The 72,089-nt window shown below is 37.9% G+C and overlaps 1 protein-coding gene across 1 annotated transcript; it reads right to left on the bottom strand.

Moving 5' to 3' along the window:
• Window positions 1–45,605: 45,605 nt before the first annotated feature.
• Window positions 45,606–68,066, bottom strand: LOC309958636 (guanylate-binding protein 6-like). Its single transcript, XM_082834708.1, has 11 exons — window positions 67,978–68,066; window positions 56,444–56,660; window positions 55,518–55,645; window positions 53,156–53,265; window positions 52,757–52,953; window positions 51,157–51,402; window positions 50,122–50,402; window positions 49,181–49,393; window positions 48,152–48,254; window positions 47,622–47,815; window positions 45,606–46,675 (listed from the first exon to the last, which is right to left on the bottom strand). The coding sequence occupies exons 2-11, from the start codon at window positions 56,631–56,633 to the stop codon at window positions 46,448–46,450; spliced, it is 1,890 nt and encodes a 629-aa protein (XP_082690834.1). The 5' UTR covers window positions 56,634–56,660; window positions 67,978–68,066; the 3' UTR covers window positions 45,606–46,447.
• Between the last annotated feature and the right edge of the window lie 4,023 nt (window positions 68,067–72,089).

The raw sequence follows: 72,089 nt of genomic DNA, 5'->3' as shown, positions 1-72,089 counted from the left end.
TTTCATCAGTCAGGCAAACATTCAAAGCAAACACTTTGAATGCCTACTACACACTGCAGTGTTCAAAGAGAAGCAAGAAACCAACAATCAAGAAGCATCATAATCCCTATGAGGAGATTTTGTGCTAGATGAATGCAACCTACAGCCTCCTTTGCCTCCCTCAAACCCAGTCCTCCCAAACATGCAAATATTTATTTGGTTGTCTTCCTTATTTTCAACTACTGTCTGGTAGCGTTGGCACATTGTTTTTCAGAGCTTTGTAACTTAAATCTTTCAACACCCAAGATATTAATAATAGAAAGTTCTCTATGTCTTATTATTATTATTACTGAGATATAACTGACGTATAACATTGTATTACTTTTAGGTATAAAACACAATGATTTGACATATGTATATATTGCAAAATGATTACTACAAAAAGTTTAGTTAACATCTGTGACCACACAGTTACATTTTTTTTCTTATGATGAGAACTTTTACAATATACTCTTTTAGCAACTTTCAAATATACAGTAAAGTATTCTTAGCTATAGTCACCATGCTGTGCATTATATCCCAGGATTTATTTATAACTGGAAGTTTGTACTTTTCGACCACCTAACACATTCCACCTTCCCTCCCCTCACCTCTGGCAACCACCCATCTGTTCTATGAGTTCAGTTTATTGTTATTTTTTAAGATTCCACGTATAAGTAAGATCATACAGTATTTGTCTTTCTGTCTGACTTATTTCACTTAGCATAATACCTTCCAAGTCCATCATGTTGTCACAAATGGCAATATTTCCTTCCTTTTTATGGTTGAGTAATATTCTGTCATATATACATACCACATTTTCTTTATCTACTCATCCAGTGATGGATAGTTAGGTTGTTTATACATCTTGGCCATTGTGAATAATCTTGCAATGAACATGGAAGTGAATATATCTCTTCAAGGTAGTGTTTTCATATCCTTCAGAGATATACCCAAAACTGGAATTGCTGGGTCATGTGGTAGTTCTATTATGAATTTTTGAGGAACCTCCATACTGTTTTCCATGGTGGCTGTGCAAAATCTGTATTCCCACCAACAGTGCATAAGTGTTTGCTTTCTCCACATCCTTATCAACATTTGTTACTTATTGTCTTTTGGATAATAGCCATTCTGACAGGTGTGAGTTGATATCTCATTGTGGTTTTGATTTTCCTTTCCTTAATAATTAGTGATGTTGAACATTTTTTCCAGTTACTTGTTGACCCTTTTTATGTCCTTTTGGAAAAATGTTTATTCAGGTCCTCTGCCCAGATTTAATCAGGTATTTTTTTCCTACTGAGTTGTATGAGTTTTTATATATTTTGGATATTAACTTCATCAGGTAGATGATCTACAAATATTTTCTCCCATTCTGTAGGTTGCTTTTTCATTTTGTTGATGGTTTCCTTTGCTGGGCAGAAGATTTTTCATTTGATGTAGTTACATTTGTTTATTTTTGCTTTTGTTGCCTTTGCTTATGGTGTTAAATTTTAAAAACACTTTGCCAAGACCAATGTCAAGGAGATTATCCCTATGTTTTGTTTTAGGAGTTTTTTGGTTTCAGGTCTTAACATTCAAGTCTTTAATCCATTTTGAGTTTATCTTTGTGTGTGGTGAAAGATAGTGATCCAGTTTCTTTCTTTTACATGTGGCTGTCTAGTGTTCCCTAAACTACATATTGAAGAGACTATTCTCTCCCTGTTGCATCTTCTTGGCTCCTTTGTTGTAAAATAATTGATCATATATGTGTGGGTTTATCTGTAGGCTCTCAATTCTGTTCCGTTGATCTATGTGTCTGTTTTTATGCCAGTACCATACTATTTTGATTATTATAACTTTGTAATATAGTTTAAAAGCTAGAAGCATGATGGCTTCAGTTTTGTTCTTCTTTCACAAGATTGCTTTGACTATTCAGGCCTTTTTGAGATTCTATACAAATTTTACGATTCTATTTATATGAAAAAACTTTGCTGGATAGAGTATTCTTGGCTGAAAGTTTTTACCTTTCAGTATTTTGAGAATGTCATTCCACTCTATTCTGGTCCATACAGTTTATCTTGAGCAACCTGCTGATAGCCTATTGAGGATTCCTTTGTATGTTAAAATCTTTTTTTCTCTGGCTGCCTTACAATTCTTTCTTTGCCATTGACTTTTGACAGTTTTAATATAGTATATTTTGGAGAAGGTCTTTTTGCATTGAAGTAACTAGGTGTTCTCTTTCTTATCTTCATGGACTTGAATATCAAGTTCCTTCCCCAAGCTTGGGAAATTCTCAGCTATCATTTCTTTAAATAAATTCTCTGCTCCCTTCATCTGCTCTTCTTCTGGGAAACGCATTATCCTAATGTTGCCCTTCCTAAAAGAGTCAGATAGTTTTTATAGAATTTCCTCATTTTTTAAAGATCGTAATTATCTTTCCTCTTCTGCCTGTTTTATTTCTAGATTTCTATCTTCACACTGACTAATCCTCTCTACCATGTGGTCTGCTCTATTTCCAACACTTTCTAATGCATTCTTCATCTTGTTTATTGAGTCCTTCAGCTCCAGAATTTCTATTTGACTTTTTCTTAGAGTTTCAATCCCTTTAGCAAAGTATTCCTTCTGTTCATTTATTCCTGAGCTCATTTTACTGCCTTTCTGAGGGTCTAGTGAATTGTCACTTTCTTTTTGTGATACAGTGTTACTGTTGTTCTTCATGTTGTGATGAGTTGTTTATTCCTCTGCTGGTGCGTTTGAAGTAGCGAACACCTTTATATAAAGCTGTGTGTGTGTGTGTGTGTGTGTGTGTGTCTGTCTGTGTGTGTCTGTGTGTGTGTGTTTTACTTGATTCTAATGATTCAACAGGTTAGAAATTAGAAATGAGAGCCTGTCTTTTGTTTTCCAGTAGGTGGCGCTATAGCACAGGTTTTTAATTTCTGTTACCTGCGTGACTCTGGTTGGTTATATTAGAAAGTTGGCACTTTCCACCCGCCACTGCCTCTTTCAGAGGTGTACGTTGGTGCCTTCTTGTCCTTGCTTGTTTCTTTAGGGTTGTTAGGGCCTTGCTACTGCTCGTGTCCCTGGTGTCGCAGTCCGGGGCACCAAAATGGCAGGTCCTTCCACCGCATCCAAGATCTCCTGAGTCATAGGCTCCACCTCTGCTGGGGGAGGAGAAGGGGGAGGGGAGCTGGGATCATGGGCACTTCTGCCATATCCAGCGTTGCTAGGTTCGCTGACAGCGCTGCTGTGGGTGGTGATGGTGTTGTGGGTGCCTCTGTAGCTGGAGGGATGGTGTCACAGGTCCCACCGCTGCTGCTGCCTAGATATCTGTCTCCACAAGCATTGCTATGGCCAGGAGGTCAGAGTCGTGTGTGTCACCTCCCTTGCTGCTCCTGGGTTCTCTGTGGCTGCCAGCTCAAGTGCTGCAGCTGGGGGACAAGTACTGCAGGCACTGCCTCCACTGTTTCCCCAGTTCTGAGTCCTTTGTGTGTTACAGTTCACCCACCTTTAGATGTACAGGTTTATGGAATTCTGGTGTGTTGGTCAGAGGTATCTATGCTGAATTGTGGATGTTTAATGGTTGTACGTTGTAGGGGGGAGACAAAGAAAGCATCTGTCTTTGCCCTAATGTTGATGTCACTCCACAGTGTTCACTTTAAAATATTTATTGGAAAACCATATACATAAAGAGAAGTGACCAAATTACACATCTACATTAGATACTTTTAGTATCTAATTAGATACTTTTAGTATTAGTATCTAATTAGATAAAAAGTATCTAATTAGTATCGATATTAGATACTTTTCCAAAAGTAGATATGTTCTTGTGCTTTCATGTCAGTAAAGGAATAGATATTTACAAATACTCCCAGAAGCTCAGTCATAGAACCTTGCAATTTCAACTCCCTCCTCCCACAGGGAAACTGGTAGATAGCCTCTGACATGGCTCCCAATGATCCTAGCTTCATTACACTATTCTACTTCCTAGTATTCACACCCCTGTGCAATCCTCTTCCCTCTGACAGTGGGCTGAGTCTAGTGAATTTCTTCTAAAAATATGGTGAAAGTTGTGAGGTTTTACTTCCATGACTAGGCTATAAAAGACTGATCTCTCTCTCTCTCTCTCCCTCCCTCCCTTCCATTCTTGGTTTGGTGACACTGGTGCAGCCAGTTGCCATGGTAGAGACACTCACATGGCAAGACATTGAGAGTGGTCTCTAGGCAACAGCCAGTGAGGAATTGAAGCCTTTAGCCCCAAATTCATAATGATTAATGCTGCCAACAACCACAAGAGTAAGGTTGGGATGTGAATCCTTCCCTGTCAAGCCTTGAGATGACTGCAGTCCCAAATGGCACTTTGCAGCAGGGAGAGACCTTGAAACAGAGGACTCACCTAGATTCTTGACATTCAGAGTCTGTGAGATAATAAATGTTGTTTTTTCAAGCACTAAATTTTGGGGAAACTTGTTTTGTAGTAACAGATAACTAATTCCGAAACTTTAATCTGACTTCTAACACCATAAATTACTACTGTCTTTCATCTTAATCTGAATTAAATTATACAGGATGTTTTGTTTTTGTATTTCACTTCTTTTGCTTAACATTATGTTTTTATAGTCATTCAGGTTGTTGAGTTCAGTAAAAACATATTACTTCATATATTAATGAATAGTTTTCAATGTGGTTGTCTCAATTTATACTCTCACCATCAATGTATAAGAATTTCCAATGCTCCACATACTAACCACCGGTTAGATATGTCAGACTTTTAGAATGTAATCATCTTGGTGAGGGTGTGGTGAGTGTAGTAAATGCAGGTTTAATTTGCTTTTCTTTGATAATCAGAGAGTTTAAGGATCTTTTCATATCTATCGCTTATTTGGATGTCCTTTTTGTCACACCTATTCAAAACTCTTGCTTATTTTTCTAGTAGGTTGTCTTTTTTATTTCTTGATATAAAGATTGCTTTATATATTCTGAATCTGAGCTGTGTGTATGTGTGTATGGATCTAAACTCATCAATTCTTTATTTCTGTTTAATGTTCTGCGTCCTATTTCTCAACCCAGAGAATGTAAAAATAATGTCTTTGTTATTTTCAAAAAAATTTATTTTTTCTTTCATATTTTGATCTACAGTCCACCTGGAATTGATTTTTTTTGAATGCCAGCTGGTATTGAGCAGTGCACCTCCTGGATGTTCACCTGGCTTAAAAGGAGAAATGATCAGACATAGGTTATATACTGATTCATGGCCTAATGGACAATGGTTTGGCTGGATGATCAGGGACTTAAAAGGAACATGACTGGAAAATTGGTGGGAAAGAATTTGGAGAAAAGGTATGTCTACTGTTCTCTCTGAATGGGTAAAAAACATGAAGATATTTGCATCCTGTGTGAATTCTCACCTAAGTGTGACCCTCAGCAGAGAAGGATTTTGGTAACCAAGAGGGGAGGTGGCAGGGATGGAGGTCATACGTGGGCTCAGCAACATGGACTTCTGCTCACCAAAGCTGCTCTGGCTACCACCACTGTTGAGTGTCTAGCCAGTAGCAGAGATCAACACCAACCACTGACATGGCCCATGATACTGCCTTCTCTGCATGTAATGCTTTTGTCAAGATTACTATCCGTGGACTTACAGCATGCCTTATCCACCACCCTGGCATTCCACACAGCATTGCTTCTGATCAAGGAACTCACTTCACAGCAAATGAACTGTGACAATAGGCCCATGCTCATTGAATTCATTGATCTTACTGTTCCCCACCATCTTGAAGCAGCTGGCTTGATAGAACTGTGAAATAACCCTTTTAAAACTCAATTACAGTGCCAGCTAGGTGTCCACAAACCTTGCAAGGCTGGGGCAGGTTTCTTCAAAATACTGTATATGCTCTGAATCAGTGTCCAATATATGTTGCTGATTCTTTGACAATCAAGACTCTTGAGTCCAGGAATCAAGGGATAGAAATAGGAGTGGCACCACTCACTATTACCACTAGGGACCCCCTAGGAAAAGTTTTGCCTCCTCTTTTCACAACTCTATGCTCTGCTAGTTTAGAGGTCTTAATTCCAGGGGTAGGAATGCTTCCACCAGGAGACACAATAAAGATTCCAATGAACTAGAAGTTAAGACTGCCATCTGGCCACTTTGGTGTCCTTGTGCCTCTGAATCAACAGGCAAAGAAGGGAGTGACAGTGTTGGCTGGAATGATTGACCCTGATTACCTAGGGGAAATTGGACTACTACTCCATAATGGAGGTGGGGAAGAGTGTGTCTGGAATATAGAGGATCCTTAGGGCATCCCTTAATATTACCATGCATAATTGTTAGTGAAAGTGGGGTTCAGCTGCTCTCCACTTGAAAGCCAATAAAGAGGAAAGGTTGGTGGAAAGGACAGTTTGCTTTATTTTGGAGGCCAGCAACTGGAGAGAGGTGGACTTGTGTCCAAAGGCCAACTCCCCCCACTGATAGTCAGTGGGAAAGAGATTTTAAAGGGAAATTTCAGGGATGTATAGGCAGGAGGAGGGGGCTACATGCAGAAGTAGCACAGTAAACTCTGACAGTCATCTTGAAATTGGTTGTGCAATGGGCTCAGCATCATCTCGATTGTTTTAAGTAGTGAATCTCCAGTTCCAGGATCGGTTTGTTCCCATTTCCCTGAGGCCGGTTCTCAGAATTGTGGCAGCTTATGTCATGGCTACAGTCTGGTCATCATGTAGTTAACTTCTTTCTCCTGGTGGGGGTCTCAGTACCTAGAAGACAGCTCACACGATATGGCTCAGAATATTATCTATAGCCCTTGAAGAGGGAACTAAAGGTCCTTGTCTTTGTTTAATGTCTAAACTAATATTATTTGGTCTTGTTTGACTGTTTTCTTTGCTTCTATATTTTCTCACTTCTCTGATTAAACTTATTCTTTGGATAAAGTTTTCCTACAGACAAAAGGCAGGCAGAGGACATGGCGGGGAAGGACCAGAGGCCCTGCTCCGTTTCATAATGATTAAGGTCAACAGAACACTAAAACAACCCAATCCAGGCAGGACTACTAATGGTCCAGAACCTTCAGAAATGAAGGTTTGGGTCACCCCATGTCATGTAAAGAACCATGACCAGCTGAGATGCTTGTTAAAGGCAAAGAGAATATGAAGTGGGTAGTAGCAAAAGGTAGTTATACATACCACATGACTAGTTACAGAAACACAGACTGTAATTGTCATGAGTATTTCCTCCCTATTTAGCTATAATATGTTTGCATGTATGTGTATATATACAAATTTTTGTTTTCTTTCCTCTCTTAGTCTTTCAAGTAACATAAGACTTACTGATTTTACATCATAGTTTTAAGCACTGTTAACTTTACATCACAGTATTTAAGTTATGGGATATCAAGGAGAAGAGTAAACATTACTCAAGAACTTTACCTCCTTTTCTGGGGAAGGGATTAGTGCACTTTTGAATGTGTGTACTATAGCTGTATCATGTTATATGGAACTATGACCTTGTTATTGTCTTTATTTGGAGAATAACTATGATTTAAGGAACTGTGTATGGGTGCCAAATTGACAAAAGGTGAACTTATGATGGTTAATCTTATGTTTCAACTTGACTGGCTTTGGACTGCCCAGATTAAACAATATTTCTGAGTGTGTCTAAGAGGGTGTTTCCAGATGTGATTAGCATTTGAATCAGTGGACTCAGCAGATTGTCCTCTCTAACATGGTGGGCAAAATCCAATCCACTGAAGACAGGAATAGAACAAAAAGTATTGGAAGGAGGAATTCATTCCTTTTTTTCCCCTGCTGCTTCACTGTTGAGCTAGAACATTTCATCTTCTCCTGCCCTTGGAATGGAATTTACACTAATGGTTTCCCTGGTTCTCAGGCCTTGGGACTCAAACTGAATTCACGACCAGCTTTCCTGGGTCTCCAGCATGCAGATGGCAGGTCATGGGACTTCTCAATTAATTACAAGAGCCAAATCCTTAATGTATGTGTGTGTGTGTGTGTGTGTGTGTGTGTGTGTACAGATAGATACATAGATAGATAGACATATTATCTTTTTATTTTTATATCTATCTATCTATCTACACACACACACACACACACACACACACACACCCCTACCTCTAGATAGGTAGGTAGGTAGATAAATAGATGGATAGATAGATAGATAGATAGATAGATAGAGCCATCTCCTATTGGGTCTGCTTCTCTAGAGATCCTAACTAATACATCCCCTAAAGGGAAAATCAGATCAAAGAATGACTCCATTTTATTCCTGTGATATGACATTTAGGTGGTTCTCCAGGGCTGGCTGAGACCATACTGAGTCATTGTCTGATCTATTGTAGCATGAATTTTCAGTCATGGTGAAGGTGAACACTCAGTTTTTGGATTGGAATTTATCTGAGGTAGAGTTGGAAACAGCAGCTCTTATAAACCCTACTATCAAATGCAGGGTATATAAAAATCATACATTAAGTGTAGTAGATTCCATTAAAGGTGTACTGAAGGGGGCATCTCTTTTCCTAAGACTTCTTTTCTCATCACAGCTTTGATGGGTATACAAGCCTTCTGCTCCACCAAAACTCATTCTCTTTCTACCTTGATGACTCCATTCTCTCTTCCTTACTCTGTCTGCTTTCCTCTACTCACTACCTTGCTTTTTGGAATAAACAGGTTTCTACTGGGACTTACATCCTTGTATTTGCTACCTCTGCTCCAACAGGAATGTCAATAAATTTTTACAGACATGAACATTTCCCCTTCCAGCAAGAATTTTGGTGTGAAATGTTCACTACTAAACATATGCTTTACCTTTTTATAATATGTTATCACAGTAGCTCTTCCACTGCTAGAGAGTAGGGGGCTGAATTAAAAATGTGGGGCATTGTAAATTGTGCACAGACACCTGTGCTCTGGAAACCATGTGAAAAAATGTCCTACAGGAGTCCAGAGGCATGCGGCTTAAAATGAATTATACATTTTGCGAGCTCTGAGCCTTTGGTGATGTTTCCAGACAAGCAGAAGCTGCATGTGAAATTTTTCTAGCCAGGGAAACACAGGGGGCCACAGTGGAAAAAGGAGGTATCTAGTAACCATCTTCAAAGCCATCCTCAGGAACAGTGGCTTCATTGTCCTTTGAACAATTTTTATGCAGTCTGGTACAAGTTTAAATATTTTAAGAGTCATGTTCTTGTTTTGCTAGAACAGAAGAGCAGCTGATTTCCTAGAATTGAGCCTGTTATAAAAGTAACTGTTTATTGCTTTCAGTTTCAATATGAATTCCATCCCAGAACATGCTGTTTTGAGTAACCTTGAATTGACCTAAGGGATTATTTTCCTGGCTGGAAAACATTGAGTAGGAAAACATTTACAGTAGGTCATTTAACAACATAATATCTGGAAATGCCTGTAACTTTTGGGGGCTATGGAGGGAGTTCCAGCGCTTCCCTTTTTATTGTTGCTTTTCAGGAGCAAGTGTGTGGCATTTAGATCTTTTAAATCTTTCTACAAACAGGCTGATCAATACAGGAAGCTGCAGAGGGAACAATTGATAGGGCTGATATCATGACTTATAATCATTATTTTTGATTGTTTTCAATTCATTCTCCACTCAGTAGGCAGTGATTTAAAAAAAAAAAAAAACACAATGAATTCTGTTGTTTTTATGCCCAAAAGTTTTAAAAAGTTAAAAGCTTCCAGTTGCAGTGCGTATAACATCCAGTCTCCTCTGTGACTTGCAAGAATCGACATAGTCTGGCTCCTGCCTACCCCCTCTCTAAACCCAAGCTATCTCTACTTTACCACATGGGCCTTCATTCAGGACCAAACACACCAAGCTGTTCCTCAGTGAAGAGTTTTTAACAAAGTCTCCTTCTACTTGGAACTCCATTCCCTCCTTCCTTTCCTGACTCAATTTTCTCCTAGTAAAAATTCATCTTACATGGAAGCAACCTAAATGTCCCTCCACAGATGAATGCATAAAGAAGATGTGGTATATATATATTCCATGGAATACTACTCAGCCATAAAAAAAGAATGAAATAATGCCATTTGCAGCAACACAGATGGACCTAGAGATTGTCATACTAAGTGAAGAAAGTCAGACAAAGACAAATATCATGTGATACCACTTATATGTGGAATCTAAAAAATGATACAATTAACTTATTCACAAAACAGAAACAGACTCACAGACATAGAAAACAAACTTATGGTTATCAAAGGGGAAAGCGGGAAGGAAGGATAAATTAGGAGTTTGGGATTAGCAGATATAAATAACTGTATATGAAATAAACAACAAGATCCTATTGTATAGCACAGGGAACTATATTCAGTATTTTGTAATAAACTCTTGATATAATGGAAAAGAATCTGAAAAAGAAAAAAAATATATATATAATTGAATCACTTTGCTGTACACCAGAAACTAACACAACATTGTAAATCAACTATACTCCAATAAAAAAAATCATCTTAACTCTCATTTTCTCAGGGAGGCATTTCTGACCAACAAATCTACATTGGGTTACCCCTCTACACTTCTTCATGCATCCTGGACTAGTCCCTTACAATGCTTTTCAGAAGCTGAAATATTACACTTATTGGTGTGACAATTTGTTGATGTCTTACTTGTGAACTAAAAAACTGCATGAGCATGGGGACCATGGCTGTTTCACTAACCACAGTATTCCTCCTGTTTTCCCCAATGCCTTCCACAGTGTCCAGCACATGGTCAGTGGTTGATAACTATTTATTGAATAAATAAATGCAATCATGTTTAAAAGCACATGCCCTATGTCAGTCAGGTCTACATCTGAGTTTGGCTCACAGCATCCTGGGTGTTTGACCTGGTAGGACATAATGTGGGAAATCTACCTCAAGATGCTCAAACATGACTTCATGAATATGACCTCCTTTACTATTGTACTTGTTACCATCATTGTTGTCATCATCATCATTATCATCTTCTCATGTTCGATTTAGCTTCATGGTTCTATGACCGAAAAGAAACCCTTGTCTCTGTGAAATACGTATGTTGTACAAGAGGCAGTAACCTTAGGGGTTTTACTTAGATTTGTCTTATAATTTTAATGATGGTGTTGGATTTTATTCTGATATAAGTTCTTTACTTAATATTATTCTGAGTAGAAATAAAAAGGAGAATTACAAGATGCTTCTGATTCTGGCAACATTTTTTTCTTTTTTTATTAATTTTTATTTTATATTGCAATATAGTTGGTCAACAGTGTTGTATTGGTTTCAGGTGTATGAGTGCTCTCTGAAGGGTCCAGGGCCCCAGGTCATAGTGGGTTCTGGTTGTCAGATGGGCTAATTCTGTGTATCTTGAGGTGCTCCACCCCAAACCTGACCACCAGCATTAGGTGACAGTGGGAGAGCTACCCAGCAAATATTCTTCCCAAAGTGTAGGAGAAATGATCAAACCTGAAGAAAGAGATCAAGTCCTTATAACTGAGGAAAGCTGTAGCTAACTTTTGCTAAGATTGTATGCCCAGTATATTTCACCAAAGTTTGACAGAGTCAGCATCCTTGATGCCTTTCTTCTTTCTCTTTTCCTTCTTCTGTCTTGTTCTCTTCCTCTTCTCTCCTTTTCATCCATTTTGCTCCTCCCACTTCCTGGAATATTATACACAGCCTGTTGAATCAGAGATATCTACTTACAACAAAGTTCATTCCACACATTATTTTGTTAGCTGCCATGGATACACCATATCCAAATAAATATAAACTGTCTGCCACTATGAAGAGGTAGAATTATTAAATATACACACATTATTTCAGACTAGTAATGCTTCTGAAAGGTTATTTTTCTTTTAGGAAACGTGTTTATTTCAAGATGACTCAACGTAGACTCAGGAAAACTGTTTGGAATCATCGACTTAAGTTGAACTTAAGTTCCCTATGACCTGGCCATTTCACTCCTAAGTACACATCCAACAGAAATGTAGTTACATGTGCATAAAAAATAGGGACAGAATGATCTAAGCAGCAGTATATATAAAAGCTTTGAAGTGAATGTAACCCAAATGTCCATCCACAGTAAAATAGCTAAATAATCTGTGATGTATTTGTACAATGGAATGTCTTATAGTAAAGAAAATAGTGAAACTATAGTTAAACCCAACAACACGGATTAACCTCACAGTTATAATATTGAGGAAAACAAACTGGACACAATAGAATACATGTTGTTGAATTCCAGTTACGTAAAGCTCACAAAGAGGCAAACTTAGCTTCTGATGAGAAAAGTAAGGAGAGTAGGCATCTTTGAGCAGGATGGAGGGGTTATTGAGTGAAAGGGGCATAAGAAAGTTTCTGGGGTATTGAGACTGCTCCCTTTTTTATTTTTTTTTGCCTAGGTAACAATTACAGGAATGGGTTCATTTTGTGTGTTTCACGTACTGAACACTTTTGAGCTGAGCACTTTTCTGTTTCTATGTTATACTTTCATTTAAAGCTTTAAAACTTACTGCAAAGGTTCTTCTACTAATGAAAGGGCCACTTAGGACATTTACTTATAAATGCTGTACCGCAAAACAAAGTTAAAACAACAACAATAACAACCGCAGCAAAAAAAAAACACCACAGAAAATAAAACTCTTGCTTCTTTTATGTCACAGTTAGTAAATAGAATTTGGACCCTTTTTGTAGAAAATCTGGACAATTTAAAACCTGATCTAAAATTCAGATTCTTATCCAAGCTATCAGGAATATAGGCTCAGATGAGGAAATGACCAGTAAGTCAACAGATTTGTGGCTATATGCAGTGTTTATCTGAGAGAAATTGGGGAAGAACTCAACAATTTACCTGTCTCTCCTCTTGCCTTCTCTAACTTCTTCTGTCTAATTAATATTTTGCAAATAATAAGGTTTAAAGTTTATCCTTACCTTCTGTGGGTGTGAAATTTCTGAGTCAACTTCAGGACAAAATTTGATACTCCGTTTTCTATTAATATAACTGAGAATGAAAGTGAAAGTGGAGCAGGGCTACATTGAAATCCGACTAATGCTCAGAAGTCACATGTTTTTCTTCTGACCAATAAAGTCTTCGTTTGCGACAGAGAACAAAAAATCATTTCAGAGACGATAGAAAGGTTATGTGAACTTTGTGATCTGAATTTCCTGTCTACCGATCTAACCCCTTCCCAGATAACCCAAAGTGATTTATTGCATGCAGATAAACTTGGAAATATTGATAAGAATCATTTAATTTGTGGTATGTACAATATGGATCTAATTAAAAGAAACATAAATCAGTAAGGCGAGGATAAAATCCTAGAAGAATAAGCACACTAAAATTAATAGCACTTCTAGGTCATTGCAAGGATTGAAGGGTATTTTTATATTTTTGGGTGTTTTGCAAATTTATTTTCAATGAATGTGAATTATCAATATTTTTCATTATAAAAGTATACATATATGATGATATTTTCCAATTTGAAAAAGAAAACTATTTCAAGTAATATTTTCTGAGTATTTTCTATGTAGCAGGTATTGCAATTCAACTAGTTATTTATTGGCTAAAGTATTTAAAATGCACAACTACATCCAAAACTGTATCAGACATTAGAGCCCAACTGGCCATATTTATGTTGTTTATACTAAGAGAGGTCATAGGAAATGCTGCTTGGACTGAAATATTGTCCTGGTCCCCATGGTTTGGACAGAACCTGGGCATTTGATGTAGTTGCGTAGACCAAAAAAGGTATTTTATCCTGGTGAGCAAATAAGAAGGCAAAGCTTCATGATGACAGCAGATTAGGAGTGGGACAAATTATTATTTTATCCATGTGATGATTTAAATTATACAATTTATGCATCTTTTTTTCACTTTACATTGAATCCTGCAGATTTTCTCACATTACTTAAAATAGTATTTCCCTCTTTATTTTAGTGACTGTATTCCTTTATGCATATGTCCCATGACTTACATTTCTAGTACCTGACAGGTGGATTTTGGAGTTGTTTCAATCTTTTGCTCTCACAACAATGCTGCAACAAATATCCTAGGACATAAGTCATTTTCCACCACAGCAAGTATATCTGTAAGATAGATTCCTAATGTGGACTTGCTGGGTCAGAGGTTTTCATGCATTCAGAATTTTGATAAATAATTTTACCATATGTACTGTAACTAGCAAATACGAGAGATTCCCCTCTCCCCAAACCCTTTGCCAACCAAGTGTCACAACAAATGTGTTATTTCTTGATAATTTTAGAAGTGGAAACATGTAACTCATAGTTTTGATTTGCACATCTGCTTGTTATCAGTAAATAACATCCGTATTTTCTTCTATGATTTTTGCTCATTCTTTTTGTGAAGCCATTACTCTTTTTCTCACTGATATATGCAAGGCTCCTAATGGCATGAAGAAATACCTCCTTGTCTGATATAAGTTGCAAATGTTTTCTTCATCTTGCCCTTTGTCTAACTTTTTAGTTCAGTTTTTCATGTTTCAACTTGATCCATCTGAAACTTATTTTGGTAAAAGGAATAAGGGAGTCTCCAATTTTGTATTTTTTTCATATGGCTACCTCTCACCAAAGAGGGTATAAAGGGAACATATCTCAACATAATAAAAGCCATTTATGACAAACATACAGTCGATATAACACTGAATGGTGAAAAGCTGAAAGCCTTCCTGCTGAATCCTGGAACAAGACAAGGATGCCCACTCTCACCACTTTTATTCAACATAGAATTAGAAGTCCTAGGCACAGCAATCAGAAAAGAGAAAGAAAAACAAACTGGAAGGGAAGAGGTAAAATTGGCACTATATGCAGATGACATGATACTCTATGTAGAAAACCCTAAAGATGCCACACAAAAACTATTAGAACTAATAAATAAATTTAGCAACATAGCAGAATACAAGATTAATATACATAAATCTATTGAATTTCTTTAACTAACAATGAAATAGCTAAAAGAGAAGTAAAAGAACAATCCCATTTAAAATTGGGTCAAAAAAATAAAATATGTAATTATAAACCTAACCAACGGGGTCAAAGACCTATAAGCTGAGAACAATAAAATATTGATAAAGGAAACTGAAGATGATTCAAAGAAATAAAAGAAATAATACAAGTGAGCTTATTTACAAAACAGAAAACAAAGGGGAAAGAGGGGCAGGAGGGCTTAATTAGGAGTATGGGATTAACAGATACACACCACTATATGTAAAATAGATAACAAGGATTTACCATATAGCACAGGGAATAAATTCGATATTATGTAATAGCCTACAATGAAAAAGGATCTGAAATATATATATATATATATATATCTGAATCACTTTGGTGTATGCTGTACACCTGAAACTAACAAAATATTGTAAATCAAATGTACTTCAACAAAAAAGAGAAAAATGGTATTACTTTTACTGAATTCTCCATATTCTTTCATTAATGCCAAACACCAGATCCATCTAGTATTGAAATTTCAATACGAATTTGAGTCTATTTCTAAACTTTCTCTTCTGTTTGATTGCTGCTTAAATAGTCAGGTGTCAGTACCAGTGTGCTAATTGTTGGATTGTTTTATCATATGATTACAGAGGGATCCCCCTCATGTATAATTGTTATTTCAGAATTGCATGGGATATTCTTGCTTTAATTTGTACATGACTAGTTTAAAATAAGTTTTTCTTCTTTCAAAAAGCTTAACATCACCATGTAGTCCCATAATGATCCCATTGCCAACTTCATCAAGAAACTGAAAATCCTGAGTTTTCATTGTTTTTAGCTGTTTCGATCTCTTTTTTTCAGTAGATTTATCTCTTCATTTATTCCTCAGTTTTCTTTTTAAATCCTTCATTAAGCAGTTCTTCTTGAACTTGCAAAAGAGACAGTGTACTTTTGAAAACTCCCAATTATCAAGAGGTGAAATATTGCATTTAACAACTTCAGCAGCTAAGGATGCATGTCTGCTTCTCTACCACCTTAGAGTACTCTGTGAGGGGATCATCCAATATTTTCAGACTTTTGGACCTAGGTACTGAGAGTATCCATCATTTGAATCTTCCTAAGACTCCCTCAGCACCATCTCACTGGGGTAAGGAGAGGTTAATGATAGGCCAGACCTGAGAATTATCCCTATAATGTGTTCTAGTCCAAATGATGCCTTTTGAGAGGTAATGTAGGTTTGATGCTAATTAATTCTCAATTCTAAATAAGGTAGCATGGCCACCCACATTTAAAAAATAATTCAATGCTGACCCTGTGTGAAAAATTGTTCATCAAGCTCCATGCTGAGTCAAAGAATTTTCTTCTCTACTTTATAGGGTGACACATGCAGATCTAGAAACAAACAAAGCAAATTTTACATCGTTCAGGATCCCATATTAAGTATAAGGTCAAATCTGATACTTTCTAATTGAAAGGCTCTATTTAAGATCTCATTGATGGTTGCAACAAGAACCCTGTTAAAAGGCTATTTAAAGATTGTGGATCGAGAAGGCTAAGGCCCTATTCAGTTAGGGCACAATAAGACCTTCCTCATCACCACCTCTCCTACTTCCTTTCCCAAAACCATGATTTTGCCTTGTTTCAGTGAGTCAGAGTCATTCTAGAAAATCCCATTTTGAGAGCCAGCTGGACTCAAGAGTCCCCAAAGCCACCCTATGGGTTCAATAATTCAATAGAAATAAACAAAAATCTCAAAAAAGTTCTATGCTCAAAGTTACAATTCATTACAATGAAAGGCTACAAGTCAAAATCAGCAAAAGCAAAAGGTGCATAGAATGGATTCCAGGAGAGACAAGGCAAGACTCCTAATTGTCCTCTCCCAGTGGAGTTGCACAGGCAACATCTAAGTCTCCCAGAAACAATGTGTGACAAGATGTATGGGATATTGCCAATCAGGTCAGCTGATCCAAGCCTTGACGTCCAGTAGTATAACTGGAGGCAGTCATGTGGGAATCCTCTTAATTACTCAGATTCCAGACCCTTCAGATGTCAAACTGATACAGTCTACCCCAAGACCCTCACCATACATCACATTGTCAGCATAAACTACCCGGTATGGCTCTAAGCTCTACATAGATATACAAAATATTCTTATGAGGCAGGGATTTCAAGGACTTAGAGGTTTTCTTCCAGGAACCTGTCAAGGGCCAGACATTTCTTTGGAATTTGAAGAAGCCCCAAATCTACTGAGTTGGCCTTTATTGGACAGGCTGTAAGAAGGGAAAAGGTGACGTTGTGAGAAAGGTAAAATGAAGGATTTTGTCATCTGACTGGTGGGTATGTCAGTGTTTTATTCTTGACTTTTTTTTTGGTTGCACCATGAGGCTTGTGGGATCTTAGCTCCCCAACCAGAGATTGAAGCCAAGCCCCTGGCAGTGAGAGTGCAGAGCTCTAACCACTGAACCACAGGGAATTCCCTATTCTTGACTTTTTAAAGTATAAATATCCTTCTCTGAAATATGTAACTACCCAGGCACTAGTAAAATATATTTTGTGATGTATGTTAAGTTTTAAGTCCTTTTCTTTCAATGTGATTTTTTGCATGGCAACTTCCAATCTGATTAGCTTCTTTTCTCTATATAGAACTAAAGGAGCATTTGGTAAGGAAGACAAGCATGAGAGTCTTGGGAAGTTATAGCACTGATGGTAACCTGGAACTCTTTATATGGTACAAATTTGTCTAAGATCATTTGGTCCAATATTGAGTTTAAATTTCCTTAGTGAGCTTAAACTCTGGTTGCTGAAGTTTTTCAGGTAATAGTAACCCGTTAAAAAGTATTCCTGTGTCAAGATGGCAGAATAGGAGGATGCGGAATTTGCCGCTCTTCACAAATACCTCAAGAATACATCTACAGATGGAGCTCTTCTCATAGAGCACCTGCTGAACATTAGCAGAAGACTTCAGACACTTAAAAGGACAAGAAAAATCCCCTCACAACTGGGTAAGATGAAAGAAGGAAGAAAAGAGGAATCAAAAAAGGAACCAGCAACCCTGGCAGGAAGCTGAAGGGGAGGGAGGGGAGGTCCCCGCACTCAGAAAAACTTCCTTATAGTGGGAAAATCAGCTGGGACAAAAAAGGACCTTCAGGAGACCAAAGGAGAATGCAGCAGACAGTATGTGAAAGTCAGGACAAAGTAAGAACTTATCGAGTGGTCTACACTGCAGCACTGCGCATTCCAGCCTGAGTCATGAGTTGCCTGCTGTGGAGGGGTGCTGCGTGCTGGAAAGTGGGATTTGGACTGCGGACACAGGGAGGGGACCGCTGTTGGCTGTGAAAAGACAGCCTGAATGGACAGGAGTAAGGAGCTCCACAACCGGGAAAGTTTGCAGAAAAAGTCCAGGATGCCATAGAAGCAGGGCATCATTGTTGAGTGGTGCTCAAGGGGCGGGGCCACATTACAACCCCTTTCCCCAACAGGCAGCTTCTTCATCCTCCTCGGGCACTGGGAGGGACTCCCATCCAAGCAAGATCACCCACCCCTCTGGTGGGGGTCTCCTCCATCCATGTGGGCTCCGGGGGCCTGAGCGCCGAACATCCCAAAGCCTCCTTGGGAATCAACCCTGGAAGCCCCTGCCTGAGATGAGAGTCCACCAATGCTGGTGGGAGCTGAGTGCTAAAGCATGGGGTTGGAAGAGGATCTGGGGAAATGAGCAGTTGGTTGCATGGATACAGCAGAGGGATGGGAGTGAGGGGATGCATGACCAGGAATGTCTCTAGAGGAAGCGAGGTCTGCCTGAAAAGTGAGGCGCCATTGTTGAGTGCATGTGGAGGGTGGGGCCACCACCACCCCAAGCCACCAGCTCCTGCCTCTGTGGGCACTGGGAGGGACTCCCACCAGAGGAAGCACACCACAGTCTGTTGCAACTGCCTGCTGGTCCCTGCTGCTGGCAACTCATGAACAACCTAATAGTGACAGCCATACCCCTCCCTGGCCTGAGTGAGTAAGTATGCCCCAATCAGCCATTACTTTTGCTCCCTCTTGCCTGGGCAGGGAACAGATGCCTGACGGCGGTGCACACAAAGAGGCAGAGTCAAAACCAAAGCTGAGACCCAGGGGCAGTGCGACTAAGGAACAGGAGCGGAAATCTTTCCATGCAGCTGCACAAACCGTGGATTAAATCCCCAAGATAGGCTTGGTAAATCCTGCATGTGTGGAATAACTGAAGAGACAATGAGAAGAAGTTACAACTGACACCACAGAAATACAAAGGATCATAACAAACTACTACAAGCAACTATATACCAATAAAATGGACAACCTAGAAGAGCTGGACCAATTCTTAGAAAAGTACAAACTTCCAAGACTGAACCAGGAAGAAAGAGAAAATATGAACAGATCAATCACAAGTGATGAAATCGAAACTGTGGTTAAAAATCTTCCAGCAAACAAAAGTCCAGAGCCAGATGGCTTCACAGGGGAATTCTATTAAACATTTAGAGAAGAGCTGACACCTATCCTTCTCAAACTCTTCCAAAAAACTGCAGAGGGAGGAACACTCCCAAACTCATTCTATGAGGCCATCATCACCCTAATACCAAAACCAGACAAAGACATCACAAAAAAAAAAAAAAGAAAGAAAATTACAGACCAATATCACTGTTGAACATAGATACAAAATTCCTCAACAAAATACTGGCAAACAGAATCCAACAGCACACTAAAATGATCATACACCATGATCAAGTGGGATTTACCCAGGAATGCAAGGCAAGGTGGGAGGGAGGCACAAAAGGGAGGAGATATGGGGATATATGTATACATATAACTGATTCACTTTGTTATGCAGCAGAAACTAATACAACACTGTAAAGCAATCATACTCCAATAAAGGTGTTAAAAAAATAAAATAAATGTAATGTTTGAAATAAAAGAAAAAGAAAATTACAGACCAATATCATTGATGAACACAGACACAAAAATCCTCAACAATATACTAGCAAACCAATTCCAACAGCACATTAGAGAGACCATACAGCATGATTAAGTTGGATTTATCCCAGGGATGCAAAGATTCTTCAATATACAAAAATCAATCACTGTGATATATCATATTAACAAACTGAAGAATAAACACCATATGATGATCTCAATAGAGGCAAAAAAAGCTTTCAACAAAATTCAACACCTATTTATGATAAAAACTCTCCAGAAAGTGGGCATAGATGGAACCTACCTCAATATAATAAAGACCATATATGACAAACCCACAGCAAACATCATTCTCAATGGTGAAAAACTGAAAACATTTCCTCTAAGATCGGGAACAAGAAAAGGATGTCCACTCTCACCACTATTATTCAACATAGTTTTGGAAGTCCTAGCCACAGCAATCACAAGAGGAAAAGAAATAAAAAGAATCTAAATTTAAAAAGAAGAAGTAAAACTGTCACTGTTTGCAGATGACAAGATACTATACAGAGAAAATCCTAAAGATACCACCAGAAAACTACTGGAGCTAATCAATGAATATAGTAAAATCACAGGATACAAAATTAACACAGAAATCTCTTGCATTCCTATACACTAACAACGAAAGATCAGAAAGAAAAATTAAGGAAACAATCCCATTTACCATTGCAACAGAGTGAATAAAATACCTAGGAATAAACCTACCTAAGGAGGCAAAAGACCTGCACGCAGAAAACTATAAGATACTGATGAAAGAAATCAAAGACGTCACAAAGTTGGAGAGATATACCATGTTCTTGGACTGGAAGAATCAACATTTTGAAAATGACTATAGTACCCAAAGCAATCTACAGATTCAATGCAATCCCTATCAAATTACCAATGGCATTTTTCATAGAACTAGAGAAAAAAAATTTACAATTTGTATGGCAATACAAAAGACCCTGAATAGCGAAAACAATCTTGAGAACGAAAAACGGAGCTGGAGGAATCAGGCTCCCAGACTTCACACTATACTACAAAACTACACTCATCAACACAGTATGGTACTGGCACAAAAACAGAAATGTAGATCAATGGAACAGGATAGAAAGCCCAGAGACAAACCCACGCACCTATAGTCACCTAATCTAAGACAAAGGAGGCAAGAAAAGGCAGCCTCTTCAATAAGTGGTGCTTGGAAAACTAGACAGATACAAGTAAAAGAATGAAATTAGAACACTCTCGAACACCATACACAAAAATAAACTCAAAATGGATTAAAGACCTAAATGTAAGGCCAGACACTATAAAACTCTTAGAGGAAATCATAGGCAGCACACTCTTTGACATGAATTGGAGCAAGACCTTTTTTGACCCACCTCCTGGAGTAATGAAAATAAAACAAAAATAAACAAATGAGACCTAATTACACGTAAAAGCTTTTGCACAGCAAAGGAAACCATAAATAAGATGAAAAGACAACCCTCAGAATGGGAGAAAATATTTGCAAATGAAGAGACTGACAAAGGGTTAATCTCCAAAATATAAATACAAACCGTTCATGCAGCTCCATATCAAAAAGAACAAACAACCCAATAAAAAAATTGGCAGAAGTCCTAAACAGACTTTTCTCCAAAGAAGACATACAGATGGCCAACAAACACATGAAAAGATGCTCAACATCACTAATTATTATAGAAATACAAATCAAAACTACAATGAGGTATCACCAGTCATAATGACCATCATCAAAATATCTACAAACATTAAATGCTGGAGAGGGTGTGGAGGAAAGGGAACCCTCCTACACTGTTGGTGGGAATGTAAATTGGTACAGCCACTATGGAGAACAGTATGGAGGGTCCTTTAAAAACTAAAAATAGAACTACCATATGTCCCAGGAATCCCACTACTGGGCATACACCCAGAGAAAACCATAATTCAAAAAGATACATGTACCCCAATGTTCATTGCAGCACTATTTACAATAGCTAGGACATGGAAGCAACCTAAATGTCCATCAACAGAGGAATAGATATAGAAGATATGGTCATATATACAATGGAATATTACTCAGCCGTTATAAGGAATGATACTGGGTCATTTGTAGAGACGTGGGTGGACCTAGATACTGTCATACAGAGTGAAGTAAGTCAGAAAGAGAAAAACAAATATCGCATATTAACGCATATATGTAGAATCTAGGAAAATGGTATAGATGATCTATTTGGAAAGCAGAAATAGAGACACAGATGTAGAGAACACATGTATGGATACCAAGGGGGATGGGGGGATAGGAGGAATTGGGAGACTGAGATTGACACATATACACTATTTTTACTATGTATAAAATAGATAACTAATGAGAACATACTGTGTAGCACAGGGAACTTAACTTAGTGCACTGTGGTGACCTAAATGAGAAAGAAATAGAAAAAAGAAGGGATATATGTATAGCAGATTCATTTTGTTGTACAGTAGAAACTAACACAACATTGTAAAGCAGCTATACTTCAATAAAAATTAATTCAAAAAAGTATTCCCAATCATTTTTCAAAAATCAGTAATCACCATTAGCATGGGTCTCCATCCAGTCTCAAATAAAACTTGACGTCAATGCTGAATCCCACATCTTACTGAAATATCTACCACCCAGGCCACACTCTGATACCTGGAATCTGTTTCAAGGCATCCCCCAGGTTTTCATTTTTGATGTTGGGGTATTGGTTTATCTTCAGTTTCATTATGAAATCCCATACAGTCCAAACAAACCTAGAGAGAAACACAAACTCACTGGAATCATCTACTTTTGGGGGTTTAGGGGAGGATTTACCTTGGTTAGCTCTTTCAGTCCAGCCATACAGATGGGATATTATCTAAGGAAAGAGAAGCACTCTAGGAGACAATTTCCAGATGTCACCTAGAAACAAATTTTATAAAAGTTCCATTTGGCATCCTCTTATCTTCAACCATGATTTTGAATCACAGGAAAGAGAAATAGTCTTAGTTATCACTTCCTTTAGCTAAATAAAACATGGTCGTTCAGTTCCTGGAAGGATACTGTAGCTGCTTCAGAGCAGTGGTGTTTGATGGTTCTCATGCTGTAGTGGGCATTGGTGCTGCTCAGAAACACAGCCAAGGCAAAGATCCATGAGTCATTTTTACGGTCAGCCTAAGAAACATGTTGCAGAGAGGGATTTAGGCATCCACTTCTTCATTCAATTGCTCATTCACTATTTCAGCTGAAGTATATATAAACTAAATAGTAGGGCAAAAATCATAACTTTTGAAGACAATCTGAAGTTCAAACCTCAACTTTGGTGTTTATAGTAACCACTCTCAGGGCATCCTTTAACTGTTAAAAGAAATGAATGATATCGAGGGTTTTTTTGCATCTGTATTAATCAGAGATATTGACCTGTATTTTCTTGTTTGGTAGTGTCTTTGGTTTTGGTACCAGGGTAACGGTGCCCTCTTAGAATGAATTTGGGAGTGTTCCCTCATCTTACATCTTTTGGAATAATTTGAGAAGGGTAGGTACTAGCTCTTCTGTATGTGTCTGGCAGTATTCCCCTGGGAAGCCATACAGTCCTGAAATTTTATTTGCTGAGAGCTTTTTTTATTATTAATTCAATTTCACTACTAGTGACTGGTCTGTCCAGATTGTCTATTTCTTCCTGGTTCGATCTTGAAAGGTTTAACATTTCTAGAAATTTGGGAACTTGTTCTAGATTGTCCAATTTTTTGGCATATAACTGTTCATAGTATTTTCTCATATTTATTTGTATCTCTGTAATATCAGTTGTTATTTCACCTTTTTTCATTTCTTATTTTGCATGAGTCCTCTCTCTTTTTTTCTTGATAAACCTGGCCAAAGGTTTATCAATTTTGTTTATCTTTTCAAAAAACCAGCTTATGTTTTCATTGACCTTTTCATATTGTTTTTGTTTTTTATTTTGGTGGGGGTGGTTAGTCTCTATTTTATTTATTTCTTATCATATCTTTATTATTTCCTTTCTTCTGCTGACTTGGGGCTTTATACATTCTTATTTTTCTAATTCCTTTTAGGTTATGATGTTTATTTGAGATTTTTCTTGTTTCTTGAGGTAGGCCTCTACTGCTATAAACTTCCCTCTTGGAATAAATGGAGAAATGTAAATCTTATCAATAAGTGGTGCTTGGAAAACTGGAAAGCTACATGTAAGAGAATGAGATTAGAACATTCTCTAACATCATACAAAAATATAAACTCAAACTGGATTAAAGATCCGTCCCCTCACTTTCGGTCTGTGTATGTCTAGCTCTGAAGTGAGTCCCTTGCAAGCAACTTGTAGATAGGTCTTGTTTTTTATCCAATCATCCACCCTGTCTTTTGATTGGAGCATTTAGACCATTGACATATAAAGGCATTATTGATAGGCATGCACTTAATGCCATTTTGTTACTTGTTTTCTGATTGTTTTGTAGTTCATCACTTCTCTTGTCTTCTTCCTTTTGTTTCACCCCTTGTGTGGTTTGATGATTTTTTTTTTAGTGTATGCTTATGTTCCTTTTTCTCTAGTTTTGTGTATCAATTGTAGTTTTTTTATTTGTGTCTAGCATGAGTTTCCTATATATTGGCCTTATATATATATATATATATATATATATATATATACTTGTTTTAAACTGGTAGTGATTTAATATACAATGGAATATTACTCAGCCATGAAAAAGAGAGAAGTTTTGCCATTTGTGACAACATGGATGGACCTAGAGGGTATTATGCTTAGTGAAAAAGCCAGACAGAGAAAGACAAATACTATCTGATATCACATATGTGGAATCAAAAAAGTAGTAAATATAACAAAACAGACATTGACTAACATATATAGAGAAGAAACTAGTGGGTATCAAAGGGGAGAGGAAAGAGAGAAGGGGCAAGTTAGGGCTAGAGGATTAAGAGATACAAATTATTCTGTATAATATAAATAAGCAACAAGGATAAATTTCACAGCACAGAGAAATAAAGCCATTATTTTGTAATAACTTTGAATGGAGTATAATTATAAAAATATCGAATCACTATGTTGTACACCTGAAACTAACATAATGTAGTAAATCAACTATACTTCAATTAAAAAATTGAAAAATTGAAAAAAGTGGTTGATGTTGGTGTCAATGTGTGTAAAATATTTAATAGAGTGCTAAGAAGAGAGTAGGTGCACTGTGATATAGGAGCAATTTTTTTAGTAAATTTTTATCAATCATGGGCTATATTAGGGACACTAGTGCTATAAATTAAACCCAACAAGTATTTTGGGGGCATCTACTAAATAACAGCACTGTATTTTGTTTGTTAATGCAAAGTTCAATATCATAGTTCACCTGCCCTCAAGAAGATGACTTCCTAGAGAAGAAATAAACATGTTAAATAAAATGCAACCAAGATGATAATCTCTGCTAGGTGCAGAATCAAAAACTATAATGTAAAGGAAGATGTGGTCAGTTCAATAAATGGGTACAAGTACTCTTTGAGATCAGAACTAGAAGAGAATAAGTCTGACTGGGAAAAGTAACAGTAGGTTGAAAATACCTGGTCTTTATAAAATTTATGACATGTGGACTTGTAAAGATGAAGGGATCATGCCAGTGGAAAGACCAGCACAGGCCAAGTCAGAAATGTTAGAAAGTGCAAGTCCACTACAGGTATTGTAGAATTATTCCACTTGACCAAAGCAGCAGGTAGGTGTGCAGGAGAGGAAGATGAGACTAGAAACAAGACTCAGGGCAAAACAAGAAGGGTCTTGAAAGATAGGCAAATAGAATTAGACACTTACCCAAAACACCATAACTCTAGAGTCAGTAGGTAGTTCTCCTGCCATCAGTAGTTTACAATTTGGTATAATTTTGGCCCCTTGAACAACTACTTAAGTGAATGTATCTGGAAGATTGGGAACATTTCTATATTCTGGGGGAAAACCAATTTTCCTTGAAGCAGAAGACCCAGCTAAGCCACACTCAGATTCCTGGCCTATAGAAACTCTGAAGTTATAATTGGTGTTTCAAATCACTGATTTGGGGGAAATTTGTTGTGCAGTAATAGAAAACTAACAAAGAAACATTTTTTAAAATTTTTATTTGAGTATAGTTGACTTACAATGTTGTGTTAGTTTCAGATATACAGCAAACTGAAAAAAGTTATATATATATATATATATATATATATATATATATATCTTTTTTGGATTACTTTTCCCATATAGGACATTACAGAGTATTGAGTAGAGTTCCCTGTGCTATATAGTAGGTCCTTATTAGTTATTCATTCTATATATTGTAGTGTGTATATGTCAATCCCAATCTCCCAATTTATCATTCCCTCACTTTCCCCCCGGTAACCATAAGTTTGTTGTCTACATCTGTGACTCTTTCTGTTTTGTAAATAAGTTCATTTGTACCATTTTTTTAGATTCCACATATAAGCAATATCATATGGTATTTGTCTTTCTCTGTCTGACTTCACTCAGTGTGACAATTTCTAGGTCCATTCATGTCACTGCAAATGGCATTATTTCGTTCTTTTTTATGGCTGAGTAATATTCCATGTGTGTGTGTGTGTGTGTGTGTGTGTGTGTGTGTGTGTGTGTGTGTGTATTCCACATATTCTTTATCCATTCATCTGTCTAAGGACATTTAAGTTCCTTCCATGTCCTGGCTATTGTAAATAGTGCTGCAGTATATATTGGGGTGCATATATCTTTTTGAATTATGGTTTTCTCCAGATGTATGCCCAGGAGTGGGATTGCTGGATCATATCGTGGCTCTATTTTTAGTTTTTTAGGGAATCGCTATACTGTTCTCCATAGTGGCTGTACCAAATTACATGACCACTAACATTGTAGAAGGGTTCCCTTTTCTCCACACCATCTCCAGCATTTATTATTTGTAGATTTTTTGATGATGGCCATTCTGACTGGTGTAAGGTGACACTTCATTGGAGTTTTGATTTGCATTTCTCTAATAATTAGTGACCTTGACCATCTTTTCATGTGCTTTTTAGCCATCTGTATGTCCTCTTGGGAGAAATGTCTATTTAGATCTTCCATCCATTTTTTGATTGGGTTGTTTGTGGGGTTTTGGGGGTTTTGTTTGTTTTTTGATATTGAGCTGCATGAACTGTTTGTATATTTTGGAGATTAATCCCTTGTCAGTTGCTTCATTTGCAAATATTTTCTCCCAATCTGAGGGCTGTCTTTTCATTCTGTTTATGGTTTCCTTTGGTTTTCAAACACTTTTAAGTTTAATCAAGTCCCATTTTAAAATTTTTGTTCTTATTTCCATTACTCTAGAAGGCAGATCAGGAAAGTTCTTGCTGTGATTTATGTCAGAGAGTGTTCTGCCTATGTTTTCCTGTAAGAGTTTTAGAGTACCTGGCCTTACATTTAGGTCTTTAATCCATTTTGAGTTTATTTTAGGTATAGTGTTAGTGAGTGTACTCATTTCATTCTTTTACATGTAGCTGTCCAGTTTTCCCAGCACCACTTATTGAAGAGGCTGTCTTTTCTTCACTGTATATTCTTGCCTCCTTTATCATAGATTAGGTGACCATAGATGCATGGGTTTATCTCTGGACTTTCTATCTGTTCCATATCCTGTTCCATTCTATCCTTTTTATCCTGATCTATATTTCTGTTTTTGTGCCAGTACCATACTGTTTTTATTAATGTAGCTTTGTAGTATAGTCTGAAGTCACAGAGCCTGATTTTTCCAGGTCCTTTTTTCTTTCTCGAGGTTGCTTTGGCTACTCGGGGTCTTTTGTGTTTCCATACAAATTGTAAATTTTTTTGTTCTAATTCTGTGAGAAATGCCATTGGTAGTTTGATAGGGATTGCATTGAATCTGTAGATTGCTTTGGGTGGCATAGTCATTTTTACAATATTGATTCTTCCAATCCAAGAACATGGTATATCTTTCCATCTGTTTGTGTCATCTTTGATTTCTTTCACCAGTGTTTTATAGTTTTCTGAGTACAGGTCTTTTGTCTATTTAGGTAGGTTTATTCCTAGGTATTTTATTCTTTTGGATGTGGTGGTAAGTGGGACTGTTTCCTTAATTTCTCTTTCTGATCATTTGTTGTTAGTGCATAGAAATGCAAGAAATTTCTGTGTATAACTTTTGTATCCTGCAACTTTACCAAATTCATTGATGAGCTCTAGTGGTTTTCTGACAGCATCTTTAGGATTTCCTAGGTATAGTATCATGTCATCTGCAAACAGTACTCTATAACTTCTTCTTTTCCAATTTGGATTCCTTTTATTTCTTTTTCTTCTCTGTTTGCCATGTCTATGACTTCCAAAGCTATGTCGAATAAGAATGGCGAGAGTGGACATCGTTGTCTTGTTCCTGATCTTAGAGGAAATGCTTTCAGTTTTTCACCATTGAGAATGAAATTTGCTGTGTGTTTGACATATATAGCCTTTATTATGTTTAGGTAGGTGCCCTCTATGCCCACTTTCTGGAGATTTTTTTTCATAAATGGATGTTGAATTTTGTCAAAAGCTTTTTATGCATCTATTGAGAAGATCATATGGTTTTTATTCTTCAGTTTGTTAATGTGGTGTATCACATTGATTGATTTGTGTATATTGAAGAGTCCTTGCATCCCTGGGATAAACTCCACCTGAGCATGGTGGATGATCCTTTTAATGTTTTGTTGGATTTGGTTTGATAATATTTTGTTGAGGATATTTGCATCTATGTTCACAAGTGTCATTGGTCTGCAATTTTCTTTTTTGGTGATTGGTATCAGGGTGATGGTGGTCTCATAGAATGAGCTTGGGAGTGTTCTTTCTCTGCCATTTTTTTTGATGAATTTCAGAAGTGTACATGTTAACCCTTCTTTACATGTTTGAGAGAATTTGCCTGTGAAGCCATCTGGTCCAGGACTTTTGTTGGTTGGAAGTTTTTTAATCACTATTTTAATTTCATTACTTGTGATCTATCTGTTCATATTTGCTGTTTCTTTGTGGTTCAGTTGTGAAGGTTGTACCTTTCTAAGAATTTGTCCATTTCTTCTAGGTTGTCCATTTTATTGACATATAGTTGCTTGTAGTAGTCTCTTATGATCCTTTGTGTTTCTGTGGTGTCCATTGTAACTTCTCCTTATTCATTTCTAATTTTATTAATTTGATTCATCTCCCTTTTTTTCTTGATGAGTCTGGCTAAAGGTTTATCAATTTTGTTTATCTTCTCAAAGAACCAGCTTTTAGTTTCATTGATCTTTGCTATTGTTTTCTTTGTCTCTATTTCATTTATTTCTGCTCTTATCTTTTAACTTCTAAATTGAACCTCTGGATCCTAATACATAGATTGTCTGTTTTGTGTCTTTTTGTGTATAAACTGAATTATACAGTATGCTTGTTTTGTGTTGACTTCTTTTACTGAACACTACAACTTTTAATTCATTAAAGTTATTGGTTTATTTATTCATATTTATTGCTGCATAGTTTCCCTTTTTATGAATATACCACAATTGTTTTATCCATTCTACTGTTGATGAGAACCTGGGATGTCATTTATGGCACTCAGCACATAAGTAATATTTCAATTGGTTATATATCTAGGATTAAAATTAGTTGATCCTATCGTATACATTTGTTCCTTTAGTGGTAGATATTATCCAACAATTTTCCAATATGGATATCCCAATTTATACTCTCAGCAAAAATGTATAAAATTTCCAATGCTTCATATTGTCACCATCATGTGGAAATGCCAGACTTCAAAACTGTAGTCATTTTTGTGAGTGTCTAGTTTAAGTTGCAGATAGTTTGATTTTCTTAGATAATTATTATTGATAAATAGGAAGGTGCAGCAACTTTTCACATCTATTGCTTACTTGGATATCTTATTTTGGTCTTACCTGTTCAAGATCTTGCTTATTAGTCTTAGGTGTTTTCCGTCTTTTATTCTTCACTTGATGGTCTCTTTATGTAGTCCAAGGTTGAGTTTCTTTCTGTGTATGTGTATGCATACATATATACATACATAATACATGTCTGCAAACCTACCTGTCCATATATATATATACATATATTTAAAATCCTTGATTTGCTTCTCATTCTTTTATGGTGTCTTTGGATGTACTGGGAATCTGAATTTTAACTAGTTACATTTTTCAATTCTTTATTTGTGGTCAGTACTTTAGTGTCCTTTTCCTAAGCCTGGAGGACATGAAAATAATCTCTCTAATGTTTTCTTAAAACTTGATTATTTTGCCTTTTACATTTGGATTTACAATCCCTGTACAATTTATTTTGTGAATGTTGTGATGTAAAAATCAGGCTTTGGGGTTTGTTTCTCCATAGATATAACACTGACCCAGCACCATTTATTCAAAAAAATATGGTTTTCCTATAGTTGCCATGAATCCCCCCTCCATAAATGTGTCAGTCTGTTTCTGAGCTCTCTAGTTGGTTGCATCTATCCATTTCTTTACGTGTGCACCAATATCCTGATATCTTAATTATTCTAGCTTTATAATAAGATTTGACATCTGATAGAATAAGTTCTTTTATTTTGTTCTTCTTCACAATTGCCTTGTCTGTTCTTGGGTTTCTGCATTTTCATGTAAGCTTTAGAATAACCTTATCTTTTTGTTCACAAATATATACCCTTTGGAATTTGGTTTGGAATTGCATTGAATCCATAGATAAATTTGGGAATAAATGACTTTAAAAAAAATGAATCTTGCATTCTTTGATCTTTATATGTTCCACCATTTATTATGCCTTTTAAAATCTATCAGTAATAGTCTGTACTTTTCCATATATAGCCTTTGTATATGTTTGTTAGATTTATTCCTACATATGTTTTACACAAACTTCTTAGGGCATAAATATACATACAGAACAGTGCACATTTCATAAATGTAGAACTCTATGTATTTTCAAACACAACACATCCACATTGCCACACCTAAATACAAAAATTAGATCATAACTGGACCCCCCAAAGTTTTCCTCATGCTCCCATTTTGGTTCTACCAATTCCCATCTCTCCCCATCAAGCATAACCACTATCCTGCTTTAGCATTTTATATGAATTTAATAATAAAATATGCACCTTTTAGTACACTTTTCAATATTATGGTTGTAAGTTTAGTCTATATTTTATATGTAGATGTAGATCATTTATTCTCATTGCTATATAGTATTCCATTCTAAATGTACACCACATTTTATTTATCCACACAAGTGTTGATGGACATTTAAGCATTGTCCAGTTTTTTGGATTATTATGACAAAATTGTTATCAAAATACTTGTACATATCTTTCAGTTCAAATATGCACATATGTGCACATTCTTCTTTTATATATACATAGAAAATGAGCTGTAAAAGCATATGTTCAACATTAGAAGACACTGTCAAACAACCTTATAGTGGTACTAATTTATATTTGCATTAGCAGTGTAGAGATTTCCAGGAGATCCACAACCTCATCAAGCCTAAATATTGGCAGATGTGTAGGGTAACATATTGTAATTTAAATGACTCATACAGTGAGCACCTTTTCACATGTCTATTGGCCATTTGACATCTGCTTTTGTGATTTTGTTATAAAAATGATATCATTTATGTATTGTCCACTGAAAAAAATGCACAACCTAAAAGTTGAGAATCATGTTTTATTCAGCAGATTTTCTGAGGACTTAAGCCTGGAAGGCAGCCTCTCAGATAGCTCTGAGAGACTGCTCAGAAGAGGAAAGGGAGGAGCAGTATATATGAGTTTTTGCCACAAAAACCAGGCAGTCAGAACACCAAAAGATTACTGTTAATTAAAGAAAACCAGATGTCTCAAGTTAATGAATTTAGCACTTTTCTAAGTATGGGAAGTTGCAAGTGTCTGGGCTCACTGAAATCATTCCTTAGATATGCAATGTAACTATCTAAGGCCAGTATACTGTCCTTTTCCACCCTGAATCCCCTGCTGGGGGCAGCTGCAGTGGGTGGTGGGCTGGTGGCTGACAGCCTGTTTATCTCCATGTTACCAAATGCAGGTGCAGCTGATCATCACTTGAAAGCCAATACTCGAGAGGCAAGTGTTGGTTGGAAAGAAAAGGTTGCTTTATTCAGGAGGCCAGAAACCTGGGAAGAAGGCAACTTGTGTCCAGAAACCAACTACAGAGATCCTGCTGGACCATGATACTTTTTACAGGGAGAAACATTTGTGGAGGAGGGCAGAGTCTTCCTTATCTTCCACTGTGTGGAGACTTTCTTCTGATTGGTTGGTGATGTGGTAACAGGGCGGTGTTCCAGGAATCTTGTGCTCAGCCTGAAGTTACCTTCCTTCACCTGGGTGGGAGGGGGCTTAGTTCCTACAGAAGAACTCAAAGATATTGTTATGTATATCCCTTGAGGAGGAACAGAACCCTGACCTGTTGCTGTGCTATTGTTTCTTAGCTGCTCCTCCTTTGTGTCCTCATTTCCTCCCTTCCCTGAAAAGCCACTGTTTGAATATGCCCTTTGGAATTCAGGGAAGGTCAAGGAGGCTAAATGAGGCCTGTTTCCTACAAACAAGAAAGGAGGAGCACCGAAAGTATTTGTACCTCAGAGGGCCCCACCTGGTCCTGTGCCATTTCATCCATCCTAGTTCCCTCAGGGCTCACATTTGGGGGCCACTGTGGTGGCTGATGGCTTGATAGCCACAACATCCTCTGTCTGCTGACATGGCAGGTGGCATTCTTTGTCCACAGTATGTAGCTGTTTTTAACAGTTCTTTTTTCACATGATCTTTTTTCTGGTTTTGTTTTGATATCTGTGTGTGGATGTATGTATCCCTGTAGAGCTGTTTATACAGATATGGATATAACATTTGGATTTACCCACTGAAACACATTTAGGCTGCTTTCATTTTTCAATACTTCGAAGACCATCCCTAGTTTTTGGCAGCACGTGAGTCTGTAGCTCATCCTCCAGTACTTACCTCAGAACCAATCTCATGCAGAGAACCCAGTCACCAGGACACTCTGTCTTGACACGTGAGACACAGTAAAGAGTTTAGAACAGTCCAATATTATGTGTCATGGACTTCTATTCCCTTCCCTAGGAATTCACTTTCAGAGCTCTTTTTTTTTATTGTTGTTGATTAGTACACGACAGCCTTCTTCACTCTGCTAAGAAGATTTATGGGAATAAAAACTCATTTATCTAATTCAAGCAGTCTGTCTAAATTACACAGCCTCCCAAAGGGGAAAACAGATCAAGGAGTGCTTTTATTTTTTCCTGTGGCATTTGGGCCATTTCTAGGGCTGGCTGACATCATGCTGTCTCAATGTCTGATCACTTGCAGCATGACTTTTGCAGTCTTGGGGAAAGTGACCTCTCACCTTTTAGATGGTAATTCAATAAGAGTCAGAGCTGCAGATAGCACCTCCTATAAACCCACTGAAAAATGCAAGACCATCCAAAAAGCTCATGTAAGTGTAATAGATTTTACTGAAGATGGGGGAGAACAACTTTATTCCTAAGATTTATTTGCCCAACACAACTTTGAAGGGAACCATGAGCTCTTCATTCCATCAAAGTCCAGCCCTTTCTACCTTGCTGGATCCTTTCTCCTCTCCCTATCTTATTCTTTCCGTTACTCACTCCCTTCTTTGGGGAGCAATTCAAATTTCTCTAACAAAGCAATTTAGCAACATTTTTATTGCTTAGATTTCTGCTGATGAAACCTAGCAGGACCCTAAGGGGCCCTCCCAGGTACAAAAGCCCATCTGTGTCTCCTGTTCTTTGTTTGAAGAGAAAAAAAAAAGGTTTTAGTCTCCTAAGCCTTCCCTGAGTTCCAAAGAGCAGACTTAAGCAGTTAATAGGACAATAGAGTCACAGGACTCCTAGTTCCTCTGGAAGGGATAGAGATAATACAAGGATACATATCTCTGAGTTCTTACACAGAAACTAAGATGCCCAGGCAGGTGGAGGATGGTGACTATATGTTGACCACAAGCTCATAGACCTCAGACTGGTTGGAACCAGAGGTGGAGATTCCAGAGATATCACCCTGTCACCTCACAACAAACATATCCAAAGGAAGACACACATCCTGCAAATTTTACATTTAAAAACACTTCCAGGAAAACCATCAGAGAGTTTAGGCCTTCTGAGAAGGACCCTCCTGTTTTCCTTGCTTGGCCTTTGCAATAAACTTTCTCTGCTCCAAACTCTGACGTTTTGGTTTGTTTGGCCTCACTGTGTGTCAGGCACAGTAACTTGGACAACACTGACACATCCTTGTCTTCTCCCTCTCTGCTCCAGAAGGCAGGCCAAAACATTTTACAGACATGCGCATTTTCCTCTCTATCAAGTTTTTGTGGGGGGCGGGGGTCAGATGTTAAAATAATGAACCTTTGTTTTATCTTTTGATAATGTTATCCCAATATCTATTCTGCTATATTCTAAGAGCTCAAATAGTGGCCAGATAACTTTGCTTTGGAAATCTTTGGCAAAATGTACCATAGGGGGACAGAGACATGCAGCTTAAATTGAATTACACATTTTGAATTATACCACTCTGGGAACTGGTGAAGTTCCTGATGCCGAAAACTCAACCTCTGTGCACGGGGTACCAAATTGAAACTTGGAGACAGAGTTTTGCATGAAGTAGAAAAGAATAGCTTTATTGCTTTGCCAGGCAAAGGGGGACACAGCAGGCTCTTGCGCTCAAAAGCTGTGTGTCCCAAACTGGAGGGATTAGCTGGGAAGTTTTATAGCAATGGTTCAATGTTGGGGTTGCTAATAAGGATCTTGGTGTGTGCAGGGCCTACATTCTTTTAATCTGGCCTCAGATCATCTCCTGATGAGCTGTGGTTCTCAAGGTTATCAAACTATCACTTTCTCTCTGGAATGAAGAATGCTTCATCAAGTACTTCATCTTCCATTTGTTGTGGCATTTGTTTCTTCAGAAGAACTCAAAGATATTGTTATGTGTGTCCCTTGAAGTGGAACCAGGACCCTGCCCCAAGGTTGCACTATTGTTTCTTGACTGCTCCTCCCTTGTCTCTGCATCCCCTCCCTTCCCTGGTTGGCAACTGTTTGAAAGGTTTCCGTGCCCAGGAGCCCCACAGGGTCCTGCTGTGTTTCATTCTCAGCTAAGCAGAAGCTGAACAATCCATGGGATTTTTCTGGCCAGTGAAATACAGTGTACCCCAGAGGAAGAGTGTGGTGTCTAAAGATAATCTGCAGAAGCACTTTAGGGACACTGACGTAATTGTCTGAACACTTTTCACATTCTGTTATGGAGTTAGATTTTCAACAGGCTCTCCTTTTGCTCATACAGAAAACATGCTGATTTCCTAGAAATGAGCCTGTTATAAAAGGAGCTCTTCGGTGCTTTCAGTTTCAGTCTGAATTATGTTTACAAGAAATGCCATTTCAAGTGGCCTTGAGTGATTGAAGAGATTGTTTGCCTGGCTGGAAAACTGTTATTCTAGATCATTTTGAAAACTAATTACTCTTCACCTTAAACATAAACTATGGGCTTCCCTGGTGGTGCAGTGGTTGAGAGTCCGCCTGCCGATGCAGGGGACGCGGGTTCGTGCCCCGGTCCGGGAGGATCCCACATGCCACGGAGCAGCTGGGCCCGTGAGCCATGGCCCCTGAGCCTGCGTGTCCGGAGCTTGTGCTCCACAACGGGAGAGGCCACAGCGGTGAGAGGCCTGCGTACCGCAAAAAAAAAAACACAAAAAAACAAAAAGACACAAACTATGTTATATATCTATTATATCTCACTAAAGCTAGAAGAAATAAAAAAGAAGTCATGACTGGGAGCATGTGCAATTTGGAGGGAACAAGGGGAGAAACATTATGTGAAATAAAATTTATATTTTATGGCAAGAGAAGAAAAATTTAAGCATAAACATTTTCTCTGCCCTTTGGCTGCCTGTCTCCCTCCTTCTGTGCATTGTGTATATGCATTATACATCAACCAGGCTTCCAGCATTGGCAGAAATACCTGCTCAACCATAAAGGGCAACATTCTCCTAGCACCAAGACAACTCTTTAAATGATAAAATTCCTTCTTGATCTTGTAAAGGGCCACAATGACGCTTAGCTCTTGATTGTGTGAACTACCAATAATATGTCATTTTATGTACAGCCCTCTGTCTCAAAAATCTTTTAAAACTGTGCCTTGTATAAATAGATAACTAATGAGAATCTGCTGTATAGCACAGGGAACTCTACTTCACTTTGCATTACAGTAGAAACTAACACGACATTGTAAAACAAATATATCCCAATTTAAAAAAACAAACTGTGCCTTGACTTCTAATGGGTGAAACGAGTTCTCAGAGATTTCTGCGATGCTCTTCTCAGGTTATAGTCCTCAAATTTGGCTTGAATAAAATTTCCCATTTCTTTCGTAGATCAACTGATTACTTTTTCATCAACAATTACATCTAAGAGTTACAGCATCTCTCATTGTTATTTTTCAAGAGCAGACTGGCTTGTTTGTAGGGCTGATGGCATGGCCAGGTATCATCATTTTTATCAGTGTCCAATTCGTTTTCACCTAGTAGTCGCAGTGAGGTCTTTAGAATACAAGGTAAGTCACGTCACCTTTCTGCATAAAAGTCTTAAGAGCAGGCATTCTCCATATGGAGGTTACAGGATCCTACATCATGGGGCTCTTGCCCGCCCCTCCCCTCCTCACGTGTTATCCCAGCTTCAGCATAGGGCCCTGCCTTAAGGTACCAAACACAACCTACTCTCCTCCAATCAGGAATTTATACACAAGCTCTCCCTCTGTCTAGAATTCACTTCTCTCATTTTGTTCCTTATTGTGCTCTTACTAAAATTCATCTGAACTCTCATTCTGTCAGGGAAGGCTTGCTGACTGACTAACCTAAACTGGGTCTCCTTTCTATACTTACTCATAGCACCCCGTGCTGTATTCCTTTACATTGCCTACCAGAAATTCAAACATTATACTTGTTTGTATAACTTGTTTTAATGTCTTATTTATGAGCTAAAAAAAAGAAGCATGAGCAGGGACCACGGTTGTTATACTAACCACAGAATGCTCGATGCCTTCCCAAATACCTCCCACAGTACCCAGCACATGGTCAGTGGTCAATACATGTTTTCTGAGTGACTAAATGCAGTTATATTTAAAAGTATCCACATTGATGTCATTCAGAACTGTGTATGACTTTTGCTCTCTGCAGTGTAACTTTGTTTTTAAAAAATATAGAAAATCCATCAATAATAATCAAAGCATGAATTGATGAAGGTGAATCTTGCTAGTATTGTATTTGTTGCTCTTGTCATCATCATCATCATCACCATCATCATTTACATTGGGTTTGCCTTTGACGGTTCTGTGTCTCAAAAGAAAGCACTCTCTCTATAAGATAAATGTATTATACAAAGCAGGGAAATTTAGGGATTTTACTTAGCCTTGTTTTGAATTAATACTGAGAGTTTTGGATTTTATTCTGAGTCCAGTTGTTTCCATAATATCATTCTGAATAAAAAATGAAAAGTTATTGAAAAAATTTGGTAAAGTAGGGCACACTTCCTTCCCCATTAACAAAGCAACAAAAAACAGAGACCTGAGGAAGTACAGCCTGAGTCAGTGGATTGAACCCTGTTACTTTTATCTTCTACACAGAGAGTTAGGCAATTTAAACATATTTTAAGGCAAACAAGACATCTTCTGTAGACATTGTTAAGTGGCCCCTTCCTCCATGCTTTTCTTCAGTCCTTGAGACTGTTCAAACCCTGGAGCACCAATTATGAGATGGAGATGTGCTTGCATACAGATGGTTTTAATTATTCCAGCTCAGTAGCTCCCAATGGTGCTGATTTTGCCTCCAGGTAACATTTGACAATGTCTGAAGACATATTTGGTTGTCATAATAGGCTTGGTTAGCCCTCTTCTCTGGAGAATTTCCCTTGAGTAAATGGGAACTGCTCTGCCCAAAGGGGATGACCCACGGTCAATGCCTGATGTGGTGGGCTATAGATATCCAACCCTTTGCTTCAAGGAGGGACCAACTCTAGTGCTGGTTGTGCTACAGAGATCCCACGGGACGAGCCTGAAGCCAGTTTCTACCTGAGACTATAACCTTTTTAAATTTTTACTTTCTTGCCCTCTCCTGCTTACCTCAGACCCCTTGAAAACCCTCCCTCAATAAGTCACTTGCACAAAACTACATCTCTCAGTCTCTGCTTCTAGGGAAACCGACCTAAGATATTACAAATCCTGCCTTGTGGTTTAATATATGTAAACTTCACGTGAAGGTTCCAAGTCTGTTTTAAAAGAATGAGTATTCTGTTTGGGGGTGCAGGCTCTACAACTGAACATTAGGCCAAGTTTGTTCATCATGTTTTTCAAATATTTTCTAACTTCTTTGACGTTTTGGTCTTTTATTTTATGAATTATTGAGATGTGTTAAAATCATTTTTATACCTCACAGTATGGAAATTGAAAGCCTTCTCTGTTCTTTATCTGATTATAATTTAAGTGAAAAAATTCATGCTTAAATCGTCAAACTCAAAATTATTCACCTTTACTCTCCTCCAGGATAATTCAAAGGCCTTAGAACACTTGATCTATATACCACTCTTTCTGAATTATTTTATGTTAATTCTGTCTTCTCATTTTTCAATCCCAGTATATATTATTTAGACTTCCTGTCTCTTGGATCTTTTTACTTCTGCTTAAAGTAAAATATTTAGAACTTCCATTAGAGTTGGTCTGCTCATGGTAAACTCTCCTCCAGATATGAATTTTGTACCCATTTTTGAAAGTTTTTTTTTCCCTGCATACATCTAAGTTGACAACTATCTTTTTCTTTACCTTGAACTTTTTCTCTTGCACTATCATTCCACTTCCATTGATGCTACTGAGAAATCAGCTTTCTTTTGCCTTGCTGTAAACTAAATGTTTTTCCTCTGTAAATATTTTTCAGACATTCTCATTTGTATGCTATAATTTCGCTCTGATTCCTCAGGTGTATATTTACAATTTTTTTCTACTTGAACTTAATCTTGCATTTGCACATGGATGATTTTTAAAGTTCTGGGAAATTCTCTGACACTGTATCTTCAAATATGACCTCTGTCCCTTTTCTCTTTCCTCTGCTACTACTTCTGATTACATATAGGCTAGACAATTTGCTCTATTCCCTCCATTACTACCCTAATTTTCAACATGCATCACTTTTTCTGATGTTTCTCTACCTCAATCAGTTTCTCTTCATTTGGGTCTAATCTGCTTCTTAAACATATAGCCCCTCCCTGAGTGACAAAGATGTTCTCTTTCACCAAATATTAGTTAGGTTTCCTCTGAGCACTCTTCTAAAATAGAACTTGACCTTGACCCCTGTCCTTAACTTGTCTAGCCCAACTTTAATAAGAATCCTGCTAAGTTAGTTTATTGAATTTCCCCACCTTTGATATCAGATCAAAATCTTCAACACCTACTCTTGATGCCGTGGACTGAATGCTTGTTCCCTCCAAGACAGAATTTGGTATCAAGAAGTGAGGTGCTAAAGTTTAACGCATACCTAAAAATGTGGAAGCATCTTTGGAATTAGGTAATGGATAGAGGGTGGAAGAGTTTTGAAGTAGATGCAAAAAAAAAAAAAAACAAAACCAATATTGCCGTGAAGAGTACTAAAAAGATGATACTGGTGAGAACTCAGACAGAAATGAGAAACATCTTTTTTGAAACTGAAAGTAAGATGATTCTTTTTATAAAGTGACAAAGGACCTGCCCAAATTTGTTCATGTTCTACTATTTGGTAGAAGATAGATGAAACTGGATATTTAGCTGAAGAAATTCTAAGAAAAGTGTTGAGAGAGAGGCTTGATTCCTTCTAACTGCTTAGAGTAAACTATGAGAAGAGAGGGCTTCCCTGGTGGCGCAGTGGTTGAGCGTCTGCCTGCCAATGCGGGGGACGCGGGTTCGTGCCCCGGTCCGGGAGGATACCACATGCCACGGAGCGGCTGGGCCCGTGAGCCATGGCCGCTGGGCCTGCGCGTCCGGAGCCTGTGCTCAGCAACGGGAGAGGCCACAGCAGTGAAAGGCCCTCGTACCGCAAAAAAAAATAAAAAAAAATAAAATAAAATAAAATATATATATGAGAAGAGAGAAAATGATGAAGTAATTGTTAACGAAAGAGGAAACAGAAGGTACAGATTTGGATAATTCTCAGGCTGACCATATTACAAAAAATAAGAAAATGTATTCAGAAGAGCACAGTAAGGTTGTGGAGGCAGGACCATTTGATAAGGAAATCAGTGTGGTGTGAAGCATGGATTTAATTAGCCATCTCAACAAAAAGCAAGAATAGAGATGGGACTGTAACAGCAGAAACACTGCCAGCTGGAACTACAGGTAACAGAGAAAATAGGATAAAATGAAGAAAGACTGTTGGACTTCTTAGACCCAAGAGAACTGGACCATAGTACTATTTGTCTGCTAATATGTGCTATTGTTTAAGATAAGGGAAGAGGAACCCCCAGATACAATCCAGAGATCATCAGGGCTGCCACTTCCACCACAAGCACAAAGTGCATGGACTTGGGGGGTAGGGGTACAGGTCTGCCTTTATTTTGCTTTCAAAGGGTGGGAAAAATGCCCAGCAGAGAATCTGTAGCAGCATGACCTCCACCCCACAGAGCCACAGGCACATGACCCCTGCCAGGAACAGACTCAACCATACAACCCCCACCAGGCAGAATTGTGCAGGCACGGCTGATGCCCCAGTGGGTCCTGGGGCAGGATTCTGTCCCAATAAATATAGAAGGCAGAGCACTGAGAAAAAGTGGATTATTCTTGTGCCTTAAGATCTAGTAGAGCTTACCTTGCTAGGATTTAGACCATCTTGGGACACGCACACCTTCCTTCTTTCTTTCTTACTTTTTCCCTTTTGGGATGGAATGTCTATCCTTATGCTATTTATCCATGTCCCACCATTGTATTTTGGAAGCATATAACTTGTCTGTGTTCATGAATTCACAACTGGAGAATTTTGTCTCAGGATGATTCTTACTGCAAGCCTCACCATATCTGATTTAGATTATACTTACATGAGACTTTGGACTTTAGATTTTAGAGCTGATGCTGGAATGTGTTAAGAATTGTAACTTGGAGCCTGTTGAGATAAAGTGAATGTATTTTGCATGTGAAAAGGACATGAATTTGGTGGAGCCAGTGATGGAATGCTATGGACATCATGTTTGTGTTCCCCCAAAATTCATCTGTTAAAGCCTAAATTCCCAATGTGATAGTACTTGGAAGTGAGTTTTTTTAAAAGTAATTAGATCGTAAGGTAGAACCTTCATGAATGGAATTATGCCTTAATAAAAAGAGAGTTAAACATAGGATCTCTTTCTGCTCTCTGCCACATGACCATACAATGAGGAAGCAGCTAACTACAAACCACCAGACACAGGATCTGCCAGCAACTTGATCCTGTACTTCCCAGCCTCCAGAACTAAGAAGATGATAGGTGCTCAATATCACTAGTCATTCGAAAAATGCAAATCAAAGCCATAATAAGATACATGTCACACACATTAAGATGTCTACTATTTTTTTAGAATACAAGAAGCTTGTTTTTCAGAAAACAAGTTTTGGTAAGGCTGTAGAGAAACTGGAATTCTTGTTCATTGCTGGTAGGAATGTAAAATGAAACAGCTGCTGTGGAAAACATTATGGCAGTTCCTCAGAAAATTAAACATAAAATTACCATTTGATTCAGCAATTCCACTTCTAGTTATATATCTCAAAAGAACTGAAAGCAGGAATTCAAACATGTATTTGTACACCAATGTTCATAACAGCATTATTCACAATAACCAAAAAATGGAAACAACACAGTTATCTATCAACCTATGAATGGGTAAATAAAATGGAATATATTATCACCTCACACTGGTCAGAATGGCTATCATCAAAAAAGACACAAGTAACAAATGTTGGAGATGACGTGGAGAAAAGGGAACCCTTGGTACACTCTTGGTGGGAATGTAAATCTGTGCAACCACAGAGAAAACAGTATGGAGGTTTCTCAAAAATCTAAACATAGAACTACCATATGACCCAGCGATTCCACTCTTGAGACTGTAGCCGAAAAAAAAAAAACCAAAACACTATTTCAAAAAGATACATGCACCCCAACGTTCATAGCAGTGTTATTTACAATTGCCAAGGTATGGAAGCAACCTAAGTATTCAGATGAATGGATAAAGAAGATGTGGTATATATACACTATGGAATACTCTTCAGCCATAAAAAAGAATGATATCTGGCCATTTGCATCAATATGGATGGACTTGGATGGCGTTATGCTGAGTTAAATAAGTCACACAGAGAAAGACAAATACTGCATGATATCACTTATATGTGGAATTAAAAAAAATACAACAAGCTAGTGAATATAACAAAAAAGAAGCAGACTCACATATATAGAGAACAAACTAGTGGTTACCAGTGGGAGGCGGGAGGGGCAATAGAAGAGTGGGGGCAGAGGAGGTACAAACTATTGGGTGTAAGATAAGCTACAAAGGTGTACTGTACAACACAGGGAATAACTGTAAATGAAGTGTAACATTAAAAGTTGTATAAAATAAAGTTTTTTAAAAAAATAAAAATAAAATTCAGTATCCATTTTCCATGGAATAATATTCAACCTTAAAGAGGAAGGAAATTCTGACACATGTTACAACATAAATAAACCTGAGGAGATTATGCTAAGTGAAGTAAGCCCAAAGACAAATACCGTATGATACCATTTATATGAGGTATCCAGAGTAGTTAAATGCATAGAAATAGAAGTTTACTAATGATTCCTGGGAAACAGGTGGGAGGGAAATGGGGACTTATTGTTTATTAGATACGGAGTTTCAGTTTAGGATGATGAAAAGGGCTGGAGACAGATAGTGGTGATGATTGTAACAACTATGTGAAGAGATTCAATTCCACTGAATTATACGCTTAAAACAGATAAAAGAGTAGATGTTATGTTGTGTCTATTTCACCACAATGAAAAAAAATTAATATTTTAGGTGGAAGGAAAATAGAACTTGATAGTCTCTGCATTTTATATATTAATGTACAGTCAACAGGGACAGAGAGAGATTGGGACCTCTCCTACTCCAAATATATCAGGGGAGGAATTCATTAATTCATGTTTGATCTGGGCCTGTTCCCTAGACCAATCAACTGGGCCAAGAGTGGACACCATATTCAGTGCAACCTGGGACAAGTGAGCACAAAAACAGTGGTCAGGGAATAAGATGATATTGATGAAGTAAAAGGCTTCCATTCAAATAACAATACTGAGTAAGGAAGCCACACTTCCACGGAAAGGGGTACAGAGTCCAGAGTTGATACATCAGTCATGGTACAGCACAGAAACCACTTTAGTTTGTTTACACATAATACATTTGTACAGGTGATAGAGGAATAGCGATCAAAGACAGGGGCCTGTGACGTAACCCCAGGGCTAAGTAACTGCAGGAAGAAGCAACAGTCTAAGGCTGGAGAGACAAGGGACAAGGTGCTGATACTGAAGCCCAGAGGCTTGGGCCTCACAGCAGAGAGTGATGCGTCACAGGGCCTCTGCTGGGGCAGTTGGAGCCGCAGAGGAGATGTACCTCCTCCCAGATACTACCTGAGGAACACAGGAAGCAGAGACCCCAAATTGTCCCTTCCTCCCCACTCACAGTTTTCATCCAAGGCCTCATATCTTGGCTGAACCCAGCAAGGGAAAGGAGGAATACGTGTGGTGCTGAGATTTAATTTCCACAGCAATGGAGAGCAACAGGAAAGGAGCAGAACAGATCTCAGAGCAAACAGGCAAAGACCAGCAATGATAAGCACTCCAGACACTACTATTAGAGAGACAAAGGGATCTTTCTATTTTAAAAAGGGCTGGAGGGGCTTCCCTGGTGGCGCCGTGGTTGAGGGTCCGCCTGCCGATGCAGGGGACACGGGTTCGTGCCCCGGTCCGGGAAGATCCCACATGCCGCGGAGCGGCTGGGCCCATGAGCCATGGCCGCTGAGCCTGCGCGTCCGGAGCCTGTGCTCCGCAACGGGAGAGGCCACAACAGTGAGAGGCCCGTGTACCGCAAAAAAAAAAAAAGAAAAGCTCCAGTGAAGACGTGTTAACATCCTTGCAGAGGCACAGAGACTGTGATACACGAAGTCACTGAGAAGACTACACCAGAAAAGTTTCTTTTGCTCTGCTAGCCTTTAAGACCTTAAAGGTTTAAAGGGTCACCTTAGAGACCTTAATCTAGTGTGTAAAATCCGAACTATCTATTACCAAAGACGCTTAGAGTGTTCCTAGAAATCTGGCATGGTAAGTCACACATGTGTCAGTGTTTTGTTCTTCCAGCAGATTCTTACGTAGTACACTCTGTGCCTAAACATACTCTATGAAGATGTACAGAAAAATATGTAACGGTTTCTGTCCTCAGATGAACTTTACTTTTATTTGAAAACAAATACGAGACCAAATTAGTTGCATGGCACCTGAGCCGAGACTGCATTTATTACCAGGATCCTGTGTGCCTCTACTTTAACAGGGAGACTGTGAAGTCTTTTCAGGATCTGAGTATCACTGCAAACTCGGATCCTGACTCCAAGAGTCACCGAAACGTTTGGCCATTCCCATTTCCCAGCACACAGGTACCAAGTGAATTTCCAGAGGTCCCCTAGGAGGGGGACTGGGGAAATCATTATCATTTAACCTTGTTCTAGAGTTGCAGAGTCCTTTCTCTTGGGATCCTGCCCACTCCTCCAGGTGATAGGTTCATGATCGGAAATTGGTTTAGATCAAGGCTATGGACTGTGTCTTTTTTATCGAGGCTACCTCTCAGCCTCCTGGTAAACATCCTTGTCTCCATTTGATTGTTTCCTCCCCTCCCTTTTGACTCTACAGACACCCTGTTCTATTTGCCATATTCAGAGTTTTCTCTGCTCAGGTCTGGCTGGCTGCCACTCCAACCACATTATAGACTGAGTGCTTGTGTTCTCCAAAACTCATTTGAGGAAACCCTAACTTCCAATGTTCCAGTGTACTTGGAAGTGGGCCTTTGGGGAGGAAATTAGGTAATGAGTATGGGGACTTCATGAATCTGATTAGTGCCCTTATAACAAAGAATCATTAGGTTCTCTCCCCGCCTCCTCCCTTTTCCAAAAATGTGAGGACACAGTAAGAAAGTTGCCATCTGTAAAGCTGCCAGAGGACCCTTACCAACAACACAACAGTGCTGGCACGTGCTTTTGGACTTACAGCTTCCAGAAACGGGGAAAAATAAACGTTCTTGTCTTAGCCACCCAGTCTACGGTAATTTTGTTATAGCAGCCTCAGCTAAGACAAACCATGATTCTCATCACTATGGTATGTACTTGGGCTTCTGATGTTTAAATGCTAACAGGTGGCCTCCATGCGTCAGGGTCTATAATCCCCAGTACTATCAGGGCATCCAGTTCTTCAATGATACATCACATCTTTGGCCCTTGCCTGCAGCAGAGAGTCAATCAATGAACATTCAAGAATGATGGGATTCCTCTCACCAGTGCATATTCTTAATGTTTAGTAATTTTCTTCCAGTACCTTAGAAGTGTAACTCAAAGAGAGGAAGTGAAGGCTCCTCTAGCTGAGATTTCAAGGGGTAACAGGAAAGTTTATACCTTCTTTTTGAAGAAATATAAGGGATTAAAAACACAGCCAAAGTGAAAACAAGATTAGGATGCAAATTTTATGCTTTCTAGTATTCTGATCCAACTCATTGAACAGACTGATGTCATTTCTAGAAGCAATGAGCAATTTCATCATCTAATAGTCAATTTCACATTCCATTTATTATCATTTTTAGTATTATACTTTATGTTTTCTTTGTCATTTGAGAAATGATAATACCAGCTTTCTTTACAAAATTGAGAAGATAGAGGATATAATGAAAAGTGTGTGTCCCTTCCATCACAAATGCCAAGCTGTTCTCCCCAGAAGGAACCAATGATACCACTTTCTAATGAATCTTCCAGAGGCGTTCTATGTGTACATATATATGAGTGCACATAATAATTGCATTTTTTATGGTGAACAGATTATACAAACTGTTTTGTACCTCATTTTTTTCACTCTACTATATATCTTCAAGGTTGTTCTATATTTATACATATAAACCTCCACTATCAATTTTTTTACTGGCTACATAGTATTCCAGTATATGTACATGGAAAATGTATATTACTAACTTATATAGATGGACATTTAAGTAGTTTCCAATCTTTTGCCATTAAAAGGGATGCCTCAATGGGCCTCTTGTATGTATGTATGTATATATACATATATATGATTTTGCACACATATATTTCCTAAAAGTGAACATGCTATATCAAAGTGCATTTATTCTATCTAATGTGGGCCAGGCATTGATATTTTCTAGTAACCACTTTTTATATTTAAAGATTTGCTGAATGCAAGTGAAAAGCATTCACACCAAACATAGGCCAGAACATGTACATATATTGTGTATCTATAATTTCTTTAAAAGAAGAGCTACTTCGTTTTAAATAGGGAGCTCACACCACTCACAATATGACCAAGAAGTTTGCCTGGAGTGCACAATAGTGAAGAGATCTCTTTGCCAAATTTGTCCAAGGCTACTGCCAGCCAGGGAGTATCATCATCTTTAGTATTATCAATCATATTTTTCAAATGATTTATCTCTGCATTCATCTCCTCAGATTTCTTTCTAAATCCTTCTTTAAGCAGAGCTTCCTGGACCTAAAAAAAAAAAAAAAGTGAGAGAAGGGAAGTAAAACTTTTTAAATCCCCATTTTTTTTCAAGGATTACATTTTGTCAAACTTTAAAACTTTGCAAATTATCTTTGTTTCACTGCTAAAATTGTTCTTTCTTACTCAGTCATGAAAGGAGAATTTTGTAACACAGAATATCTACTGGTTTGGACCTAAACACTAAGAGAAAGTATAGTTTACAGCCTTACTAATATTCACATACCATTGGGTTTTGCCAAAAAGCTAAGCCTGACATGAGGACAAATATATGTTCCAGCCAAAAACTGAGAGGCGAGAGGTAACCTTGGTCTGATTGCACTGATTCTCAGTCCCACTCAAGATGGTGCAGTCACCCAAATCATAGAAATCTGTTATAAACACATCCAGATGGACAGTGAGAAAATTCCCTCTATGTCACATGATAGCTTGGGTATCTATCCACACCTGGAGACAAGGCAGCAAGTTTAGAAGCCGTTGCCTCTCTATGTTTTTAAGTCTGGACATTTCCAATAGTTTTATGACAGCATAGATCTACCTCAGGGTCTCTGGGTGGTAACAAGGTTCCCGGTAATCGGCAATGATCCTGGTAAAGCAAGCCAGTTGCTGCTCATATCAAATATATGTGGTTGGAATATCTGTTTAATGAAGCCTCATGAGATCATTTTAAAATTCTCAAAATGGATATCCAAACACTATTTATATTCTCCAGGGGACTGGAGGGGCCATAATCATGCTGAACTCTCCAGAGTCTACTTATACAGTAGAACTCAAAGGCTTTTTGGAAGGATTCAAAGGCTTCAGGGTTTTAATATATCACAAGCAGTAAATGGCAGCGGTGCTTCCCTCCCTAGTCTTGCTGTAACCTCCGCCCACCCCTTCCTGATGTACAAGGGTAATGACCGTCAAGCACTACTAAGGCCACAGCCTGACCTACCTTCAGCTTATGCTCCAACATCATATTGTGCTCTCTCAGTTGCTTTTCTCTTCTCCTCGCCAGCTTCTCTGTCAGCTGGGCTATGTTTTCCTGGAGACTCCTCTGTCGTGCTTCCGTCTGCTGCTCCAGCTCCTGCAGTTTCTGTTTCAGCAGCTCCTGTTCCCTCTCAGCTGTCTCCCTCCTGGCCTGCTCCTCTGCCCCAAGAAGGTTTTAGAGAGGGATGAAAATAAGGTAAGGACTGATCTCTACCCTCCTGACCTCAGAGACCAAATAAAATTGGAAAGGGAGGTAGAAAATCTCTGAAATCCGCCCCCCGTGTCCACACCACCAAGAGCACATTTCAGAATGTGATGGGAGAGGCTCTGTCTGGCTGACATCTAACCATGTCCAACCACAACTCCCCTTGCTGTTTTTGGATGTAGCAGAGCTATCCCACAGATGGAGAAGAGGCTCCTTCTTCCTTATCAGGAAGGTTTTGCTCTCACACCTGTCAGAGGGAACTGCGGGACTGCCAGAGCCCTACTCCGTACCTGCTACAGCCTTCTCCCCATCACTGAGGGCTTTATCTGCCTGCAGGACGGATTTCTCTATTGCCACCTGTGACAGCAGAAAGTTCTGGAGGACTTCGTTTGCCTGAGGAACCAAGAAGGAGCACAGAACTTAAAATTCCATTGAGGAGATTAGTGCTGCAAAAACAAGTATGTCCATGTAATTTTTGCTTCATGTTTAAAATTCTACAGTGGTTCACTACAACAAGCCTACGCTCCTTACAGTGACCTGTCTTCCTCCAGTATCTAGCCCCGTGGTACTTCCTTCTACCCACTCCAGATTCCAGCCAGTCAGAACTACGTTCAGTTCTACAAACCCAGGATGTCTGGTGCTTTCCTATATCACTCTTCCCAATGTGAAATACTGCCTCTAAAATGTGCTGCTGTTTTCCTCTGCTACTTGCTGTCTGTAACTTTAGGCAAGTTAGTTTAACTTGCTAAGCCTCTCTGTTCAGATCTTTAAAATGTTGACAATAAGCGTAGATGCTTCTTAATGTTATTTGAAGGATTAAAGAGTCTAGCGAAAGAGCTTAGCATTATGGCTCTAGGCAATAACAGTTCAAAATATGTCAGCTGCATTCTTACTATCATTATTACTTTTTTATTATTACATTTGTTACTATCACCTTTGTAGCCCATTTTCACAGGTTCACAAGAGTTATAACTTTGTATTCAATTGTCTGTGTATTGGACTTCCTCTCTTGTGATCAGCCTTGAGTACAAAGACTCTGATTTGTAGATCGTCTGCACTTGGCACATCAAAAAGCATGTTGTTGGATGAAGAAATGAACAATTTCTGTTCTGTCTCGTGAACTTTAGAAATCCATAGTCATTTTGGGGGAATGGACATTTCTCCTCAGGAATAAAGAACATTGTATGGACCTCAAGAGCTAAAACTGTCATGATATGCCCATGCTCTCCCATTACCCACACCTGGTGCTGTGATCTCAGATTTTCAGGAACCCCCCTTGACTCTATTCTGTAGACTCCCATGCCCCCCTTATTCCTCACCTTCACTCCTTTCCTGGGCACTTGGCAATACTCGCTTTCAACCATTCCCTTTGCTTTCCTGTAGAGTTCATGACCTCCAGGAACAGAAAAAGTGCCTGCTGAAATATTTTCCATTAGGGCCTTGGAAAGCTCCTGAAGTCTAGCCTGGCAGTATTTGACAGATGCCTGTTCATTCTGCAGCAAGAAACCCTCCTTCTTATCCTTTATGATCTCCTGCAAGGGAAATGTAGAGAGATGTCACCAGAAGCAAGGAACAGAGGAGATACGTTTTCAAGGAATCTGGTAGAAGGACTGGTGTGACTGTGGTCCTCAGGAGAAAAGCATTCTGTTGGAGTACAGGGAATAAAACAGCAATCACAAGATCTGATCTACTCACAATCTTGAAAACTCTCTGTAAGACCACAGGAAAGTTTCTAAGCCTCCCTTCAGGCTCTTCATCTGAAATGTTGGAGGCACATTATCTAATCTCTGTGGTTCCTTGCAGCTGCAGCATTCAGTGATTCTATATTCAATGACACAAGGAGCAACCTAAGTTGAAAATGGCCTGGAATGAAGGGCTGATAAGAGAAATTTTGGGTGCTGGTCATGGGAATGTGTTCACAGGAAGAGAAACCAGCTTCAGAATGACTTTTGGATGCTCTGGACAGCCTTGGAATCCACAGAAGTATTTACTTTATGAAGATATCTATACTGATTTTACATCAGAGATGAGAGACATTTCCAGATAAACTGCCTGAGGCTTGGCAGAAAAAAGAAGGAAATGTAGTCCTTTGAAGCCCTATATCCCTGATGGGAACACAGACTACTTTATCCTTGAGAGAGGGATGAGCCATGGGTTCAATAAAGGCTCTGCTAGGCTTTTGACAGATGCCTCTTCATTCTGTCATATTCTCCCCTTCTTCAAGAGAAGGGGACAAATAGTAAATACTAAGAGAAATTACCACAAGATTCTTCTGGAATTCCTGATTTTCATCCTTGAAGGAGCACTCCATGAAGATTGCAATGGCTTCCCTCTCACAGGCTGCGTGCACCTCCAGAATCTCCTGGAGCGTGTCCGTGGGGAGCCTCAGTTGCTGGGCCATCTGCTCACTGTAGTGGTCGGCTGCCTTCTGCACGGCCGCTGAGTTCTCCAGCTGGGCCAGAGTTGTCACTGCGTTCTCCAAACAAGGTACAGCTCCAGTATTGATGCTATCCACATAGGTCACAACCAGAGTCCTCAGACCTGAATAAGCCAGGACATTTAAGGGATAAATATTAAGTTATCAGTCAATAGGCACCAGGATTCTGAGGCTACATTTCTAAGGTCTCACACACACACACACACACACACACACACACACACACACACACACACACACATACCACTTCCCCCTTCTACTATCCCTACCTTCATTTCCCTACTGACTCTTCATTTTTATGGTTTTCCAGCCCACAGGGCTGAAAAAAATTAAAAATTTACCTGTATGTAAAATACTAGGGGATATCTGAAATATTGAAAGCAAGATAGATTACAGAGGTATTAGATGAGACAGGGTATATCAGATTATATCAGATTATATTTATTCCCAATTCTGGGGCTTTGAATGGATTTTTCAGTGATTTATGGGCTAATATTTATTTTTGGACCACTGTAAACTCCCAAAATATTTTTTGTATTCTCCTTGTGAAGAACACTTACTATACAAGACTTCCCCTGAGAAAATGGAATTTTGTTTTTATACCCAGATAGTGAATTTTTTTCTTAGTGTAGGAATTTTTCAGATCAGTGGAAGCCACAGATTTCAGTGACAAAACTTGCAATTTGGGGGAGAGATTTTTAAATCTCCGAAAGTAAGATAAGTATAAAATATACACATTTCTTCATGGAGTATGAATGTCTGTAAAACCTAAATTCTATACGGAATCACACAAAACTACTGAAAAACACATATATAAAATATTCAGTGGTCCCACGGAAATGGGAAAAAGAGTCTCACGGTTCCCAGTGACTGTGATTCCCTCTCTGAGGGTCTTGGTTTTTGCATTGGTGAAGATGTAAGAACAGAAATTCTTTGTTTGTTCCAGGAATTTAGGATCCAGTTGGTCTTCAGACACATTCTCAATATCAGCTAGAAGTTCTTTGTCATTTGTTGGCCGGTCAAAGACAAAACATTTCCGTGTTGGAAAGAAATGCCTGATACACTCTCTGGGTAGATTTGATGTTTGGGCTTTGGGATTCTTGCCTGAGGGACAGAAAAACAGAGATTAAACTGGGAAGAGTCTTGGGACAAGGGAGCTAATGGTTTTTATGACAGGGATTTGTGTATTTTTGCTGTCTTCTATGTTTATAACTCCTTTAACATAGACATTCAGTACTTCTATGCACATCAAACTTATACCAATGATGTAACTCTGGAGAGAAATTTGGGGAGACTTCTGATCCAGTAAAAGAAACCTATGGCTGGTATCCCCAGACCTGCACATGGTAGAGTAGTTGTCTATTAGATGTTTACTGAACTAATGGCTAAAAGAATGAAAGGTCAAGTGTAACTTTTTGCTCTACTTAATCTCATGTAGGAATTGAGCTGTGGGACTAAAAAGAAGAGCCACAAAAAAGGGATAGTGAACAATATCAGGAATATTAGGAATGACACCAGATTATTTAGGGGAAATGATTTTGATGCTAAAAAATAATTGGTACAGAGTTAGCTAATTTTTAGTAAAAAACACTGCAGGGTAAATGTACCTAAAATGTAATTTTAAGATGTCACCACTAATCAATAACCTCTTTGACATAAAGGATTATATTTGATCTGACAGTTGTCTTCTCCCACCTAGCCAATTTCTCAATAAATATTTAAAGAAAGCATAAATAGAAAAATGAAAACAAAAAGGAGTAAATCAGAATTGATATATCTTTCAAGATTTCATCAGATATACCCACTGTAAATGTAACCCATTAAAATAATTTATTAATTTGTAATTAAAGCATGGGTAAATATATGGGAATTAGGAGAAAGCTGTGATATGGAATGTAAAATGAATGTTCTAAAAATTATTGCAAATATTGAAAAGGCATAGATTGAAAAGACACACACTTCTTCAAGATTACTTAGAACATGAAGTCATTTTGTAGATGATATACTATACAGGATTAGAAAGTTCCCTCTTTGAGAAAAATAATACCTAGCTATGTGAAATGCACTTTTTTTTTCATTAGATTGACTTTTCATTTTAATTTCATGTCTAACAAGTATCTTGTCAGTTTTTTTCCTCAACAAAAAAAGCAGAAGCCAAAATAGGGAACTCAAGTGTCTGGTCTTTAGAAGAATTAGCACCCATTGTAATCTGGATGCTAAGTTAAAAATGGTATGAAAAACAAATTGGTTTTGAATAATTTCACTTTACCTTACACTTTACTTTTCTTAAGAGAACTTAGACTCCAGTCCCTAGAGCTTTGCAATCCGCTTTCCAGCCACAGTTTCTACAGACTTTGATCGAGTCTCAAATACAAATGCAGCCCCAGAGATGGTGGACGGTGTGTAGTAGATCCCACCCTCTATTGGACCATCCACTGTCCAGACCATGCTCTGATACCTGGAATCAGCTTCAAGGCATTCTCCAGGTACTCATCTTCTGTGATAGGGTGACCGTTTAACATCAGTTCCAGGGTGAAATCCCGTACAGTCCAGATAAAGTCTGGAAAGAAACTCACAAACTCTGTGGAATCTTCTAGTACACCAGATCTTGAAGAGGACTTGGCCCTGATGAGTTCTGTGAGCTCTGTCACATAACTAGGAACTTGGTCAAGGAAAAGAAAACCCCTACACACAATTCCCACATTTCCCTAATTAAAAAGTATTATAATCACTCTCTTTTGCCGTGAGTCCCCTCCACTCCACTAAAGGCAGCTAAATAACAGGGAAGGAGAAACTGACTCTATCTCCATTCCCAAAAACTCAATGAAACTTGGTGGTTCAGTTCCTGGAAGGATACTGCAGTTGTTCCAAGGCCTGGTGGTTGATGGTGTTCATGCTGTTGTAGACAAAGCTGCTACATAGAAGCACAGCCAGGGCAAAGATCCACGAGTCATTCTTAGGGTCACCCTAGAAAGCACATTTGAACACAAGACTTAGGAGTTTACTCCTAAATTAGAAATTCATTCATACACTTATTCTATCATATTTTCATTTATTATTTCAGCTGACATACTCACCATGCAAAGAAATTGTTTGAAGAGAAACATAAATACAGATAACAGCTTTGACAATTACAAAGACATTTTTATGTTTCCAATTTTTTCATATATAAAATCCTTCTTATCTTCATAGTGCTTTTTTTCCCCTCAATTGGATGAAGTAAAATAACATATACATAAAATCGAGTACAGTACTTGGTGTGTAATTATGTATTCAATGATGACTGTTAGCACTTATTTATTCTACAAATATTTATTAATCATAGCCCATATAAAATATACCACAGTTGGCATAACTGTGTATTTAAATTATATCCAATCAGTAAATATCTGCAAGAAGTTACTGAATGCTCCCTACTGTTTCTTAGATTTCAAAAAGCCATGTTAAAAATGACAATTATTCCTTTCAAGATGCCTATTTCAAAGCAGTGACAAACATCCATAACAATAAATGTAACAAAGATGACAATACCTATAAAAAGCTTACATCTTAGTAGTGTATATAAGCAGTTGAACTTATAGCTATAATATTAAATTAAAATTTGTCAAGGAAGAATAGAGCTATGAAAGCTGGAGAAAGAATCTATGATATGAAAGCCTCCTCAAAGTCTTGAACTGAGTATTAAAGGATTGGTTGAATGTGGAATTGAAGAAATGAAGGTGGTCCCATAGATAGAAACACTCACAGAAGCAAAATTAGACATGGGAGAATACAGGGGTCTTGTAATGAAAATAGAGTCATTTCATTTGACTGGAGCAGAGGTTGAGTGGAGAAGTACATTTGAGCTCTAGTGCAGCCTGATGAAGGACCTTAAAGGCCAGGCTAATTTGTTTGTATAAATCATAGCACTGTCTAAGTAATAGCATAAATCCAGAGATCATTTCTACTATAACGGTTGTGAAGCTATTCCCTAGAACAAATGCAAAAACTGTGATTCATGTCAAGAACAGTCTATATTGGAGTTTGGGGGGGAAATAATCTATTCATCACTTTATTTCCCCAAAATGCGATTTTTAAAAATAATCACTTAGGATAAGAAGAAGTGGTATTTATGACAAACAATAAATTATTTCAACAACAAGACTATATCATTGCTTGATATATGATTTTAAATAAATACAGAATTTCTAATTCTCCTTTGGGAAGAAATAGAAAGCTATAGAAATTTAGATACTATTTCCAAATAAGTCTCAAAGTAAGTGGAAAAAAAGTAATTTATTTCATCCATTAGTAGAAAGCTAAAATACCAAAAATCGATCTTAAAATGTTTCTTGTAGGACAAACACATGCCTTTATAGAAACAGCACATTCAGAGGTATCTTACAGCATTCTACAATGCTCTGTGAGTAGTTGATGAACTTCATCATAGAAAATATAAACCCATCTCTTAACTCTAACCCTCAAATACATCCTTCATCTGGTAGCTAAGAAGGTGAATCAGAAAACTTTCCTCACTCCCAGGTTGATGTTTCTCCACTTTCTTACCAAGGCATCCTTACACTTAACTGTCAATTATGGAAACTGTGAGGTGCTGCCTGGATCACGTTTCAAGACTGAAGGACTTAGTCCCCCAGCTGTTGGGAGTGCTGGTGAAAGACAGTCTTCAGGTGTCAGGCTTCTTAATTAGAAAGGCTTCCAGAGCAGGCTTCCAATAATTTATCAGCACCCTTGTCCCAGCTCAGGATAACTCAAAAGGACCTTTCAATCTAGAGCTCACATGGAATTGACAGAAGTTGGAGATTGCAACACAGCACTTCTTCCTCTCTCCAACCTGCTTCTTTACCAATCATACTTTATTAAACCCGACTGCATATGTGCGGCCTTGTCAACTGGACTAAAGCCTCTTTGAGGACAGGACCTTTATTTTGGTCAGTGATATCTACAGTACTAAGTCCAAAGGCCTAGAATTCAGTTGTTCAACAATTATTTATTAAATGTAATCAAGTCATCCACACAGTGCCAAGAAATAAAAGATTTTATCTAACATACCATGATACCTTACCTAGAAGTGAGATTCAAACAAACCATAGTCTGCCTCCTTTACTATAGGTGATTTCTAGACTTTACAAATAGACAACAGCAGTTAAATGTCTATGATCATCAAGCAATAAGGAGAAAATCCAGAATAAAAAGGATTTATCTGTGATTTTCTGCCTTACCTTTTCCACATCGCCCAGGCCCTCTGTGTCCAGAAGGACCAGGGTATGGTCTGACTTGGAAGGGTGAGGCACACACCACATCCAGATGCCCTTTGTTTTAGACTGCACTGTAGAGCCCAGAGGGAAACCTGCAAGGGGAGGGGAGAAAGCAACATTCAGTTATAGCAGATAATCTAAGCAGCCCAGGGGCTACAAAGTCAGACTTACTGGAGTATAAGTACCCCAGCATACAACATGGTGCTTTCTCTATTTCCTCAAGAATGTCCTACTTTGTCTGTCACCTATTTCAAGGAGGAGGGGATATTAATTGTGAGAATGACGCCAAGCAAGGGATCAACAAGGAGACAAAGAGGTATCCATGAATCAGACAAAACAGAGGTCTCAGGTAACCATAAGAAGAGTATTTTGAAAGAATGGTGAGGTTCAGAGACAGAGAGAAGTGGATTGCAGTAAAATATGGGCAGGTAAAAAAGTGGAAAAAAGAAATTGAGATTATATTTTTTGCCAGACAAAATAATTTTTGAAAAGGGGAAGAGGTATTAGCCACAATAGGATATGAAGTCCAGGAAGGGTTTTTAAGATAATACATAATGAAACATCTTTATATGTTGATGAGAATATCCCATAGAAAAGCAAAATGTGTTTCGAGAGAGAGAAGACACAATTGCAAGAGCCCAGTACTTAAGCAGGTAGAAGAAGGTAGGATTTTTTGCATACATAGGAGAAATATTGCTTTATAGGAATAAAACAAAAAATATGATAACAGATCACAATAAGGTAGTGATTTAGTGGTGAGAATTAGAAGTGAAACGGTGGCTTATTGAGAGGAATTTGGTTCTCCCTTCACATGACCAGGGAAGAAAATTAAGAGGCTGAGATATCAGCTAGAGTCAAACAAATGGATCCTGACCAAGTATAACACTCACCATTGTTCTGTCCTTTAAGACGGTTCATCAAGTAGGATTTGCCTGTACGATACAGTCCTACAATGGCCACCACCACCAATGGCTGTGAAATCTTCTCAAGAATCTGTAGAGCTTCCTGGTTCACTGACAGCAGCTCATTGTCATTTTCCACCAGACAAATGGGGTCCATCATGTTGGGTCCAGATGCCATGGCAACCTGCTAACCTAGAAGTGATTCCTAGTAGAAATAAGATTATAAAGTCATTCCCTAACTCAGAGTCATACAAGCACTTGTCAACGTTGGACTTGGTAAGAATTCTGTACTTTCCATGAGACGAAAGCTAACCTAGAATTAGCAGACTACAGAGGCTTCCCGCCATCATTCCCTCAAATCTCTGATGAGGTTTGTAGTGAAACACAGGCTATTATCACTCTCTATAGTTTTACTTCAATAATAATAATAAAATTCAAGTTATTGTTACTACACACTGAAGGCCTAGAATATACCAAGCCCTATGATACATAAAGTACATACCCACCTAAACGCATACTTAAAAGAACGAACCATGCTATTAGAGACATGGAACATTCAGCTTCATCCCCCAACCTCTGGGGATCAGAGAAGAGCTGAAAGTTGTGTAATCATCAATGACTAATTGTTTAATCAACCATCCCTATTTAATGAAGACTTCATTTAAAAAACTGAAAAACCCTAATTAAAAGGGTTCAGAGAGATTCTGACTTGATGACCATGGAGGTGGTCAAAGGATGGCATGTCTAGAGGGGACATGGAAGCTCCACAACCCTTTCTTACCTTTCTCTATGCATTTCTCCTATCTTGCTGTTCCTGGGTTGTATCCTTTTTTAATAAACCAGTAATCTAGTAAGTAAACTGTTTTTCCTGATTTCTGTAAACCATCCTAGCAAATTATTGAAACTGAAGAGGAGATGGTGGGAACCTCCAATGTATAGCCAGTTAGAAGTCCAGGTGACAACCTAGACTTGCAATTGGCATTTGAACTGGGGGGCAGTCTTGTGGGACTGAGCCCTTAACCTGTGGGGTATGGACTAACTCTTGGAAATTAGTGTCAGAAGTGCTTAGTGTGAAAAAAATGCCCAGATATGTGGTGACCAAAAGTGAAGTATGGAGAATAGAAAGTTGAGAGGAGAAACTGAATTTTTCCTTTTCAGGGTGGAGACAAACAATAGATGATCAAAAGACCCAAGGAGAGAAACTTTGGGAAATTAAGATATTTAAAAGCAGCATATACAGGGGAAAACTGAAAAGGCACACACAGGTTCAGGGAAGATGCATGCTCAGAAAAGCCTAAAAAGACTTTATGGTTTCTCTTTACCTTAATCCCAAGCCTCAAAACCAAGGGCCAGCTTAGTGAAAGAATTCCTTGGCACAAAGCCAGTATGCAAAGAATGGGAAAGTTAGCTGCTTTTATAAATGCCCAATTTTCAACAAAAGCAACAACAAAACAAAAATCACAAGGCATACAAAGAAATGTATGCCCATTCAAGGCATACAAAGAAAATGTGGCCCTTTCAAAGGAAGAAAATAAAGTAGTATGAAACACCCCTGAAGAAATACATGCACTAAGTGTTCTAGGCAAAGACTTTGAAATAACTTTCTTAAGTATGCTCAGAAAGCTAAATGAAAACACAAAGAACTAAAGAATACCAGAAAAACAATATGTGGGGACTTCCTTAATGGCCCAGTGGTGAAGAATTTGCCTTCCAATGTAGGGGACACAGGTTCGATCCCTGGTTGGGGAACTAAGATCTCACATGCTGCAGGGCAACTAAGCCCATGTGCCTCAACTACTGAGCCCGTGCGGCACAACTAAAGAGCCCGCATGCCTCAACTACAGAGCCCACGCGTTCTGGAGCCTGCACACCACAACTAGAGAGCCTGCGTGGTGCAACTACTGAGCCCATGTGCTATGGAGCCCATGCACTACAACTAGAGAGAAGCCTGCATGCCACAATGAAAGATCCCACATGCCGCAACTAAGACCTGAGACAGCCAAACATTAAATAAATAAATAAGCTGTAACTCCATCCCATCCACACATTTCTAAAAATAAAAAGAAAGAAAAGAAAAACAATATGTAAACAAAATTTTAAAATCAACAAAGTGATAAAAATAATAAAAAGGAACCCAGTAGAAATTCTGAAACCGGAAAATACAATAACTGAATTTAGAAATTTTCTAGATGAGATCAGACTTATGCAGTCAAAAGAAAGAGTCAGCAAACTTAAAGCTAAGATATCTGAAGTTATAAAGCCTCAGGAGCAGAAGGAAGAAAGAATTTTTTAAAGTAATATAGCCTAAGAGATTTATGGGATATTGTCAAGTAGACAGATACATGCATTACGGAAGTCACTGAAGCATAAGTGGAGAGGCAGGGCAGAGAGATTCTTTGAGGAAATAATCACTAAAAATTCCCAATGTGATGAAAAAACATGAATCTACAAATACAAGAAGTTCAACAACTCAAATAGGATAAATAATTAGAGACCCATGCTGAAACGTATTATAATAAAACTGTCAAAAGACAAAGAGAGAATCTTGAAAGCAACAAGAAAGAAGCAACTCATCACAACCCACCACCCAAAAGAATTCGAAAGAGAAGAACAAACAAAGCCCAAAGTCAGCAGAGGGAAGGAAATAATAAAGATCAGAGAGGAAATAAATAAAATAGAGATCAAAAAACAATAGAACAGATCAACAAAACCAAGAGCTGGCTTTTTGAAAGGATAAACAAAATTGACAAACCTCTAGCCAGGCTCACCAAGAAAAAAAAGAGAGGACTGAAATAAACAAAAAAGAAACGAAAGAGCAGAAATAACAACTGCAACCTAAGAAATACAAAATAACATAAATGGATACTATGAATAGTTATATGCCAACAAATTGAACAACCTGGAAGAAACTGACAAACTTCTAGAGACATAGAGACTGCCAAGTCTGAATCAAGGAAAAACAGACAATTTGAACAGACCGATCACTAGAAGTGAAATAGAATCTGTGAAAACAAGCAAACAAACAAAAAATCTACCATAAAACAAAAATCCAGGACTGGATGGCATCACTGGGGAATGCTACCAAACATATAAAGAAGAACTTATACCTATCCTTCTCTAACAATTCCAAAAATTGAAGAGGGAACACTCCCAAATTCATTCTATGAGGCCACCATTTCCCTGATACCAAACCAGACAAAGGCACCACAAATAAAGAAAATTACAGGCCAATATCTTTGATGAATATATATGTAAAAATCCTCAACAAAATATTAACAAACTGAAATCAACAATACATAAAAAGAATCATACACCATGATCAAGTTGGATTCATTCCAGTGTCACAAGTATGGTTCAATACAGGCAAATCAATGTGTTATACCACATTAACAAAAGGAAAGACAAAAATCACATGATCAATTCACTAGATGCAGAAAAAGCATTTGACAAAATTCAATATCCATTCATGATAAAAACTCTTGTCAAAGTGGGTATAGAGGAAGCATATCTCAACATAATAAAGTCCATTTATGAGAAACCCATAGCCAACATAATACTTAACGGTGAAAACTTGAGAGCCTTCCACTAAATTCAGGAATAAGACAAGGATGCCTACTCTCATCACTTCTCTTCAACATAGTATTGGGAGTCCTAGCCACAGCATTCAGACAAGAAAAAGAAATAGAATGTATCCAAATTGGAAAGGAAGAGGTAAAATTGTCACTATTTGCAGATGACATGATACTCTCTGTATAGAGAACCCTAGAGTCTCCACCCAAAAACTATTAGAACTAATAAATGAATTCAGCAAGGTTGCAGGATACAAGATTAATATACAGAAATCTCTTGCATTTCTATACACTAATAAAGAAATATTAGTATGAGAAAATAAAGATATCTCATTTAAAATCACATCAAAAATAAAATAAAATATCTAGGAATAAACAACAAAGGAGTTGAAGACTATACTCCGAAAACTATAAAATATTGATGTAGGAAATGAAGATGATTCAAAGAAATGGAAAGACATCCAGTGCTCTTGGATTGGAAGAATTAATGTTATTAAAATGGCCATACTACCAAAGCAATCTACAAATTTAATGCAATCTCTATCAAAGCATTTTTCACAGAACTAGAGCAAACAATCTGAAAATTTATATGGAACCATGAAAGATCCTGAATTGCCAAAGCAATCCTGAGAAAAAAGAGCAGAGTTGAAGGTATAACCCTCTCAGCCATCAGACTACATGATAAAGCTACAGTAATCAAAACAGCATGGTACTGGCACCAAAAAACAACACGTAGCTCAATGGAACAGCATAGAGACCCCAGAAATAAGCCCACACTCATATGGTCAATTAATCTGTGACAAAGGAGGAAAGAATATACAATGCAGAAAAGACAGTCTTTTCAACAAGTGGTGCAGCGAAAACTGGAAAGCCACATGTAAAATAATGAAATTAAAACATTCTCTCACACCACATACTTAAATAAATTCAGAATGGTTTAAAGACCTAAATGTAAGAGGTGAAACCTTGAAACTCCTAGAAGAGAACATAGGTGGAACATTCTGACATCAATTGTAGCAATATTTACTTAGATCAGTCTCCTAAGGCAAAAGAAATCAAAGCAAAAATAAACAAATAAGACATAATTAAATTTAAAAGCTTTTGCATAGCAAAGGAAACCATCAACAAAACGAAAAGAAAACCTACAGAATGGGAGAAAATATTTGCAAATGATGTGACCAACAAGGGGTTAATATCCAAAATATACAAACAACTCATAAAACTCAACCTCAAAAAGCAAACAATTCAATCAAAAAGTGCACAGAAGACTTGAGTAGACGTTTTTCCAAAGAAGATATACAGATGGCTAATAGGAACATGAAGAAATGCCCAACATCACTAATTACTAGAGAACTGCAAATCAAAACCACAATGAGCTATCACCTTACACCAGTCAGAATGGCTATCATCAAAAAGATCACAAATGACAAATATTGGAGAGGATGTGGAGAAAAGGGAACACTCATACACTGTTGGTAGGAATGTAAATTGATGCAGCCATTAAGGAAAACAGCATAGAGATTTCTTAAGAAACAAAAAATAGAACTACCATATGATCCAGCAATCCCATGCCTGGGTATATATCCAGAAAAAATGAAAACTCTAAGATACATACACTCCAATGTTTATAGCAGCACTGTTTACAATAGTTAAGGCATGGAAGCAACCCAAGTGCCCATCAACAGATGACTGTAGTATATAGACAATAGACAATAGACTGTAGTATATAGACAATAGACAATAGAATATTATTTGGCAGTAAAAAGAATGAAATACTGCCATTTGCAGCAACATGGATGGACCTAGAGAATATTGTGTTTAGTGAAATAAGTGAAACAGAGAAAGACAAATAATATCAGTTATGTGTGGAAACTAAAAAATAATACAAATGAATGTATATTCAGAAACAAATACAGAAACAAAGTCACAGATGTAGAAAACAAACCTCTGGTTACCAAAGGGGAGAGAAAAGAGGGGAGGAACAAATTAGGGGTATAGGACTAACAGATAAAAAGTACTACGTATAAAATAGATAAGCAACAAGGATATACTGTATAGCACAGGGAATCACACCCATTATCTTATAATAACCTTTAATAAAATATAATCTACAAAAATACTGAATCATTATGCTGTATGCCTGAAACTAACACAATATTGTAAATTAACTATACTTCAATTTTTTTAAAAAAAATTTTTTAAAGAAAAAAGAACTCTTTCCATAAAAACTGCTCTCAAAAATGAGGTAGAGCTTAAGACATTTCCAGGTAAAGAAAAGCTGAGATAGCCATTACTACTAGACCTGTCCTGGTAGAAATGCTAAAGGGTTGAAATAAAGGACACTAGACAGTAACCAGAAAACTATATGAATATAGAAAGATCTCTGGGAAAGGGAATTTATCAGTAAATATAAAAACCTGTATTATTGTAATTGGGAGTTTAATTATACTATTTTCTACAGCGTATAAGAAACAAATACATAAAAATTATAAATCTATGTTAATGGATAGACAATATATAAAGATGTAATTTTGTCATTAATAACATAAAGTGAAGGAAGGAAGAGCAATGAAAAAGTAGAGTTTTTGTATGCATTTAAACTTAAGTTGGCACCTTTTCAAAACAGATATTATAAGAGTGTTACTGTAATCACCTCAGCCATCACAAAGAAAATATCTATAGAATATACACAAAAGGAAATACAAAGGGAATCAAAATATGTCACTACAAAAAAATCAACTAAAAATAAAAGAAGGCAGAAATGAAGAAAATGAGAAACAAAAAGCAATAAGACATATAGAAAATAAATAAGAAAATGGCAAAAATAAGTTCTTCCATATCAGTACTTACTTTAAATGCAGATAGATAAAACTCCCCCTAACAAATGTAAATGGATTAACTCTCCAATGAAAAGGCATAGATTGGCAGAGTGGATTTTTTTTTTAAAGTGCTCCAACTACATGTTGTCTAACTCACTTTAGATCTAAGGACACACACAGGTTAAAAGTGAAAGAATGGAAGAAGATATTCTATGCAAATCGTAATGAAAAGAGAGCTGGGGTGGTTATACCTATATGAGGCAAGAGAGAATGAATGTACTTCAAGCATTATTAAAAGAGACAAAGAAGGACATTATGAATGGGTAAAAGAGTCAAGTCACTGGAATATAAAACAATTCTAAATATATATGCCTCAAACATCAGAGCTCCAAAATATATGAAGCAAGCATTGACAGAATTGAGCAACAGAGCACTCAAGAATAACAGGAGACTTTAAAACCCTACTTTCAATAAAGGGTAGAAAAACCAGACAGAAGATCAATAACAAAATAGAGGACTTGAACAACACTACAGATTAGTTGGACCTAACAGACATATATGGCACACTCCTATTCAACAACAGGAGAATACACATTTTCCCAGATGTGCATGGAATACTTCCAAGGATAGACAATATTTTGGGCCACAAAACAAACCTTAAATTTTAAAAAGTCTGAAATCATACAAAGTATCTTTTCTGATCACAGTGGAATAAAACTAGAAACTAATAGCTAGAGTAAAACTGGAAACCTCACAAGCATGTGGAAAATAAACAACACACTCTTAACCAACGGGTCAAAGAAGAAATTCCAAGAAATATTAGTTAATATTTAGAGACAAATGAGAATGAAAGCACAACATAACAAAACTTATAATATGTAGCAAAAGCAATACTAAGACGGAAAGTTATAACTGTAAATGATTGCAATAAAAAAGAAAAAACCTCAAGTCAACAACCTAAGTTTACTACTTAAGTAACTAGAGAAAGAAACAAGGTTCAGGGCTAGCAGAATGAAGGAAATAATAAAGATTAAGCAGAAATAAACAACAGCAAAGCAATAGACAAAATTTTAAAAAGCAAGCATTGGTTCTTCAAAAAGATCAGCAAAATTGACAAACCTTGAGCTAGACTGACTAAGAAAAAAAGAGAAGTCATATTACTAAAAACAGATATCAAAGTGGGATACTTCTTGGACGATGGCGGAAGAGTAAGACGCAGAGATCACCTTCCTCCCCACAGATACACCACATCTACACGTGGAACAACTCCTACAGAATAAAAATTTATAAATTAAAAAAAAAAACAGCAAAAAAAATGTGATTCATAAATAGGCAAAGGACCTGAACAGACATTTCTCCAAAGATACACAAATAGCCAATAGACACATCAAAGGATGCCTAACATCACTAATCATTAGGGGAATATGAATCAAAAGCACAATGAGATACCACCTCACACCAATTACGGTGGCTATTACCAAAAAAAAAAGGCAAACAAGTGCTGGCCAGGATGTAGAAAAATTGGAACCCTTGTGCATTGCTGGTGGGAATGTAAAATGATACAACCACTGTGGAAAACACTATGGTGGTTCACCAAAAAATTCAACATAGAACTACTATTTGATCCAGCAATTCCACTTCAGGGTATATACACAAACGTATTAATAGCAGGGACTTGAACAGATATTTGTACACTAATGTTCACAGCAGCAGTATCTAAATTAGCCAAGAGGTGAAACAACGCAAATGTCCATCAAGGGATGAATGGATAAACAAAATGTGGCAAGTCATACAATGGAATATTATTCAGCTATAAAAAGAATGAAATTCTAATATGTTACATTGATGAACCTTGGAGACATTATTCTAACTGAAATAAGCCAGACACAAAAGGAAAAATATAATATGGTTCCTCTTATATGAGCTACCTAAAATAGTCAAATGAATAGACAGTAAGTAGAATAGTGTCTAGCACGGGCTGCAGGGAGAGGCAATGAGGAGTTATTGTTTATTTAAAGGGTACTGAGTTCCCATTTGGGATGGTGAAAATATCTGGAGATGGATAGTGGGGATAGTTGCACAACTATGTGAATGTACTTAGTACCACTGAACTAAGTAAAATGGTTAAAATGGTAAATTTTATGTTAAATATATTTTTTCACAATAAAAAGTTTAAAAAAAAAAAGCAGACAATCTATTTTTCTGTGCCATGCTACTGCAACCAATTAATTGGCAGAATAATCTTCTGCAAAGACATTGGTTATCCTATAAGTTCCTTTATCAATAACCAGTGGTAGCTTTCAAGTGACCATCATACAGCAAAATGTGCTAACACTTTAGTGTGATCCTACGTGCTCATCTTTTACCTGCAGGTATAGAAGAGTGTTAAGTAGAAGAAGCAGCAGCTGTGTGGGAATGAGGTCAATAAAAAGGATGCAGCCTCCCTTTCAAAAAGAGAAGGCAGGAGACAGGAGAATGTCTTGTATCTTAAGGGATTCAGGCTGAAGAACTTAGCTGAGAAGGGTCAGGTTTTTTTGCAACTTAGTCTCAGAAATGAGAATAAGAATAAAAATGCAAATATCATTTTATATTACATTGAGAGAGATATACATATATTTAGAGAGAGAAAGCAAATCTAGCAAGAGATCACCACTGGGTAAAGCTAGGTGAAAAGGATATGGGATTTCCTTGTCATTGTTTTCCAAGGCAAAGTTTGATTTGAAAAATGAAGTATTAAAAGCACAATTATACCATGGGTCTCCTAGCATATTTTTGATTGCTATTATATTAAAAGTTTCCTATAATATCTATGCATGTTTCATTATCAGAATATATAAACATGATATAATATTCAAATATCTCAAATATTCAGTTTTATATTTATAGGTCAAGTATTCAAGATACATCTAATATTATCAAAAAAAAAAAAAAAAACGGAGAAAACAGCTCTATCAGTTACTACTCATGTGGCCTTAAACAATGAGTCTCACCTAGACTCACCTAGTCTCACCTAGACAATTTTAAAGATTGGGGGGGTGGTGGTGGTGGGATGAACTGGGAGACTGGGATTGACATATATACACTAATATGTATAGAATAGATAACTAATAAGAACCTGCTGTATAAAAATAAATAAATAAAATTAAATTTAAAAAGAAAGATAATTATAGGGGTAATGTGAGAAAAATTATAGGTCCCGCCTGGAGAATGTTTTGATAATGAAATTAAATACTATAAGCTTATATCTGAGCATAGCATGCGACACGAAATAGGATTTCAGTACATGTTTGTTGAATTAGATGGAGATTTATCCATAATAATTGCACTGAACAAGTTGGTCCATTGGGTGCATTTGAACACAGTCTGTGAACTCTAAGTTACTAAGAAACAAGGCCTACAAATAGAAATTTTTTATCAGAGCAAAGCAGCAAGCAAATTCAAACACTGCTCCTGCACCATCTCCTTTTATCTAATTCTTCAGTGTGGGGAGTAAAGAATACAAAGGAAAACATGGGCCTCTAGCAGCTACATTATAATTTCTGCAGTTGTCCAATCCCCTCTTTAGAGTGAAGACTAAAGGAAGCTGTAGGAAGATGTGAGAGGAATAACTGCAAACAACTTTATATATGGAATCTAAAAAAAAAAAAAATGGTCATGAAGAACCTAGGGGCAAGATGGGAATAAAGACGCAGACCTACTAGAGAATGGACTTGAGGACACAGGGAGGGGGAAGGGTAAGCTGGGACAAAGTGAGAGAGTGGTAGTGTATATATGGACATATATACACTACCAAATGTGAAATAGATAGCTAGTGGGAAGCAGTTGCATAGCACAGGGAAATCAGCTTGGTGCTTTGTGACCAGCTAGAAGGGTGGGATAGGGAGGGTGGGAGGGAGGGAGACGCAAAAGGGAAGAGATATGGGGATAATATGTGTATGTATAACTGATTCACTTTGTTATAAAGCAGAAACTAACACACCACTGTAAAGCAATTATACTCCAATAAAAACGTTAAAAAAAAAAGACCCCACCCGTTCAAAGGGCTAAAAATAAGATAAAAGGGGGAATCAAAAAACCCGGCAGGGGTGCCCCACACTCTCCTCTGAGTGTTTCCTTTTGCCTTTGCCTCAATAAACTGCTTCTTTGTTCTCTTTGCTCCAAAAAAACAAAAAACAAAAAAAAACAGATCTGTGATTTCTTAGCTGTGAATAGGCTACAGAATTTTTAACTTCAATTAACAAAGTACAACTGTTCAGCCCTGCTCAGGAGTGGTTTTCAAAATTTGATCTACAGAAGAATCATCCAGAGGGGTTGTTAAACCCAGATTGTATAGATTTTTTAAATGCTACAAAAGACTCCAAGGTAACTATGAAAAACAAACCAACAAACACAAGGGCGTGGGGGAGAAGAGAGAGGGAAGAGAGAGAGGAGGGGGAGCCAGAGAGAGAGAAGGAAAAAGAGAGAGTTTTGAAGAGATTTTTAATTTTTAACTAATAAAAAATCAGCTATGTGGGGACTAAATGTATCTCTACATAGATATTTTCAGAGCTCTCGCTACGAAGCTTTCTTAAGTATGACTGATAGAAAGATTAAAAGAAACAATCTCTTCAGATGATAATTGCCTATAACCTCCTTGGCAGAGACTGTCTTTTTTTTTTTGCGGTACGCAAGCCTCTTACTGTTGTGGCCTCTCCCATTGCGGAGCACAGGCTCTGGACGCGCAGGCTCAGCGGCCATGGCTCACGGGCCCAGCCCCTCCGCGGCATGTGGGATCTTCCCGGACCGGGGCACGAACCCGTTTCCCCTGCATCGGCAGGCGGACTCTCAACCACTGCGCCACCAGGGAAGCCCCGCAGAGACTGTCTTATTCTCTGAATTCTAATGCCAGCCACAGAGCTGGATAAAGCAAGACAGGCAAACTCCCATGAGGACTCTTTCGAGGAGCAGCACATCCGGGGAGACAGAGTGTGCCCGTCACTTTGCAGACCTTACTGATCCAGAGAAGCTGAGCGTCCTCCAAACTGAAGCCAGCCATAGACCTCTGCACCCCAGACAATAGGCAACCTGCCCTCTCTCAATTGTCACTTTGAATCAGAAATCAATTTGGGGTTGCACATAAAAGAGATAGACATACCTGCTCCACACACACCAAGAACAGTTCCAGTTGCCTCTCACCCCTTGCTCACTTGCTCCTTGCACCTTTCTGTCCCTCCTTTATCGAAGCTAAAACAGACTGAGCAAGCCAGTCTCCCCTTCCAGTGGAGTAACGGGATAAAACTGAAATTGAAAGTAATTCACGCTGTTTTTGAGACAGCAGAGTCGTGCCAGATTTAGTGACTACAGCACAAATATGCGGGTGGGGTGCAAGGTGAGGGGAAGTTAGAAAACTCCAGTCACCCAACAGTCACATCCTAACACATTCCACCAGCTTTCTTTGGGCCTCCCCACATTGAAGACTTCCCTGGCCTCTCTTCTCGATACACCTCTCTCCCGGGTGTAAGGTTGCTTATGGTGGCTTACGTCTCCTTGACAAACAAGAAAATTAGAAAATCCATGGCACAAATGTAAGCAAAGCAGTATAAACCAAGTATATTTCAAGTATTTTTCTCTTAGCGAGGATTCCTGAGTGCTTTGTTTAGTGAAGAGCGCTTAACATTTTAACCTGTTCCCTAATATATATAAATATTTAATGAAACAAGTATCTTTTATAATAATTAGAAAATGAAGATAAGTAAAGATGAAAATGAATAACCCTTCATGGTATTATCCTGGGATGCTCACTACTGGCTTGGCATTCTTGTACTTCCCCAAAACATGACCCTCTCCTAACATAGGTACAGCTCCTTTTCTACAGAAGTTTAGCCAATTGGACCAGTTTCAAAGGGATTTATTCAGTCAGATAAGAAAGTGATTGGGTGTGCCTGTTTGTTAGTGAGGAAGGAAATGGAACAGTTTATAAGAGAAAAATGCAGGTGCAGTAGGAAGATGCCCAAGGAAGTCAGGCTGTGAGAACAAAGGAGTCCTCCTCCTTCCTCCTCTTCTCCACCTTCCTCACCATTCTCCTTGTCTATGGAAACTTTTCCATAAAAGACCAGATAGTAAACACTTTAGGATTTGCAGGCCACAGATCTCTGTCACAACTATTCAGCAAAAGTATCCATAGACAATGGGTAAACAAATGGGTGTGGCTATGTTCCTGTAAGATTTTATTTACAAAAGTAAGCAACAGGGCGGATTTGGCCTATGGGCTATAGTTTGTCCACCCTTGGTTTAGGTAAGTGTGATGCTACTACATGCTAGGGGTTGTCACTGTCTCATGTATCACTGTTTTACAGGCCAAGTGAACTTTGGTCTAAGTCCAAAGTCTCAGGCTGAGTATCTGCTTCTACGGCCATTTGGGTCGAACAGTATCTAACTATCCTTATTGTTTTGGAGCAGAGAGATGGAAAAGGAGTGCGTTTGCTGTCCATATGTCTGAGCATCATCCAGGTGAGTTCCTACCTGGGTGCCTGAGCCATGCATCCACATGTCTACATAATTGTCGAACTCCCAACAACATATCACTGCAAGTAGCTCCTGAACAAGCCAAAGAGAAACAAGTGGTGATAGAATATAGTCAGTGGTAGTGATTAAGAGGCTGGTTTGGTTGTGGGACACCTGGCCACGTCTACAGGCCTCTGTGAATGAGTGAGGAAGCCTAACATCTGGGTACATGTCAAGGTGACTTCAGCCTGAGTGGGCTGTGCCTTGGTGAAGGTTATACAGACTTTTCTGCCTGCATTTGCTAGACTGTCCATTCCAAGAACAGATTAAAGAACACAGTTCCCGAGGATGCAGCACAAGGCCAAACCTAAGATATAAAGGCTTGCAGACACTGCCATCATGTGGTAACTCAAAATCATGATCTATCCAGTCACATATGAATGTTCCTGTGGAAAGTACTTCACTGAATTCAATATAAATTCAATATAGAATCTATAGAAATTCAATTATAATAAAGTAGAAATCCATATATACAAATGTATCACATGCATGCAATGATAATTTTGCCTTTATATGTTTCCTAACGTAAACATTGGCTATAATGTAAGTTCTCTAAAGGTTAATTGAAATGAAGAGAGAAGTAGTATGGTCTTAAGCTCCTTTGAAGAAAATGTTTCTACCTGGCTTTTCCCTCTCAGAAAAGAGACTTGGATGCACATAGTTATTTGAGAAGTGATGACAAGAAGCCAGAGGAAGGGAGAAGCAGGGAAAGGGAGAGTAAAAGAGGGAAATGGAAAAGTCAAAAAGGTGAATTATTGAGCTGGTTACCCTTGTGGGAAACTGGAGATCAATCCCAACATGGATATTCTGAAGAACTACATGGAATGCATTTCAGAAGCGTCCCTTTGAAGGGAAATGTGAGGATTTTCCCAACAACTCATGTTTCCCATTGATTGAGAGTTACCATACAGGTCTTTAACCCCTCTAAACTTACAGCTGTGAAGAAAAGCCTGAGAGAGAATAGATCAAAGACACTGGAGTAGGACATAGAAGTATGCTGACTGGTACCATGAGTGCACTGCTACAGTGGGTTTGAGAATAGAGGCAAGAGACAGAATGAGCAGATAATAAGCACTGGAAATACTGAAGCCAAGGAATTGGGAAATACAGTGACCTAATCTGAATAATGTTTTCAGACAAAGTCTTGTACTGGAAACAATTTACAATTCTGGATTTTAAAAAGTATCTTTTTAAAAGCAATAAAATTTTTTGGCAAACTAGTAATGAATGACATCATTAGGTCAAATTTCATGGGAAAGTGGGAACTCAAAGAGTTGGGTGGAGCATTAAAGCTGCTTTTTCCTGATAGCGTTTGCCAAACAAGGGAATGTACCATCAGTTTTGAAGGCATTATGAGATTAAGGGCCAGAGATCAAAAGCCAAAGCTTGCCCAAAGAGTATATGAGGCTGTAATATACTACAGTTAACATGGTGACTATAGTTAATAACACTGTATCGTATGTTTGAAAGTTGGTAAGGGAGTAGATCTTAAACGTTCTCATCAAGTGAATAGAATCTGTAATTTTTAAAAGCTCCCAGCAAACAAAAAACAAGAACCAGATGGCTTCACCGGGGAATTCTACCAAACATACAGAGAACTTATACCTATCCTTCTCAAACTCTTCCTAAAGATTGAAGAGGAGGGAACACTCCCAAAGTCATTCTATGAAACCACCATCACCCTGATACTAAAACCAAAGACACTACAAAAAAAAAAAAAAAAAAGTACAGGCCCAAACTTCCACAGACACTTTATAGCAGCCAATATGTGTGTAGTTGTAATTGTAAAAAAAAGGCAATACTGTTAGGGTGGGCATATACATGGGTTTGAAGATTACTTCTTTTATTTATCTCTTGGGGGTTATCACATTAATGATCTAATATTTCTGTAATGTTATAACACTGATGAAATATTATAGATAATTTTTTCTATCTCTCCCCTCTCCTAGACTATTTCCTCAAAGATTGAAGTCACTGTTGTTTACCATGATACATAATATATACTTAATAAATGTTGAATTCTTTATCATCCAAAAAGAGAGTTCTCACTATAAGAAAAAGTATTATAGCATTTGTGGCAATGGATGTTATCTAGACTTATTGTGATTATCAATTCACAAATATATGCATATATCAGATTATTATTTTATACACCTGAAAGTAATATAATATTATATGTCAATTGTATCTCAATTAAAAAATAACATGAAAATGCACCAAAATGACAAAATATTATAATTCAGAATCAAAAACTGCTAGTCTATGGCTAACAATAAGAAGAATAAAAGGTAAAGAACTTATGCTTTATAACATGATATTGAATCAATTATGATAAGTAAAGGCAATATAATGGAATGGATAATTCTATACTCTTGCCTCTCAAGAACACTGAAGATTAATGAGATGATAACACAGTGCCATTCGACACAAAAGGTGATGAAGCTTCAACGAAAATGTGTCTTTATTAATGAGGAAACATGTTTTGTTTGGACATTAAAAATTCTAAGCTTGGAATTCCCATACTAGATCCCTAGCAAAGTATTCTTGCTGCGACTTTAGATGCTTACACTTCTGCTTCAAAAGATAATCTCACATAAGGATGCTCCTTAATCTATTTGAGGCAAATGAATAATTGTCTTTTTCTTAGCTTTATAGAGAATAGATACTGCCTCATCCTTCTGAACATTATCCATTATTTCACAT

This window comes from Leucopleurus acutus (assembly GCF_964270905.1).
Source record: "Leucopleurus acutus genome assembly, chromosome: 2".
In the NCBI taxonomy this organism is placed as follows: domain Eukaryota; kingdom Metazoa; phylum Chordata; class Mammalia; order Artiodactyla; family Delphinidae; genus Leucopleurus; species Leucopleurus acutus.
Note: the sequence above shows the minus strand (reverse complement) of the source record. Positions and strands in the feature narration are given on the sequence as shown.

Coding starts and splice junctions, on each gene's coding strand:
- LOC309958636 (XM_082834708.1), bottom strand. CDS start 56,633: ATGGCATCTGGACCCAACATGATGGACCCCATTTGTCTGGTGGAAAAT. Junction 53,266..55,517: donor GCCTGGGCGATGTGGAAAAG/GTAAGGCAGAAA, acceptor TGTGCTTTCTAG/GGTGACCCTAAGAATGACTC. Junction 49,394..50,121: donor AATTCCAGAAGAATCTTGTG/GTAATTTCTCTT, acceptor TTTCCCTTGCAG/GAGATCATAAAGGATAAGAA.